At 39.2% G+C, this 72,089-nt stretch overlaps 2 protein-coding genes across 2 annotated transcripts; one reads left to right on the top strand and one right to left on the bottom strand.

The window, feature by feature from the left end:
* Positions 1 to 43,253: 43,253 nt before the first annotated feature.
* On the bottom strand, positions 43,254 to 45,007 carry LOC149220551 (uncharacterized). The gene is made up of 2 exons (XM_089387135.1): positions 44,515 to 45,007; positions 43,254 to 43,786 (listed from the first exon to the last, which is right to left on the bottom strand). Exons 1-2 carry the CDS (start codon positions 45,005 to 45,007, stop codon positions 43,254 to 43,256), a joined length of 1,026 nt encoding a protein of 341 aa, XP_089243261.1.
* Positions 45,008 to 49,677: 4,670 nt separating this feature from the next.
* LOC149220550 (uncharacterized) lies at positions 49,678 to 53,017 on the top strand. The gene is made up of 4 exons (XM_089387134.1): positions 49,678 to 49,975; positions 50,186 to 50,323; positions 52,590 to 52,722; positions 52,850 to 53,017. The coding sequence occupies exons 2-4, from the start codon at positions 50,190 to 50,192 to the stop codon at positions 53,015 to 53,017; spliced, it is 435 nt and encodes a 144-aa protein (XP_089243260.1). The 5' UTR covers positions 49,678 to 49,975; positions 50,186 to 50,189.
* Positions 53,018 to 72,089: the final 19,072 nt, after the last annotated feature.

The raw sequence follows: 72,089 nt of genomic DNA, 5'->3' as shown, positions 1-72,089 counted from the left end.
AGCTCGAATAAGAGAAAATATACATGAAAAACTATACAAAACAAAATAAGAACCTCAGCCACGTAGGGGCCCTCTGCACAGCTTTGGACTAACACGCTGTCACTTCAAACCACGCTTAAACAACCATATGAAAACAGAGTTTTTGTATTATGAAACAGAGGATATGTCTCTCGGTTACACAATAGCAAAGCAACACTAAAACAACAGTATCAAAAACTAACTATCTGCGTTGCAAACGCTTATATTTATAGAGGAAATAGATCACTGTATTTTGGAGGAAATTCTTCGGCAATGGACACGTGAACAAGTCAGAATTCGGAGATTCAGCCTCTCGGTTGCCATGAGCAAGTAAATCTATGCAAGGTGGATGTTGGATTGCGTTATCGAAATGTCCTGCAAGTGGCAAAAATGGATCCATGAGTTCAAGAATGGCTTCGGATTTCTTTTACATGCAGGAACAGAGTCCTAGTTGACGAAAGACTCTCTGTTGACCACCCTTTGACTGGTACCTTTCTTCACGAATTTGGCTAAGAAAATAGGGCCTCATCCATGTGTGGATCATTCCTAAGTTGCCCATGTCTCTTGTTTCTCCTACCAACACCTGTAACCTACAGAACAATGGAAACGACTGCGAAATTGCGAGTTAGCTGCGGAACGCTGCTACATTCTGTAGATGATAAACAAAACCTAGATCAAATAGCACACACAATGATATAATTTGAAAATCACTCAAATGCACTCCTGAAATCAACATGTAACAACTTTTGATAGCTTATGAGGCACTGATATGGGAAAATAGAAGAGAAAAGGTTTAGGAAAATGTGTAGAAGAGAGGTAGTTCTGGGGCTCAACATACCCCCACTGTGAAGATGTTGCATGTCCTCATGCAACCAAAACTGTAACTATCCTTCCTTCAATTCATCTGTTCTGAGACTTCTGCTAAGACATCTAACCTTTTCTTCTTCTTCCTTGTTGTCACTGTCATCCTGGGCTTCATCATAAGGCATCTGTACTTGAGATTGATGAGGGCTCTACTCAACCTCCTATTCTTCTTCTTCAGTTTTCTATTTTTCTTGTGCCATAATCCTAAATGCAACATGGTATTGTCATGGATAACTTTGTCCAATTTATTTTGCTCTTTTAATGTCTCATTTTCCCTTTGGATATGTCTGTTCAAGACTTCCAGCTCATAAATTTCTTGTTTTAATGACTGGATCAAAGTTTCTTGAGTTGTACCTAGCTGATTAGATGAAGTTCCCTATTCTGTTGCAGTCTTTTCCAATGATTCAATGAAATCATACATATGTTGCTGAGTTTGATCAATTTCTAGTGTTGTCTTCCTTGGACTGGTTTCAAAATCTAATTGAGGAGAAGGAGAATACTGTGGACTTTGATCAGGAGGAGTGTTTTCTGGTGACTGATCTGGAGTTTCACCTCCTAGGTCTATGAAGTGAGCTCCTTTGATTTGTGTTTTCTTCAATTTTCCCTTTAATCTAGAGCTTCTTCTTAAACCTTGTGAGCTTGTGTCTCCCTTTTCTATGCTTTGTTTCTCCTTTCCTTTTTCTTTTGCCTTAGTTGACTGTTCTTTAAGATGAATTAATCTCTCAGAAAGCACTTGCTCTTCTTCTGAAGAAGGCTCAGAAGTCTGGTAAATATCTTGAATATTCCTCTTCCCTTTCTGTTTGACTTGTTTTCTAATCTCAGTCAATGTTTCAGAAAGCATTTCTTCTTTACTAGTTTCCTTGGTCACACCAGAAGGAGTATCTTGGATTGTTAAATTTGTTCTTTTTCTCCTACTTTTCTTTGTTGAACTTCCTTTAGGCACTTTAGGAGGGTCTTGGAAGAAATTCCTAACTATGAATTTTTCCCATGTATCTTTCCTCTCTTTCAATTGATTCTCAACCACGATCTTAATAAGGCCATGATGATAGAGATGAGGCTCCACATCATCTATAGTTTTTTGCACAGTGGTAGACATTTTTCTCAAACTACTCAATGAGAAATAAGGAAGGTTGATAGTTTCATTCTCCAGGAAATTCATTGATAATCTGATATGATACATGTACATGGAGCCATACCTACCCTCGCATGTAATGAATTTCTGAATGATCAACAGCAGACTAGTCCATTTTTCCTTTAAGGCTGAAACATGAATTCCTCGTTTAAAAATTGATACGTCTATACCTGGATTACAAAGAATGACCCTCCAGACCTTTTCATCGAAGTCCTTATTCTTAAACCATCGCTCTCCTTCTTGTGGAAGCTCTGTTGCTGCTGCAATGGATGACTCTGTTACTAGAAATTTGATGTCCCCAATTTTGACTTCTACACCATTGAAAGATCTTGCAAACGTTTTTGTGACTTCCTTATTATGAAACTTGAACTTCTTGATAAACTGCAACCATCTTGCCTTCCTCAACGTTCTCTTTAGCTGCGGGTATCCCTCCATGAATTTAGCTCCTTCAGGTTTTGTTCTCGCTATAAGACCCATTCCTCCTTCTTACTGTGAAGATACCTCTGTAGATGATAGTTTTATGGGAGCAGAACGGTTATGTGAGCAGAAAATGGAAGAGGGCTGCGGAGAAAATCAGTGATTACAAAATGGGAAGAATGTGGAGCATAAAATGAGAGTGGGTTCACGGAGCAGAAGTCTGTGTAAACAAACCATGAACCAAAAATTGTAAAACCCGATGTGAAAGTGTGGAGGTAGAGTATCACTCATGAAACTTGCGAAACTGAATAGAGTTTGAGTTCATAAAAGGCTGCGGAGTGGACGTCAGTGGGTTCATAAAAAGGCTGCGGAGTGGAACGTCAGTGGAAGAGAGCCGTATTCAATCAGCTCATGTCTGCATGATTAGCCATTTTAACAAGTGTAATGCGGATGTACGACTAAGTACGAGTTAAACTCGGAAGTGGATTATGAGACCATTAGGATTGATGCGGAGGATATGGTGGAGTTAAGGCAGCCATCAAGTCAAATCATTACACATTATGGAGCTTGTGATTTACAAACTATACAAATTATGTGTTTGAAATTCTATTTGAAAATGGTTTTGCCCATACCTTGGAATCATACCTCTTTCATTTTGCTAACTTTTAATTGGTTGCCTCCATAGGTGCTTTTAGGTGTTGATATCTTCAAAAGATCATCCTCTTCCATACCTACATCTTGCTTTTATTATTATTTGGCTAATCACTTGACTGTCACTGGAGAGTAATAGAGGATTAGCTACCGAATCAGCAAGCAGCTGTGGAATCAAAATTCAGTTGCGGAAACTGAATTCAGCTGCGGAAACTGACATAGTGAATAACATATGACTTGGCGAAATGAATGGAAATGAAAAATGACTGTATGAATGATATAAATATGAAGATAAACTGAAAGAAATTTTATTGATGGAATGTGGTGATGAGATGGAGCGAAATGAAATGAAATGGATTGAAACAACTATGAGTGAAATGAGATATTTTTTTTGGAAAATATAGGGCGTCAGAAGCTTCTGATTTTCGCCCTGTATTTTCTGTATAACACTGCCAATCAGTGATTGGTTTTCAGGCTTATACATTTTTTTTTTTATGATGATGAAAAGAACAAAGACTAGGTTGGTGGAGAAGAATGATTCTTCTTCACCAGCCTCATTGCAAAATTATCTTGAAAGATTTTGATAAACTCCTCCTTTGAGAGTGGCTTATGATAGATCTTCAATCTGTGACCATTCACAATGAGAGGAGTTCGATGCTCATCAATTGCTTTGATTCTTACTGCTCCATTGCTAAAACTTTTTCAATCTCATATGTCCCTAGCCAATGAGTCTGAAATTTGCCTTGAAAATCTTTGAACTTTGAATCAAATAGCAATGCCCAATTTCCTTCTTGAAACTTTTTGTCCTTGATGTATTTGTCATGCCACTTAGCTCTTTGATGTTGAACTAGATCAGTTCTTTGAATTGCTTCTTGTCTTATCTCATCTAGTTCATTCAACTGCTCCAATATATGCTTTTGAGCTTCTGATAGATCCATTCCCAATTGAACCGCCATCTTGAAGGTCTTAACTTAGAACTCAATGGGGAGCAGAACTTCCTTCCCATAAATAAGTTCATAGGGAGTGTGTCCTATTGTGTTCCTCCATATAGTTCTGTAGGCCCATAAGGCTTCAGGAAGCCTTTCTGCCCAATCTCTTCTGTGTAGATGCACAGTCTTGGTAATGATGTTTTCAATTACTTGTTGGTCGAATCCACTTGACCATTTGCTTGCAGATGATAAGGAGTGGATTTTCTATGCTTGACCTTGTACTCTTCCATCAGCTTCTCCATCATTCTGGATGTGAATTGACTTCCCTGATCTGTCACAATTTCTCTTGGAACACCAAAGCGAGTAAAAATATCCTCATAAAGAAAATTAACTACTGAATTTTCAGTAGCAGAAAATAATGCTTTGGCTTCTACCCATTTAGTCACATAATCAGTACATACCAATATATACTTTTTATGTTTGGATGGAGGATTAATAGGTCCAATAAAGTCTAAAGCCCATTTTTCAAAGGTTCGATGAGTACCTAAGGTTGTAACGGCATCTCATTTGAGGGGGTAGGTTTCCCTACCCTTTCGCAGCTGTCACACCTTTTGACATATCGTTTTTCATCTTTGAAGAGGGACGGCCAATAATATCCTAAAGAAAGGATTTTATAGGTTGTCCTCTTGCCAGCAAAGTTTCCCCCGCATGGTTCATCATAACATGCTTTTAGAATATCAAGCATTTCATCTTCCCTAACACATCTTATGGCTCTCTTTTAAACAATTCGTTAGAAATCCATGAATATCTTGAACTCTCCTGAATAATCTTTCTTCTTTCACTAGGAAATAAATGTAGAGGTAGTTTCCCTGTAACCAAATAGTTAGCCATATCTGCAAACCAAGGAGTTTTAGTAGTTACTACAAATAAGTATTCATTACGAAACTTATCCTCTACAGGAGAATCTTCTTTGATATTCTGAATCCTAGACAAGAAATCAACAACTGTGTTTTATTTCCCTGGTCGATCTAACACAATAATATTGAATTCCTATAAGAGTAGGAGCCATCTTGTAACTCTGCCATTAGTAATAGGTTTGTTCATTAGATATCTATTTGCAGAATGATCAATATGAATGAAAGTTTCATAGCCTGTTATATAATGTCTGAACTTATTAATTGCATGAACAACAGCTAAGAACTCTTTTTCAATCAAAGTATAATTCAACTCAGTGGGAGTCAAATTTTTACTGGTATAGTAAATGGCATAAGGAACCAACTCTTTTTGTCCCAATACAGCTCCTAGAGTTGTATCTGAAGCATCTATAGAAGTATGGAAAGGAAGTTTCCAATTTGGTCCTCTCAAGATAGGTGCTTCAGATATTCTTATTGTCAAAGCTTCAAATGTTGATTGACAATCATGACTCCATTTGAATTCACAGTCTTTTGTAAGCAGTTTGAAGAGTGGAGATGCTATTTTGGTAAAGTTTTCTATAAATCTTCTATAATATCCAGTAAATCCTAGAAAACTTCTAACATCTTTTTGACAATTTGGAATAGGTAACTTGGAGATGACTTCAACTTTTGATTTGTCTACTTTAATCCCATCCCCTGAAATATGATGTCCCAAAACAATACCTTCAGTAAACATCATAAAGCATTTTTCATGGCTTAATGAAAGGTTTGTTTCTTTACATCTTATAAGGACTTTTTCCAAATTTTCCAAGGCTTCTTCAAATGTATTACCATAGACTGTAAAATCATCCATATATACCTCTACACAATCATGGATTAGATCAGAAAAAATTCCTAGTACTGCTCTTTGGAATGTTGCTGGTGCATTGCATAATCCAAAAGGAAGCACTCGGTAGGAAAAAGTTCCCCATGGACAAGTAAATGTGGTTTTATCTTGATCTTCAGGTGCTACTTGAATTTGATTATAACCACTGAAACCATGTAGAAATGAAAAGTACTTTTTGCCTGCTAATGTATCTAATACTTGATCGATAAAGGGCAAAGGAAAGTGATCCTTCAAGGTTTCTTTATTCAATTCCCTATAATCAATGCACACCCTCCATTTACCATTCTTTTTAGGTACTATCACCAAGGGAGAAACCCATAGGATATCTGAGATTGGGTAAATGAAGTTCACATTGAGTAATTTTTGGAGCTCTTCTTTCAAAATCTCCCTAAGATTTGGATTCATCATTCTCTGAGGTTGTTTGATTGGTCTATTGTTTTCCTCAATATAGATATGATGGATGCAAGTCTTAGGGTCAATACCTTTCATATCAGTATACTCCCATGCAAATGCAACAGAATGTTTTTGTAAGATTTTGGTTAGCTCTTCCTATTGTAACTTTTCCAAATTTTTGTTGATATTCAATGTTTTACCTGGAAAAATTTCAACTGCAGAACTGCCAAACTCTTCCATAGAGTAGAGATACATTTGCCTTGATGACAAGTATTCAATATCAGAATCTAACTGAAATTGTGTGTGATCATATTCTGAAGATGTTTCAAAATTTTCTAATGTATTCAAGATTTGACTATCTTCACTAACTTCAGAGAGAGTAAAGACAGGTTGTATAGTATCTTCATCATCGACCCATTCATTATCTCCTACTTCTATAATTGCTTTTGTTGGAGGATACAAAGTGAATTTCTTTGTTGAACTACCATCAGAAATGTACATGTCACCAGATCTACAACTAATAAAAGCATCAGCTGTGGCTAGCCAAGGTCTTCCTAAAATGAGTGGGTGTCCTCCTAGATTATTCTTGGGAGTCAAAATCATGAAATCCACTGGATATTCCCAAGAATCTCAGGAGACCGAAATATCTTCCAGTACACCATCTGGCTTGATTATTGATCTATCTGTAAGTTTTAGTAAGGTAGGTGTGAAAAGAAGATTAGGAAGTTTAAGTTGTTCCATAGTTTGTCTACTCGTAATGTTTATAGCAACCCCTAATTCAATCAATGTATTTGGAATTTCTATCCCATTTATGTGTGTCTTGACAATTGGACTACTTGGATCCACATATTTCTGCATGGTAATCTTTCCTATCATGGTATCTGCTATTTTTCCTACCATGTGGATTCTTTTTGTGTCTCTTGCTTTCCTACCTGGTCTTTTGATACTCAACTCCTTTATTGTTTTTGCTAGAATATGAATCTCTCTAATGACTTGTAGCAAGGGAATCTTGATACAGACATTCTTTAATTCATCTAGGAAATCATAGTCAGGCAACAAGATTTGTTTTTCCACCCCCTTGTCAATTTGTAATCTTTCAGGAAAAGGAGGTGTGGATGTAGATATAGGTTGCTCAACTATAGGAGTTGTGGGGGTTGACTCTTTTTGTTTTTCTTTTTGAATGGTTGGGTTTTGAAGGGATGCTTCTTCAAAACTTTTATTGACTTTCAGAGAATCCTCCTCAAAAGCATCTTTCTCTTGAACATCTATAGAAGGTTTTTCCTTTTCTAAAATCCTACCAGATCTAAGTTGAACATCATTAAGATCTAGAGGAGCAATCATGTAGGTAGGAAATTTTTGTCCTTCTACCATGTAAGCAATCTGAGGGTTTTTGTTGTTGGGATTTGGTAATGGTTGGGCTGGTAGTTGATTTGGCTTCTGTTGAAATAGAAGCAAGATTTGAGGATTTTGATTTTGTTGAGGAGGTTGTTGTTGTGGAAATGGTAATGAAAGTTGTGGGCTTTGATTTGGAAGTTGTGGATTTTGTTGTTGGTTTTGTGGGAGAGGATAGCCCTGATAAGATGGATGATATTGATAATATTTAGCAATTCTCCCATAAGGATTTTGTACCCCTTGTGCCCATGATTGAGATTGATACTGATTTTGAGGTTGAGGCCAAGGTTGTTGTCAAGAATTCCAATTTGGTGGGGGTTGAAAATTCATAGGATTGTTAAATACTTGGTTTTGTTGCCCTTGCCAAGGTCTTCTTGAAACAAAACAAAGAGATTCTACTGAATTTGGGTCCTCCTGAAAGACAGCTTTGAGTCCTAGGATTGAAGGACAATCCTTGGTCTCATGACTTTTTGAGCAAATCATAAATGTTTCTACAACTTTTGCATCTAAGGGACATTCTCTTAGAGCATGTTTCTTTCTATATTTTGGGCAAAAGATGGCTAAGGCATCAACCTCTGTTTTCTGCTTGTTTTGAATTTTGAGGGTGTCTAGTTGTTCACTAAGGCTCCCTAGAATGTCAGTTTTGAACTCATCAAGCATATTGTCAATCTCTGCCCTACTTACTGTCCCAGTTGCAGATTTGTTTGCTCTAATAAGAGAAGGATCTCTAGGCCCTTTTCCAGTTTTAGATTTTCCCCTTAAGAGACGGACACATAGTTCTGTTATGTCACTTAGCGGAAGTTGAGAGATGTCTCCCTTCCCCATCATGTTTAAAATATCTATCCATTCATCTCTAATGGCTTTCAATAAAAGGGTTGTTGTGGGGAAAAATGCCTATGCAGGACGATCCTATCCACCTAAGGTGTGACAGTGCCTTAGCAACAAACAGAAACAGCTATTCTAGTATTCTTCCTTTATGAATTAAGAATGAAGAGAGATGGATGGACTAACCGGTGTCTTCCGTTTGTCCCTCGATCCGGTTTCTCTTCTCTTTGAGAGTTCCCAGCTACTTTCCTTCTCGCTCGCCTAACTTCAACAGGTTTCTGCAAGATCACAAGAAGAGAACACTACACAAAGACATAGATTCATATTCATAACTAGTTCAGGATTAGAAATAAACTAAACATACTAATGCAATCATACATCAAAGATACATCAGTATATAGGAGAAACCAAGATAGCTTTATTGATGAATAACAAGGTTCAGGAGGAGATACAACCAAGAGAGTTCCAATCCAGCATCTACCTCCCAGCGAATGAAATCCTTTCTTCACCTCCCTTCAAAGCATTAAGCACCCAATGATTCCAATCTCAAACCAACAGCAATTCTTTGCAATAACAAAATTCCAGCCTCCTAGATCTCATGGAGGAGAGATCCATATATAGATGTTTGGAGAGATGATGAGTCAGCTTGAGATCTGACTAGTGTCCTCTCCCTCTGTCAGTTCTTGCTTCCACTTGGAGACTAAGAGCCTCTTACTCATCACTTAGTCGAACTCATCAAGGCAAGTGTCATTGGAGAAGATTCTGGAAGCTTCCAGGGTCTTTCCACCTCGTTGAATGAACTTGCCATTTGTCATTTCCCGCTCAGCGCACCCTGGTAGTGCTTCTACCTGTGTTGTAGTGCACCTAGCCAGTGTAATCTCTGCATTTCAGCGCAGACAGCTAGTGGAGCCTCTGAATTGATCCTGAATTGACTGTTTCTGAGTGGTTTTTGGTGGAGAACTTCTGTGAATTGCTATGGTTTGTTAGCCTTGTTCCTCTAGGGGTAGGAACAACATGTTTAGGGACTTTGGATCCCTTGGATTGTGGACATTTCATGCTTATAGCTGTAAGGCACAAAAATGTCTATAACAGTTGCCCCCTAAAGTATGAGGCTGTTTATCGGGAGAAATGCTTTATTAGGAGGATCTGAAGTTCTTCCAATGCTGGGAGGAGACCTATAATAAGATACAATACAATACATTATTTTTCATACTGCTTTCATGATCTAGCTGAGGTGGGCATTCCCATGCTCAGCTTTATAAATTCATTTTTCTGTACATAGAACAGACAATCGTCTGATCGTAGACTGATGATTTTGATGAAATCATCATCCTTTTGGTAGGATGATTATCTGCTGTAATGCTGTACATGTCAATGTCTTTATTTTTCCTGAATATATATCGCAGCCCGGATGGATGAAACTAGATCCGGGGTCTTCAATCTCGTCCGATCTTCACTCTAAGTACAAGTCGATCCATGTGAGAAATGTTCTGAAGTCGAACATGGAAAGACATCGCTTGATTACTGGTCAATGAGGTAAACCGTTAACAAGCGCGAGAGGAATCACCGATAATGATAATGACCCTCAAGGTACTGCAGTACAATTCACGTGGTGTGAATAAAGAACTTGGCGTCGAACACCACGCAAAATCTTTCGGTCGAAGGTCATTGATGTATACCTATCGCCGGAAGTGAGAAACTTGCCATTGAGGCATGCAAGCTTCAAAGTACTGAAGGGGTTGTTCCTAGATCAACTTCTTGGATAATGAGCTGATGTTGACAAGAAGCGACCCGTCAAAGGAGGGCCTTAATGTATCCCACATCAGTGACACAGAACGGAGCAAATGATTTTGATGGAGGTGAAAACAATCTGATGATATATGGTTCAGGGTGGCGATCATGAAAAGAATGAAGGATAATGTATGGTAGTGGATGGGACACGGTTGACTTCTCTGGATGACTTCTCTTGAACATATCGGCGACACTTGTGTGATGGATTGGTAGCATTTACCCCAAAGGTGGATGGTATGGCGAGACCTTGGTGATGTGACCGGTGAATGAAACAATCCAATCCGACTCAGGCACGGAGTGGAAGTGTCATGTTCAAGAGCGACTTGCTACCATCAAAGTTTTCTTGAGTTTCTCCCAATTTTTCCCTAGTCATTGCTGACCAGTACCTCTTTATTTTTGTCAAGCTTGAGGAGGATAACATATGCTTGTTCTATAATTTTCCCTTCGGGCAAACCCATCGCTATGTTTTAACGAGCCTAGCGATAGTGAAACTCGTTCTCGTCTAAAGACAAGTTTGTCGCTATTTAATGCTTTTAATGAGTCTAACGACAAAGATAACTCGGTCCTTTTCATTTTTAGAGAGTCTGAAAAGGTACGTAAAGTCAACTCCGAAAGTCCTTTTTCGTCATCTAATCCCTTAAATCCGAAAAAGTAAAAAATAATACAGAAGGGATGAGTTTTCGATAGTTTTAACGAGCCGAACAAAACAAGCGCTCGATCTTTTTGTGCAATAATCCCTCAGGTCCAAAAAGATTAAAATCTAGGGGAGGGATAGCACTTCCGGTCGCTTTAACGAGCTGGAAGGCCAAAACTCGGCAATCTTTTCATATTTTACGAGTCAGATGAAAAGAGCTTAAAGAAGACTCGTCTTTTGAGGAACGAGTGATAAAACAGGTTAGCAGCTGATTCCAGGTAAGAGTTGGAATTTTCCAATCACGGCAGTGTCACAAGGATGGCTAGTGAAATCACTCTTCACAGCTGTTCCTCAAAATGGGTAAACAATCATATGGAGGTGAATGATCGGCCAATGGAAAAGTGGAGGTGACGGTGCAAACACGACCAAGGCTTTAATGGCTGATAAGGTTACATTCACGGTGGTTATTTACCGGAAGATATTTCATTTTTTAACGAGCTTAAACACGGAAAACAACTGCTCAAACTTATGTTTATTTTTTAACGAGCATGAACTATGTGCTAAAACTGCTCGGATCTTGCGTTTATTTTTTAACGAGCATGAACTGTGTGCTAAAACTGCTCGAATATCCAGTCATATGATCAGAATGTCTCATGTAAGATGCCATTTTTTATGGAGCTTGCGCCTTACCAAAGCTATGCCCCGCATCCTTTCGTTATGCAAGTTCGGAAACGACTAATCCTACGAGTTTAAATGGTTAGAGGTCCTAAAAATTTAAAAATAAATAGTCGCCCCTTGCTTGCACTCCAAAAGGTTTGCATGCCCCCAGGCATAAAGTACGATTTCAAGGTTACCCCTCAATTTGCAGATAAAACATTTGTTCTACCAGGAAAGGCCTACCTCTTTCAGGTTACCCAAAGATTGTTCTATTAATCTTTCAAACAAAACACTTCTTCGGCAATGTCTACCGAAATAGACAAAGGTGAGAGACTATGTCTGTCAACTCACATAACTTTGACAAAAGAATCTTATTCTAGAATAACTCTCTTCTAGCATGGGCGGGGTACAAACTAGTCATATTCTCCCGCGGAAACCTACCCTATACCCAAAGTTTTCCTACCGAAGCAGGCCAGGACGCATGCCCCCTAGGTTCCAGTCATATCCTTTCGAATCACTCGCGCTCATCGGGAGGACGGACCGTGGGTTGAGACATTTCTTGCATGAAGAGACCATTTAGGGAAGGTATATGACTATTTGCGATGCGTGATCCTGGAAATGAAAGCTGGTCCACGAGCTTGACCACTCTTCCTTCGTGCGGAAAACACATTACTCTAAAGAGTGAGGAGACGATGGCTCTCATGCAATATATATAGTCTCATCCAAGGAGTAGGTTATAATCCAAGGGTCCTTGAACGACCATCACGTTCATTTGAACGGTCTTCCCTTTCAATGTGATAGGCACATTGGGGAGGATCCCTAAAGGTCGACTGGTTCCTTTATCAAAGCCTGTCAGATTTCTCATTTCAGGCAAAAGCGCTGGCAAACCAATCGCTTTCCAAGCAATAGAGGAAAGGATACTCACAGATGCCCCCTCATCAATGATGGTCCTAGCCATGACCATTCTGTATATTTGGATGATAATTCTGAATGGTATGCTTGCTGGTAAGCGGGGTCTGCCTAGTTGATTCCAGTCAAAGGATACAACTAGGTTGCTTGGTGGTGGGACCGAATATACGGCCGGGTATGACTCTAACGAAGTTCCTTCCTGCGACAAAGGAATGGGCAAATTGCCCCCTTGTTCGTCGGAGTCTGTGTTGATGAAGAGAATTTGGACGGTGTCGTCTTTATTCTCTTCTGTGATGGTATCATTCGAAGATAGAACCTCTGAAGGCAAGACCGGGTCAACTGCCGCCTCGACCTTTTGACTTTCGTCGGGTATGGATTCAGCTGGTTCATCTTCAATGACCGGCACTTCAGCTGACCACTTGAGCGGGCCAGCTGGATTTTCAACTAACGAGGGACTCGGCAAGAGTTTTTTATATCCAGGAGGAAGTCGTAACGGTGAAACCGGACGATCATCCAAAACTCTCTTCGCTTCGTCTAAGAAGGGACAACGGTGGATGGCATGATTGTCTTCGCACAGTCTACAGGGGGATCTAGCTCTCCCTTTTTGTCCAAGGACTTCACTCTCGCTAGTCGACGGTATGCATTCAACATGGCTATCAGAGGTTGATGCCACCGGATTGTGCAAACGGGGAGACCAGTCCCTTAGTATCCGAGGGATGCAGGGACAATCTCTGTGGAAGTGGTCTCCCTTGCATATGACACATGGCGATTTAGGCCTAGTCAGTGTTGTGTGTGGATTTTTGTCAGACGACACTTGTTTGCCCCCAGCCGCTTTTGGCTCCTTCTTCTTCTTCTCTTTCTTCTTCTTTTCCTTCTTCTCCTTAGGAACTTGGTTTTTTGTTTTACCAGTTCCGTCAAGCGAAGAGGAAGGAGGAGAGGAAGAATTAGATGAAGTAGAAGGCTGGTGGGTAACTCTGGTCTGGTTTAAATGTTGATTCGACTGTTCAGGAATAGTGGTGTTCTGAACGACATTGGTTGAGAAGAGCCAGACCGACAAGCCAATTGTCAGTCCTGGAAGCGACAATGTGGCCATATGGGGCGCACCAACATCTCCCCAAGAGGAGAAGGGACTAGGATTTCCACCAAGGGGAATTCCTTGGTTGGTGTGCTCCATTTTCTCAACCTAAAGATCAACGCAAGAAAAAGGGGTGATTGTTCCGTTTAAAATAAATTTTAACGACGCTTTAGACACAACTTGCTTTTTCAATTTTAAAGAGTCGAGAAAAAGCTAAAGATGACTCTAGTCTCCTTCGATGTTTTAACGAGCCCGAAGTGACAAATGCTCGGATGGACTTTTTCCGTTATAGAGTCTGAAAAAGGCCAAAAGGAACTGCTCTGGAGTTCTAGGTAGAGGGTGTGCCAAACTTTTCGCAAAACCGCAGAATACATTTTAAGGTACGGGCGGTCAATCTTCCTGAATGCTGTGTTCAGTGCATTGCGATCAGTAGGGCGGCCGACACGGCTTCCTAAGGATAAAGGTTTTATGCCTATAGGGGTCTCCCAATATATACTCGACGGTACGTGGGAGCACAATCCGTACTGGTGCTATCGTCCCTCAGGAGGAATCACCCACCATCAGCGAGATCGACAGTCACTAGGTTTTACGACGTCGGAACACGTCTCTAGCCTAGACCTCTATGTTATGCGTTAAGTTACAAAGCGTTGTTAAGTTCATTCAATTTATTTTAGGTTGATCTTTCTTAGAAGTTTGCCTTTTTGGATCACCACGAGATGTATGATACAATTCCTAAATGCAGTCTAAAGATGATAAGCAAGCTTTTATATCTTTTCAACAATGAAAATCCTAGCTACAAAGGGAAAAGAAAGACACCATCTTTTCTCAAAGAGAAATCAGCACACTCTAAATGCACTTTTCCTAAATCAAGCATGCAAACTATCAAGATGCAAATGCACAATGCAGGTGTTTGTTTTCCGCTCTCTTAATATTGATGCCTAAAAAGAAAGCTTTTTGTACAACTTTGAATTTGCTTTTAAATGACAAATACAAACAAGTTTACTTTTTCGAAATCAGAAAGGGTAGAAGAGAATACAACACTTTACGACTTTCGAAATGAACACTTGTTTCGACACTTAAAAGAGACAAACTCAAACCAAAAGCAAAAGTAAACGTATAATCAACTGTCAATCAGCCAATGAACTCTCTCCTAAGATCACAATCAACAGATCTGAATCAAGGGCTACAGGATGACTATTTCACTCTTGCAAAGGAAAACTGTAAATGACGCCACAAACACATAAAAACACTCACAGTCTTTTTGTACAAAAGGAGGTGGAATTTAAGCAGAGAAAAGGAGTTATCAGACAGGTACCTATGCTGGTTACAGGCTGTAGAAATCAGAGATCAAAACAAGGAAAAACAGAGCAGAGAACCCCAGCTGCACAAGGCCTAAGCTGGATCAACGCACCCTCAACACAGAGGTTTTGACATTCAGCATAGGTAGCCTTCACGGGACCTGCGTTGAAATGCAGAACCTCTTCACAGAGTCTGCACTGAAGCAGAAACGAGAGTTCTTCTCTGGGTTCTGGGTCACGGTTTGCTGATTAATCTACGGTTTCAGGCCAAATAAAAGAAACAAGCAAGGTACAATCAAAGGGATGATTTGAAGGAGGGCTAAGATCTATCACAAAGGATCATCAAATCATTTGTGAGTCCATTGTTCAGATCATAGACAAATCCAGTGATTGGATCAAAGCAGCAGCTGTCTACTTTGCATCTGAAAATAGCAGATGCAGTTCGATTGCTGCTCTTGAGTCTATGAAACAAACAATGATAGAGACACAAATAAAATGACTAAACAGATCTCCCCAGCGGAGTCGCCAATTTGTTGTGGGGAAAAATGCCTATGCAGGACGATCCTATCCACCTAAGGTGTGACAGTGCCTTAGCAACAAACAGAAACAGCTATTCTAGTATTCTTCCTTTATGAATTAAGAATGAAGAGAGATGGATGGACTAACCGGTGTCTTCCGTTTGTCCCTCGATCCAGTTTCTCTTCTCTTTGAGAGTTCCCAGCTACTTGCCTTCTCGCTCGCCCAGCTTCAACAGGTTTCTGCAAGATCACAAGAAGAGAACACTACACAAAGACATAGATTCATATTCATAACTAGTTCAGGATTAGAAATAAACTAAACATACTAATGCAATCATACATCAAAGATACATCAGTATATAGGAGAAACCAAGATAGCTTTATTGATGAATAACAAGGTTCAGGAGGAGATACAACCAAGAGAGTTCCAATCCAGCATCTACCTCCCAGCGAATGAAATCCTTTCTTCACCTCCCTTCAAAGCATTAAGCACCCAATGATTCCAATCTCAAACCAACAGCAATTCTTTGCAATAACAAAATTCCAGCCTCCTAGATCTCATGGAGGAGAGATCCATATATAGATGTTTGGAGAGAGGATGAGTCAGCTTGAGATCTGACTAGTGTCCTCTCCCTCTGTCAGTTCTTGCTTCCACTTGGAGACTAAGAGCCTCTTACTCATCACTTAGTCGAACTCATCAAGGCAAGTGTCATTGGAGAAGATTCTGGAAGCTTCCAGGGTCTTTCCACCTCGTTGAATGAACTTGCCATTTGTCATTTCCCGCTCAGCGCACCCTGGTAGTGCTTCTACCTGCGTTGCAATGCACCTAGCCAGTGTAATCTCTGCATTTCAGCGCAGACAGCTAGTGGAGCCTCTGAATTGATCCTGAATTGACTGTTTCTGAGTGGTTTTTGGTGGAGAACTTCTGTGAATTGTTGTGGTTTGTTAGCCTTGTTCCTCTAGGGGTAGGAACAACATGTTTAGGGACTTTGGATCCCTTGGATTATGGACATTTCATGCTTATAGCTGTAAGGCACAAAAATGTCTATAACAAGGGCTTTCAAGGTTTCCTCATCTAAATTGTTCATTTTTGCTCTCTTTAAGTTGTATTGAAATCTTTCAAGCAAATCCTCCAAGTTCTCATCTTCTTTTTGCATGATTTTGAATACCTCATCCTTATTATTAGTAGGCATACAATAATCTAGATATCTATCCAAAAATGCTTGCCTCATATCATTCCAAGTCCTAATAGATTGAGTGACTAATCCCATGAACCATTTCAAAGTAGCCCCTTTCAATGATGAAGAGAACAGTTTGATTTTTTGAGAGTCTTCTAGATAGTCATAAGTTCGGCATAAGACTTCAAACTTAAATAGAAATGTTTCAGGATCCTCACTTTGCAATCCATAAAAGTTTGGGAGGACAAATGGTGAAATGTTTTTCATTGTTGTATGGGTTTCCTCATCGACTATAGGGAATCCAAATGATTTATCTCCTTCCCTATTTCCCCCATTATTACTTCTACCTCCTCCATTGTTACCTCTACCACCTTCATTATTTCCTCTACCTCTACCTCTACCCCCTCCTCCAAATAGTGAAAATTCTCCATCTTGTACTTCTTCTACCATGATAGTTTCCTCGGAATCTTCTGGTTCCTCTATTAATGGCTAACGAGAGAGAATCTCTACCTCTTCTTATTCTCTAGGTAATTCTACTTCTTTCACTGCAATAGGCTCCCCTATGGAGGTGAAGGAGGGTTCTTCTCCTAGGTCAGATTTAGTAGATAGTGTGGGAGAATCTTCTAGTTTAGTTGTTGCTCCTTGAATTCCAGGAATCCTAAGGCTGGGAGTATGAGACTAGGATGGAGGTGTATCTTGTCTATTCCTTGAAGTAGTTGGAGTTGTAAAAATTGAACTTTTGCCCCTAGCTATAAACCTTCCCCTAGAATCTCTTTCTCTGTGCATGTCATTTTTTTCGATAATTTTTTTAATTGGGCTGATAATCCTTTTTCTGATCTTCCAGATCACACTAGGTGCAAGAAGAGAGCATACTCAAGAAATTATTGAACCAATAACTCTCTTTTTTGATCCTCCAGATCACACTAGGTGCAAGAGGAGAGCATACTTCAAGAAATTATTAATTTTTCCCTTCTTCTTTTTTTAATGTAAGAGATAGGATACCTAGTTACACTTCCCTGGCAACGGCACCAAAATGTTTAGTCAATTTAGTGTGTCCTAAATTGCTACATAAGTTATCAATCCGGGAGTCGTAAACTGATGAAGTGTAATGCACTGTATGTGCTAGACAACCCTTTCCTTACCTCCTTGTTTTCAGTTTTTATCTTGTTTTTGGGTTTTGTTCTTGTTGGTCTCCTAAAGTGTTTAATGCAAATGGAAATCCTAGTCTAAAGTTTTAAGAATATTTTTAAAGATCAAGTGTGGTTGTAGAATTGAAGACAAGGTTTATGCTTCTTATGGTAATTTCCAAACTTAGAACTTCAAAGATCTCAAAACATGTTGTCTACAAAATCAGAACCTGAACAAAAGTCTAAATATGCAGCTACATAAATCAAGCTAAGAATGAAGTACTGAAAATGAGGTTACCATCTCTGTTGTCCATCCTAATTACAGAATTGAAATCTAATAAACCGCTGCACTCAAAACCAAAAAGTAAAGAAGCTGGAAACTAGTCACTGATTTCACCCATAATCACAATATTTCGTCAATTAACTTCTAAAAGAGGGTTAAGCTAAAGACTCTGGAAATATCATCATATAGCATGAAAGAATGACATTTAAATTATCTAATTTGCACTCTAATGAAAGCAAAGTCAATTAGTTCATCTATAATCACAATATTTCGTCAATTAACTTCTAAAACGGGGTTAAGATAAAGACTACGAAAATATCATCATATAGCATGAAATAACTGACATCTAAACTATCTACTTGCATACTAATGAAATCAAAATCAATTACTTCACCTATAATCACAATAGCTCACCAATTAACTTCTAAAATGGGGTTAAGCTAAAGAATCCGGAGATATCATCATATAGCATGAAGAACTGATATCTAAACTATCTTAAGCAGTAAACAAATCTCACTAAATAAAAGCATAACAACTGGAATTGAAAACTAAAGTTCAACAGAGGAAGCAAGTCACATATCACCACTTGATGCAAAAACTACATTAAAAGCTCGAGCATAACCTATTCTGAAATGCATTGATCAATGTCAGTAGAGAATATAACAAGCTGCAAAATCATGTACAAGATTAGAATGATTAAAATCGTAAGCAAAACATGAGAAATGTACAGCTCAAATAAGAGAAAATATACATGAAAAACTATACAAAACAAAAGAAGAACCTCAGCCACGCAGGGGCCCTCTGCACAACTTTGGACTAACATGTTGTCACTTCAAACCACGCTTAAAAAACCATGTGAAAATAGAGTTTTTGTATTATGAAACAGAGGATATGTCTCTCAGTTACACAACAGCAAAGTAACGCTAAAACAACAGTATCAAGAACTAACTATCTGCGTTGCAAACGCTTATATTTATAGAGGAAATAGATAACTGTATTTTGGAGGAAATTCTTCAGCAATGGACACGTGAACAAGTCAGAATCCTGAGATTCAGCCTCTCGGTTGCCATGAGTAGTAAATCTACGCAAGGTGGATGTTGGATTGCGTTATGGAGATGACCTGTAGGCAGCAAAAATGGATCCATGAGTTCAGGAACGGCTTCGGCTTTCTTTTACGTGCAGGAACAGAGTCCAAATTGACGCATGACTCTCTGTTGACCACCCTTTGACTGGTACCTTTCTTCACAAATTCGGCTAAGCAAATAGGACCTCATCCATGTGTGGATCATTCCTAAGCTGCCCATGTGTCTCGTTTCTCCTACCAACACCTGTAACCTACAGAACAATGGAAACGGCTGCGGAATTGCGAGTTAGCTGTGGAAAGTGGCTACATTCCGTAGTTGATAAACAAAACCTAGATCAAATAGCACACACAATGATATAATTTGAAAATCACTCAAATGCACTCCTAAAATCAACATGTAACAACTTTTGATAGCTTATGAGGCACTGATATGGGAAAATAGAAGAGAAAAGGTTTAGGAAAATGTGTAGAAGAGAGGTAGTTCTGGGGCTCAACAGATAGCAAGCCCCATTACCAAGCTCCAAATAAAGAACAAAAAATTCATTTGGACTGAAAAATGTGAAGAGGCATTCCAAAGGTTAAAGGTGTTATTAACGATAGCACCAATTTTGAAGGTGTTGGATATGGAACAAGAATTTTTGGCTTGCATTGATGCCTCCAAGGAAGATCTGGGTTGTGTGTTGATGCAAGAAGAAAGAGTAATATCTTATGCATCAAGGAAACTCACAACCCGCGAAGATTTCTACGCAACCCATGATCTAGAAATGGCAACAATTGTTTATGCACTAAAGATTTGGAGACACTACCTTCTAGGAAGGAAGTTTGATCTTAGGACTGACCATTGTGGGCTATAACACATATTCACCAAAGACCACTTAAATGCGAGACAAAGACGATGGTCTGAGCTAATTAGTGAATATGATTTTGATATCACTTACATAAAAGGAATAATAAATAGGGTGGTTGATGCTTTAAGTAGGAGGCCTCGGATATTTTTAGTGATTCCCTTAAAGACAAATTTGAGGGAGAAACTGCTTGATTTACAATTTAAAGACACCTGGTACCAGGAGGTTAGCAAAATTTTGAGGGAGGATGAAATGAGGGTCCCAAAATATGAAGAATACTCCCTTGATAATGATGGGCTACTACGATTTCGAGGAAGGATATATGTACCACCAAATGAAGATATACGCCAGTTAATCTTGAATGAAGCACATCGCACAGTATATATGGCACACCTTGGTGTTAAGAAGATGAGTGCGGACCTAAAACCACTCTTCTTTTGGAAAGGGATGAAGAAGGACATCGTGAACTTGGTAGCAAGATGCTTAGAGTGTCAACGAGTAAAAGCTGAACACAGACATCCAACAGGGTTATTGCAACCCCATGAGATACCAAAACCTAAACGGGAAGCTATATCAATGAACTTCATTGTGGGACTACCAATGACCTCAAGAAGACATGATTCCATATCTGTAGTGGTGGACATGTTGACCAAGGGTGCCCATTTCATACCAGTTAAGACTACATATAAGGCACCAAAAATAGCGAGAGTTTTTATTGATGAGATTATGAGATTGCATGGAGTGCCTAGGAAGATCATATCTGATAGAGGTGTAGTGTTTATAGGAAGGTTTTGGACCAATTTCCAAGAAGCCTTGGAAACCCAGTTGAACTCCAGCACTGCTTATCACCCTGAGACAGATGGGTAGACAGAGAGGACTAATCAAATCCTAAAGACATGCTTCGGATGTATGTGATGGACCAACAAAAGAGATGGGAGGAGTTTTTACCCCTCGTGGAATTTTCTTACAATAACAGTTATCAGAGTTCCATAAAGATGACGCCATTTGAGTTGTTGTACGGAAGACCTTACAGGTGCCTTGCAGAACACGTCTCAGTTGGGACCGACTAGAGGACCGAGTATTAATAGGACCATAAGTGGTGCAAGAGATGGAAGAACAAATGACTATGATTAAGGGGAGGCTAAAAGAAGCACAATATCAACAAAAGAGCTATGTTGATGCTCATCGGGTATACCAAAGTTATGAAGTGGGAGATAGGGTGTTCCTGAGAGTAAGGCCCCAAAAAAGCTCTATAAGATTTGGAAAGGGAGAAAAATTGTCTCCACGGTTTGTGGGACCTTTTGAAATCTTAGAAAAGAAAGCGTTGGTGGCATATAGGCTTGCCTTACCTCCATCTTTAGCATGTATGCATGATGTGTTTCATGTTTATGTTTTGTGTCATTATATTTCAAATCCTTCACATGTTATTGACTTTGGTCATTTGTAGGTTTCAGACGAGGGAATAGTAATGGCCGAACCAGTTCGCATACTGGACCAACGAACTTTGCAGCTTAGACGACGGTTAGTGGACCAGGTTAAGGTCCAGTGGGACAATTATAGTCCCAGTTCAGCTACTTGGGAGGACGCCGAGGAGATGCGTCACCGTTTTCCTTACTTATTCCAAGGACTTCGAGATGAATTCTATTATTAAGAGGGGGTGTATGTAGTGCCCCGCTCTAGTTGACTGACAGTGATATGACAATAACATTTATTTAGCCCTAGGACCCACACATTATTCTTTGAGGACCTCAGGTTGAGGATCCGAGCACATAACTCTATTATTAGTGGATGAGATATTAGTGGTTGTGATGTTTTTGTATGTTGGTATTATGATGATTGTAGCATAAATGGTTATGTTTGGTCTCTATTGAATTTATGATGATGATAGCAGTAAAGGATATGTATGCCCTCTATTGATATCACGATGTTGCTATATTTGATGGATATGTATGTTTCCATTGATGTTATGATGATGATAGCCATGATGGATGTGTCCACTATGTTACCTACTTGCATTAGTTCTGGTTCACAATGAACAATGATGTGAATGACTAGGTGATGTTGATGATGCTATTATGACAATGACTAACACTGAGAAACTTTGTTATTGATGATTATTGAGTATGGTAGGAAACCACCATAGGCACTCGCATATGACGAGTTGACGACACCTGGTTTGATGAAAATTTATATTATTTTATCTTTGAAATTCTAAGTCAATTTTGAAAACCGTTATACATGTTTATCTATATTCTAATGATATGATAGTGGTTGTAGACACAGATTAGGTGCTTGGCCGAATGACTCACATATGGTTGATGGGGTTGTACAATTGGACGAAACTGCATGGGAGAGGTGGGACAGTGTCCTTGATCTCACCCACAAGCATTCCCACTGCGACTTGGGTTGGAAAGGTTGAAACACCTTCACCTTGAAGATCATGATGTCATGAGGGCAGGTCCCGGAGTTGGGTTGCTGATGAGGATTTTACCGGGGGGCGTGCATCAAGGCAGATTCCTTGATCCCCGACACCATTAGTCTCATTATAGCAGGCAACATAAGAGATGATAGTGGTCTCTGTCATTGTACCTATACTTTCCCCTCGTAGCCATTGAATGCTTGAAGGGAGAGTGGTGTGGCACCCTTAGAACTTCAAAGGAATTTCTTGAAGGGCACGACCAACTTGGCACCCTTGGAGTCACAAATAAACTGTTAGGCATGGCACCCTTGGAACTTCAAGGGAAGTCCTTGAAGGGCACTGCCAAACTTGGCACCCTTGGAATCATTCAAAATAAATGAATTAATAAATATAATCAAGATATGAAAACCAGGTAAATTCACTTCAAGGGTAAATGATGTTAGAAACCGAGGTAATTAAATCAAGAGTAAAACTTGGGTAAAGAGGATCATAGTAAGAAATAAAATATTTTACCGTAGAAACTCTACTTTTCCCATGTTAGAAAATATTAGGTAGATAATGTAGTTTAATTAGGTAAAAAGGGGAAAGAGGGATATAAATGTAATGAACACAATTAACACAATTGACTTATCAATTGACTTTAGTAATGAACACAATTAAGGAGTAAAAAGGGGGATCAAGAGACAACTAGGAGAAGAAATAAGAATCTTGTTGAGGTGAGGTAAAATATTAGTTTTAAATTAAAATTTAAGTAAATAATTTTGGAGACCCTTTGAGAGAGTGACACATGGGCGGGTGAATAATCAAACTATTGAATTATCAAAAATAATTAATTATGCATGAAATGCCAAGTGTCACCTATGAGAACTCCTATAAAATAAGGGGCAAGCCATGGGAGAAGGGACTTTTTATTTACCCTACTGTTGGATGGATGAGACTATGTCAGAGTAGTGACTACAAGCTATAGTGAGTTTGGTGTGGTAGAGGACTTAGAGAGGGGACTCTTGAGCCAAGGAGTGCTCTCCTCTACCAACTAATACATTCCGTCGTTGTACAACCCCATTGCAGCTCGGGGGTTCACGGGGAAGGAGAGTACCCAAGGAGTAGGCTGGGAGGTCAACCGGTGGGTCATTGTATTCGGTTTAAGCACGCCGGCATTCACACTTGGCAGTGACCGACAACAAAGGAGGGAAATCAACAGCAAGTCAATTTGAATCCCATCTCCTGGTGAATGGTACCTATGTTGTTATAATATTCTTTTGTATGACTTCATTATGGTTTTAGTTAATCACATGTAAATCAGATGATATGTTCAATGAAGTGAAATTCAGGAAAGTATTATATAATGCTTAATAATCTCTTGAGTTCCCAATGTTATTTTTATGGTTTTATTTTAATATTTAATTAAAAAAATAAAAATAAAAATTAGTTGGTTCTTACAGATTAAATAGATTTGGTCAAGTTATGGTTTATGACGCACATGCCTAAAAGGAAAAAGTGACACTTGGCAGAAGTTTCTAAAAATGACACAAGTGCCTCCTTTGGGTTACTAAAAATATATCCCTATTTTTTAGGGATGTTTTTTTGTTTTTTGCTATTTTTCTTTTTCAGGAAAAATTGCCATGCATTGCCCAAAAAGATTGCGTAGTTCTGGGAAAGACTAGGCAACTCTCGAGCTCATGCACTACGCACTTTCTAAGCACAGTGAGGTTTGCGCAATTTCTGGGCTTAGTGTTGGCCTGACCCTCCATGACTGTGCATTTCCAGATTTCAAGGCTCACTGGCAGTTAGGATTGTGCAATTCCCAACAACAAGGCCAATTTCCCTCAAGAATTGTGCATTTCTTTGAGGCAAGCCCAGAACTATTAAGGGACCAAGTCAGGAGATAAGCTTGTGGGTTAGAAAATGAACTAAGTGAGCAAATACAAGCCAAGATGAAAATAACAAGTCTCAGTCGAAGCATGGATACTTGGACCAGTGCAAGATGAGTTGCTTTGGTTTAGAAGGAAAGCTCCAAAATCAAAGCGTAGGCAAAATTTTGGAGGGTGTTTGTAGCCACTACAACAACTTAGTAGATTGTGCTTCAGACCTTTAGAACACAGCGTATTTGAAGTTTTTTTCCTTCCATCATCAAGATTGAGTGCCTTTTCTAATAATACTTCATGTATAATTATTTCTAAGGATTAAACTACCTCCTTTAACTTCCTTTAGAGAGAGAATTTTGCTTTATCACCTATCATATGATTTGAGCATTTGTTGTTTATACACCATTGGCTTTTTTTGCCTTGAACACATAGAGCTAGACTGCATGCTTCACATTGCTTTTGCTTTCTTCTCCATATCTTCATACTTTGATTTCTATTCATGGTGATGTCTTTTTTTTCTTTTCTTTTTTTGAGGCCTTAATACACTGGCTCGACAATCACAAACTTTGTGTCCAAAATTGTTACACTTGAAACATTCAATGTGATCCAAAAAGGGAGAAAATGAATTGAGGTTCTTGATTACCTTATTGTATGAATTTCTAACTCTGATAAGACTACTTACATAGGTTTGACAAGGACATTTGTTGCTTTTTGATCTACTAGTATGCTTTATGGCCGAAGTTAGGACAAATAAAACAATATCCATTAAAGAAATATGAGCATCTCGATGTGAATGGTCTTCTTAGAGGAATTGATCCTTTTGAAGGAATTGGATTTCTTGGATGTTTGCTTGAGGAAGGTCAGACTTATGTTGCTTTCCATCACTACTTGTGGGGCTGATATGATTTTGTTTAAACTGGTCCTCACTTTATTTTTTATTGTTTGTGTGCCTGGTTTGATCAATATTATGCTAATATTTGGCTCTGCATCTCACTCTATTTGAGCGATTGTTGGTTTTTTTAAGCACACCGACATAGTTCTTAGGCTCTCTCTTTGATGTGTTTGCACTTGATTCTCCCTTGACAACTTCATGATAACCGATGTCTATTTTAATAAAATGGGATCTCTGGCTGCTGAGTAAATTATCCAAGATCTTAGATTTTCTTCCAAACTTCAAATAATCATTTTCCTTTTCAAAATCAGTTTTAAAGGAAAAATCTTAGCTTCTAGTTTCTCATAATGTCTTTCTTTTTCTTCTAGTTGACTCATCACAACTTCTTTCATTCTCCTTGCTTCTTCTAGTTAGGTTTTAAGGATGACAAGCATTTTCTCTTTTTCATAAAGATCGGGATCCTTATATTCATACTCTTGCAATAGCTCATTCTCACTTTTGTTTATTATTTTGAGTCTCTTTATATTTTCTAAGGCAACAAAGAGATCACCTTGGAAATATTTCTTACCTTCAATTTCCTCCTCTAATATTGTCTTATTTTATTTATTATCTTTATTTTGTTGATCAACAATTTTAGTATTCGTGACTAAAAAATCATGATCATCATTGCCTTAATATTTTGCATATGGGCATCTAGAAGTAAAATGACCTTCATTACCACCATTGAAATAGAGTGGAAGATTACCCTTGCCTTTGCTAGTTCCTTTTGAGATAGATCGGATTGCATCTGATTTCCCAAGGCCATGAGTAGGCATTCTTGATCATCGTTAGATGCATCTTCATCACTATATTTTGATAAGTTGTTATCTTGCTTGGAATTGAAACTTTTCTTCTTGAAAGATCTTCCATTTTTATGAAATTACCTCTATTTCTATGTTTTTTTTCATCATTACTATCTTCTGATTTTCCATATGGACATTTTGAAGCATAATGACCTATTCTACCACACTTAAAACATTTGAATGGTAGCTTAGTTTCATATTTTCTAGATCTTATTTTCAACTTTATCACGAATTTAGTATCTTCTTCATATGATTTGGAGCTGGAGTGATCATGGTCCTTGTGTCATTTTGTTTTCTTAAATGCTTTGAAAACAACTTCTTTTTGCTTGAACTTCTCTTTTCCCGTTCTCATCTCATATGCAGTGAGTATATAAGTAGTTCATCCATCTTCAAGTTTTCAAGATCTTTCATTTCTTCAATAGTCGAAACCTTTGTTCACAACTTCATCTACTTGAAGGAAAAAATCTACAATGTCTTCTTCTTCATTCATCTTTAAACTTTCAATTTATATTCTATGAGCTTGAAGTTTAGCCCTTTTTACCTTATCATCTCCTTCGTAGATGCTCTGAATCTTGTCCCAAACTTCTTTAGTAGAGTTACAATGCATTACCTTGACAAAAATCGATTTATCAAGGCCATTCAAAATGACATTTGTTGCTTTGGAATTATTTGCATAAGTCTTCTTCTCGTCTACATTTGTTGGAGAAATTTATTGAATTTTATAACCTTCTATCATTAAACAGCAAACATCAACATCGAGAGACATTAGACGTGCTCTATTCTTATCTTCTAGAAAGCATAACTTGATCCATCCAATCATGAAACTTTGATTGGATCCATCTTGACTAGCCATGGCCTCTTTGAAATCTACCTTCTAGTAGTTAGGTTTCTTTTAAAGGAACTTGCTTTGAAGCCAATTGTTGGAATTCACAATTTTACTGACAAGGACATGAATTAATATAATGACAATTTTTACTTATTTAATTACATTCAAACGTCATAAAACAAAATCTCATAAATTGAACAAGTAACACAAGATATACATGAAAACCCTTACAAGAGAAAACCATAAAACTTATTTATATAAAAGATCTTGCAGGCACCTACCTACTATTACATCAATTTGTACGCGCTAGCCTAACGAAGACACCAATCCCCTTTGCCGCTTTGTAGGCACCAACCTATAGGAGACACCAATCCCCTTTGTTACTTTTTAGGAACCAACCTATAGTAGACACTTATCCCCTATGTTGCTTTTTAGGCACAAACCTATAAGAGACACCAATCCCCACTATTGCAAATATTTATAAGCACCAACCTACTTGCTTACTTCTTCACAATGTCTGTTAGTTGCTTCTACTTTCACCAAGTCTATTTGTTGCTTCTGTCTTCACTAGCTCTATTAGTTATTTCTTCCTTCACTAGGTCTACCTACTACTTCTTCCTTCACCAAGTCTACTTCTCCCAAAACTTGTTGCTTTTGGCTTTTTCCCAAGAATAAATTTGCACAACATACCACATATCCAATTTTGAAAATATAGTTATGAAATTTCTACCACAGGTACCTAGAGATCTCTTCTTTGTCTCATCCATATTTCACAAATTGAAGCGTCTCAAAAAGAAAGTTATAGCAAAAATGACAAGTTAGCCCATTTGAAGCATGTTTCATGAGCATTTAAGAACACTAACTTCCTCAAATCATATCTCCAAAATTGTAGTGAAATAGGGTTTGAAATTTCTTCCACATGTACCTTGAGATCTCTCCTATGTCTCCTCCAAATTTTAGATTCTGAAACATCACAAAAAGAAAATTATAGCAAAAATACCCAACTAACATGTGTGAAGAAGATTTCAGGGGCATTCAGGGAGCCTAACTTCCTTCGACCATATCTCCAAAATTATAGCAAACAAAGGTATGAAACTTGAATCATAGGTACATGACGATATTCTATCTATATCCTCCAAGTTTCACAATATGAAACATCATAAAACAAAAGTTATAGTGAAAATGCCTAGTTGGCTTGTTTGAAGAAGATTTCAACAACATGTAGGAAGCCTAACTTCCTTCGACCATATCTTTGAAATTATAGCGAATTAAGGGTTGAAATATAAACCATGGGTACATAAAGATCTTCTATCTGTATCGTCGAAGTTTCATGTTCCGAAACATCCCAGAAGAAAAGTTATAGTGAAAATGGCAAGCTAGCCTATTTGAAGTATGCTAGCCTAACTTCCTTTGGGCATATGCACAGATTTATAGAAAACCAATATTTGAGATTTTAATCATATGTGAAAAAATATCTTCTATATAGCTCTTCCAAGTTTCATGTTCTGTAACATCATAGACAAAAAGGTATAGTGAAAATGTCAAGATGGCTCGTTCACTTCATAAATCACATTTTTGCTTCCACGTTTAGACTCAAGAATCACTTTAAACGTTGTTCTCAGCTCCTCTTGCAACCTCATATATGTTCTTCAATGAATTAATGTTGAAATGAACTCATATTCCCTTTATTTATAGTGTTTTTACATTCACTTATATGGACGACTTGTAAAATTGATTGGATCGACTTGCTTGTACTTTGGTTGGGTCATCTTGATAAAATATTTCATATCTCCTCATTCCTATACAATTAGGAGTTCCATATACCGTTGGAAAGGTATCAGGATAATATTTCCAACCATATATCTTATGCTCACGTTTGAGCTAGGTAATTGGAGTAAAAATTCCTTCAAAGATAGGGTATTCAAATGGGGCTTGCTTGTATTTTGATCGGGTCATATTGACAAAATATTTCATAAATTTAATATTCATATGGAATTAGAGGAAGTATCATATACCGTTGGAAAGGTCACGGAATAAGATTTCCAACCATATATCCTATGCTCCCATTTGAGCTAGGTATTGGAGATAAATTCCTTCAAAGATAGGGTATTCAATTGAGGCATCAAAAGTCCAAAAGCAATAATTTCAACAATTTTCATTTTCTAATATTTATCTTGGACACTAGTAGTCTCCCCATGTCTTTGACATCAATGAGAACAATATTTCCATCATGAGGTTCATTCACAACTCTTTGATTTTGTGCTTAGACTTATTCTTTATATAGATCATCTACATCAACTTCCCTTTGTAGTGCAATGAGCTACATACAAACACACACACAATTGGAAAGAAATGGTATTATTTAATCTTCACATGTGTTTTATTATTTTTATGCATTTCAAAATACATTGATTTATATTCTATATATTCATGACCAATATGGTGTAAGTATCAAATAATTCTTATTTTCATCTATCATTTTACATCAGTTTTTATATAAAACAAATTTACATATTAATTTGATATAAAACAAGTTTAAACTATGATTAAATTTGAAATATATATATATATATATATATATATATATATATATATTTATTTATTTATTTATTTGTAAATCAGTAGATGTATATTAGATTACAAAATTACAAAAATTGCAAAAGGTTTGTATAACCCGATTGAACAGAGTATTACCAGCCAGACCGACCAAAATATGTTGCAAATAGGGCCTTGAGGATCAATAGGCCTGCTGCTTTAGAACTGAGCATTCCAGACAGAAACTTAACAAACTAAGACCGAGGTAGAGAAGAGGCTAACCACGCAGGGCTGCCAGACAAAACTAGATTCAAAATTAACATAGAGGGCCTCAGAAAGCCCATCGCAAACAAGACAAAAGCAGACATTGTTAGGAAAATACCCCAGCAGAGGATGGCTGTTAGCCAGAGAAGAGAAGACTGAACCGTTGAACTCACTAATCCATTCCCATGAAGTCCTGAGTGGCAGCACTTGGACCAACTTCTTCATTTTCAGTATCAGCATTTGGAGCATTCCAAAGTTATTGAAGTCGTCCTCCAGGACTTCAACCACAATATTAAGCCCCTGGTGAATAGAGAGCTTAAAGAGCCGGGTGAAAGCCCCCAGAATCTAGGAGAGCATTTTTAATTCTTCTGTGAGAGCTTTCATATTGATTTCCAATGAGTCTAGCCTTACAAAGTTCTTGGCTAAGGCAAGAGAAGTAGCATAGTAAGCATCTTTCAGGGTGGCTCTTTGCATACTAAGAGCTTTGGCTATCATGGTTTTCATGCGCCAAGCTTCACTCTGAGTCCTTAGGAACTGAGTGTCCCTAGTTACAGGAGTACCCGGGTCTGAAAGCCAATCGATTTCCTCCCTGATGGTATTAATATCCAGCCCCTCCTGGGCTTCATTCACCTTAGCTTCGATTTCTTCAATCTCCTTTTTATTCCTTACAGAGACAGAGGTCTCGTAAGCCTCTCGGGCTCTCTTCAGCGCCTTGGTTGCTTTTGCACTTCGACTAATGTTGTTCACCATGGTGTTGTTGCAGGTCTCGACGGGAACTAAACAAGCTTCTGAAAACCAAACAGTTCGCACCGAGCTTAGCTCTAAGAGATAATTATGGCAGGTTAAACCACTTACAGTGATCTTCGTATTTATGGTTAAAGGTGCAATGTGATGGTTCTCGATCCCCATTGGACCCTCCATAAGTACTTGGTTTCTGACAGAATTAATCCCCATTATGTCACTGATTGTTTTTCCATGATCATGTTCGATTGCATCCGTGTTTCCACGCTTATGACTACTGAACATTTGCCACGTGTCCTTTGTTGTGTTGTACATAATCTGACTTACATACCTGTGACAGATCTTCCTCCCCTTTCGATGTGAGCAATAGGACCTCCCCTCACAGTGCCATTTCTAGGCATAATGACTTAGAGAGTGATCATTTATGGCTGTCCTCATGAGTCATTGAAGAGCGGTCCCATGGGTGCGCTCAGCCCTCCTTCCATGCCCGTAAGGTCTTGACTGGATAGTTGGACACACTTGGCTTGAAGCTCCTCACATGCTACATCTTGCCAATAGGTGTCTGGGTAATTATTACGATGATCAACCCCGTAGTTTGCAAGGCAATCTGCCACAACGTTTGCAGTACGTCTTACGGCCTGCAAAATAACACCATCAAGAACTGAAAGATGTTTTGCAATGAGCTCTGTTACTTTGGAAAGTCTCCAATGCTTCGTCACCTTTTCGGGTCATGAACCTGTTTGCAGTTTCCTTGCTACATTGATTTCCAGTAGAGAGTCCCCCTCCACTACAGTAGACCCTCTGCCCAAGAAAATTAGGATTTGAAGTCCTTGCTCTAACATTGTGAATTTAGCCTCATTGTTGGGTAGCTTCCCCCATGGATTGATTGAAGATATGAAGAATTTCGCCTCTGTTGTTTCGGAGAACACCTCCTAGGCCTGCAAGGCCAAGGTTGCCCCGAGAGGCACCATCAAAATTCAATTTGTGAAATCCCGGTTGAGGAGGTTGCCAGGAGGTTATAGAGGGAGCTTGATGGGGACGTTGTGTAGGAGAAATGGGAAAAGTAGCTACAGCTATTCCAAAAACCTGCATAATTTGTTTGTCATTAACAAATGGCTCGGTCTCATGTTCAGCTTTACACCTGGTAAGAATTGTTTCACGCATGTTTTGTAAGATATTCGTTTTAATAATCTCTATTGACCTGGATTCCTTTTGAAAAACTCTTTTGTTTCTTTCTTTCCAAGTCGACCAAACTATGAAACCAGGGGTAAGCTTCCATAGAGTGTTGACTATTTCACACTTGGAATAATTGGTTCTCCAATTTGCTATGCTTTCCTGTATAGAATCTCTGGTTCTGTCTATTAGCTTAAAGATTGCCTCCATCCAATCCCACAGTCTATTGGTCCACTCACAGTTATTGAGGAGGTGATTCATCGATTCCTCTTCTTTTTCACAGAGGGGGCAACGAGAGGGACCTATGAATCCTTTTTTCCGTAGGTTTTCCCAAGTAAGGGTTCTACGGTGCATTAAGAGCCATAGGAAGGTTTTTATCTTCAGCCAAATATTTGCATCCCAGACATTGTTGTGCCAGTTTACTTTTCCTTCCTAATTCCTTTCTTCTATGTAAAATCTGGCTTCCTTTAGGGTGAAAGTTCCCCCATCAAGTTTGCCCCATCTCAGTTGATCTTCATCCTGAGAGTAGCAGATTTTCCTTTTATCTAGACATGTTTGCAGGGATAAAAGATGGTTAGCCATTCCCTCTGCCTGTGGGGCGTTGTCTAAGGTCCATTGTCTCCATTGTTGGTCCGCAATGTTGGTTTTCTAGTAATGGTTCACTGCTAGCTTTCCTTGTTCCTGGTGCCTTTGCTGATTGGGAAGATAATCAGGGCATTCAAGCTTGGGCAATTGTTGCCAAGAATCCTCCCAAAAAAGAGCTGAGTGACCGTTTCGGATCTCCCAAAAGCTGTGCTCCTATATGATGCTTCGATTGGCTCTGGCCAGGTTCCAGATAGGGGAGCCTGCTGGAGGGTCTGTGATTCGAATTAGATTTTGAGGGCTCCAGAAATCAGCATACTTATCTTTCCAAAGCATGGCCCAGGGTGTTTGTGGTTCCTTAACCTACCTCCACCATAGCTTGGCTCCATAGGCTTTGTTGAGAGTGTCCAGGTCTTGAAGTCCTAAACCTCCCAAGATCCTGGGTTTGCAGATTTTCTCCCAAGATACTAAGGTCCATTTCTGTTTATCATAATTCCCCGACCATAGGAAGGTTTTTTGAATATGTCTTATTTTTTGGAGAACTCCTTTAAGGGCCGGAAGAATGGAGAGCATGTATTGAGGGATGGCCTGAAGGACAACTTTAGTAAGGACAAGGCGGCCAGCAAAGTTAAGGGCTCTGTTGGTCCAATGTTTGCTTCGATTCTCAAGATTGGAGAGCAGATTCTCCCAATGGATATTTTGCCAAGGTTTGTCAGTAAGAGGGATTCCTAGATATTTAGAAGGAAGGTTTTGCCTTTTGAACCCAAGGATAGCGGTGAGATTTTTCTGGATTGCTAAGTGGGTGTTGAAAAATAAAATGGAGGATTTGGTTAGATTAAGGTCCATACCTGAAGCTTTACTGAATAGATTGAGAATGGCTTTGAAGCCTTGAGCCTCCCGAATCGTAGGGGTTCCATGGAGCATGGTATCGTCCACAAACTGTTGGTGGGTAGTAGCAGGGCAGGAGGGCATGGATTGGAGACCCTGTATTAAGTTTTTCTCCTTCGCACTTTTAATGATAGGACTCAGGCCTTCCATCAAGATGACAAAAAGAAAGGGGGACATGGGATCCCCTTGACGAATACCTCTGATGGGAGCAAAAGGGTAGGTGGGCACTCCATTGACAAGGATGGAGAATCTGGGGGATTTGATTAGGGCTAGTATCCAGTTGATCCAGTGTTGAGCAAATCCGAAGGCTGCTAACATAGCTTCTAAGTATCTTTAGTTGACCTTGTCATAGGCTTTTGAGAGGTCCAGCTATATGATCATGCCAACTTTTTTCTGAGATTGGAGAGTGTGAACCACTTCCTGAGCTAGCAATATATTGTCCATTATTTGTCTTCCCTCCACATAGCCAGATTGCTCTTCTGATATTATCTAAGGAAGAATTGGCTTCAGTCTATTGGCCATTACTTTGGAGATAATCTTGTAGAGAACATTGCATAAAGCAATCAGTCGAAACTTTGAGGGGGTATTTGCTTCCTCCTCTTTGGGGATAAGGGCTATGAAAGTGGAGTTAAGGGATTTGAAGATGGAAGAAGATTTCTGGGAGTCTTCCACCACCCTCCACACTTCCATGCGTACTATTTCCCAACAAGCCTTATAAAAATCAATGGTGAAGCCATCCAACCCTGGTGCCTTTCCATTTGGCATTTCTTTCACTGCTTCTTCCACCTCTTCCATGGTGACCGAGCGATCTAAAGACTTATTTTGATCTTCTGTTATTAGCTTTGGAATGGAGGTCATAATATCCCTTATAGCTGCTTCCCTGTTGATGTCTGGTTCTGAATCGATCTAGCTAAATTGATTTATGAGGAGGGAGGAGATTTCCTGATGATTTTGGAGGGGAGTGCCCTGTTCATCCTTCAGCCGAGTGATTTTGTTGGTACACCTATGATCGATAGCTGAGCGGTGGAAGAACTTTGTGTTCTTCTCTCCCTCTTTGAGCCATTGTATACGAGATTTTTGCTTCCAAAGTATTTCTTCCTGTCGGCATCTAGCATGCCACTTCTGCATGAGTATCTGCTCTGTATTGATTGCATCCTGGGTGATGTCCCCTTGGAGCCAACCCGTGTGGATCTGTGCTAATTGTTCCTCCAAGGCTTTCTTGTCTTTGAAAATGTCACCAAAGACCTCTTGGTTCTAGGACTTTAGCCGATCTTTGATGTGCTTTAGTTTGGCTTGGAGTTTGTACTTTTTGGTGCCTCTGGTATCCACCGACTCATGCCACCAGTGTGTTATTTTAGAAATGAAATCCGGATGGCTGAGCCAAAATTTCTCAAACCTGAAGGGTTTGTTCTTCGGAGCGCTGAGGATGGCAGCATCCATGGTGATGCGCCAGTGATCAGAGCCTCCACATGGTAGAATATCCGAGTCCACTATTACCCCTTCAAGGAGAATGTTTTACGTTATTAGAAATCTATCAAGTCTGGAGGCAATCTGCCTATCTCCTCCCCTTTTGTTATTCCAGGTATATAAGCCGTTTTTGGGGATAATATCTACAAGATTCGCTATTCTGAGGAAGTTGTTGAATGCTTCTGTATCCCTACTTAGCATTCTGATACCTCCTTTATTTTTTGTTAATGAGGTTATCATGTTGAAATCTCCTCCATAAATTGTTTTAGCTGAGGGATATATGTGCTGCAGTTTGGAGAGTCGATCTAACATTACCAGTTTGTCCTCTAGTTTCTGGGGGTTGTAAACATTGGTACAGAGACAAATGTTTGAATCTCCTATGATTTGTACTTCCATGGAAATGGACGATCTAGAGGCCTCTGCAGAAATGAAATGAAGGGCTTGAGGATTCCAGAGAGTGGCCAGGCCTCCCTCCATACCATTCCTTTCCACTTCTATGTATTCCATTCTTTTGCCGATATTTCTGCTTATCCCTTTCATTATCTGGCTGGAACATTAGTTTCTTGCAAAAAGATCATATTAGGCTTCTCATTGATGACTTTTTTCCTTAGTAATATTTGTTTCTTTTGGTTATTTAGCCCTCTAGCATTCCATGAAAGTATTTTCATAATTAACAGAGTAATTAGGAGGTGAGCGTGAAGGCCTCAAGGGCTTTCATCTTACCTGAGTTGAGGAGCATCTGACCTAATTCTTGAAGTGCCTCATTGTTCGTCCTTTGACCCCTCTTCTTCCTGTGTTTGGGATTGATGTTGGTTTGATGCAATCCTAGGGCTTTAACTCCCAGACCTTTTGTTGCACCAAAGCTTCTTTTCTACATGTTCAGTTTTGCATCTTGCCTAGCTAAGAATAGAGAGTTTACTCTGTCCACCTCCTCCTCCAGGATATGGTACATGCCTTTCTTCTTCCATTGCTCTACCATGTTTAGGAGATCCATTCCTTCTCTTTCTAGAATGTCGCTTAGATCCATGTCCTCTATTCCCATTTCGCTGACTATCATATCTGCATCTTCCTCTAGTTCTTCTGTTGGTGTCGGAAATTGGGGAATGTCATTTGTAGGGATTGGACTAGGATCTTGGGTTTTCTGTTCTATAATGTTCTAGATATCCTGCAAAAGATTTGGCTCTTGGGGGCCCTCATCTGCCTCCGTGTCTGATCCAAGCACCTCGAATGCATTGAATATGCTTTTGATTGAAGTGCTAGCTTTAGGTTGATGTTTCCTATTAGCTCGTTGTCTACCAGACGGTCGGGTATAAGCTCCCCTGTTCTTTCCTGAGTTTTCCTTGGGTTCCTCGATTGGTTTGTTCATTGGGCATTCTCTAAACAAGTGTCCATGTTCGTGGCACTTCCGAAATCGAAATGGGATTTGTTCATAGTCTATAGCTTGAAAGAAGATTTCATCTCTAAATTCTAACCACAGACCTTCATGAAGAGCACCTGAAACATCCATCTCTACACATATTCTAGCACAGGAGGTATACCTTTTTTGCAGGATTGCTTCTGAAGCTTTCATGAAGGTTCCCAGCTTGTTTCCTATCTGTTCCAGTGCTGCAAGTATCTAGTAGTCAATGGGGAGAGAGAATAGGCGAATCCAGACAGGTACATGCTTGAAGGTCTCCTGTTCTTGTGCAAAGTTGGGTTTCCATGGTCTCATATATAGTCCTGCTGAGGCAAAAAAAATGGTCCTCCATCGAAAATGCGATCCTTATTGTCCAAATTTGTGAAGACAACCGTGAAGAAGCCCTTGGCTCCCAGGTGAAGCCTGACGTCCCCTTTCGGCTTCCATTGTTGTTTGATCCACAAGCATAGGGCTCTTTTCGTAGGCCAGAAGCCCATGAACTTACAAATCACCGCATGTACTGACATATGATCTCTATAAGCCTACATTTCAGGGTCAGATATTACCACTCATGGGCTTTCTGTAGTTTTGGGCTTGCAGTGCCCCCGGTCCTCCTGTTTTCTGGTTCTCGCAACCGATCCTTCTTGATCTGTTCCGTACTGGGGCAAAGCTTTAGTGTTCCTCGGTTCTTTGTTCTTATCCTCTGCTTCTTGTGGTACCTGTTCGGGATAAGGGTTCCCCTTGTCTCCTCCTTCTGGACTTTTGATGTCATTGGTACCTTTTTGGCTTTGGGTTACCTTGGGCTGCTCGCCCATTTTTCCTTTTTTGCTTAGCCCCTCCTTCCCTGCCTTCTCAGAGCCTGAAATCTGCACCCCTTCCAGTGGGGCCTTTCCCTTGTTCATCATTGCCTGCTTGTAAGATGGGGCCCCATCGGACCCCGTACTTCTCATTTGTTGGGCCAAAGCCTGCCCTCGCCTACGAAGTTCTACACCCCGGGCTCTGCCCTCCACTAGAGTTTGTGACAGTGATCACAGACCGATCAGAGTTCGCTCCAAACCCTTCTGTAAGTGTATGTTCCCAATGGACCAGAGAAAAATTACTCTTCAACAACTCTCAAACTTGAAAAATATTGCTTAGTAATTAAATATTAATAATTTTAATAAAGTAATAATTGGTTAACTAATTGGTATCAATTTAGAAATGATTGAGGAATTATATACTATGTATTAAACAATATAATTTTAACACAAACTAAATGTACTAAATATTTGGCCATGTGGTTAGCTTGGTTGATGAAGGAAAAATGTTGATAACCACCCGATGCATATCAATTCTTTGCACATGAATTCCATTTATGGGTTACTATGATGCTATGTGTAATTGGTTCTTTGTTGTCAATCACGAGATGAGCTAGCTCCACAAGGAACCATCTCAAAACGGATGGGAGCAGGTGTATTATTCGGTTGTCTTTGTTAGAATAGAACCCTCCAATCATGATTGATTATCTAATAATTTCCTCACAAGTCAGGGTAATTGTACATCCTAATGATCAAGAAGAATTTAAAGAAAAAGAAATATGCTTAGTTTAGTAAAAATATCACTACGCCTAATAAAACAATGTCATATTGTCAATAATCACACATGTACTTAACATAGTTTACACATTGGTGCTTTACCATGTTATTGGCATATTGGTGTGTTACAATATAAATCACACCATTTTTCTACAATATCTTTCACACATGTGCTTTACCATTTTTGACACACTTTGTTGCTACAAGAAAGAAAAGATGCATTGATAAATTAGATCATGTGCATGTTTGAGAGCATTGGTGCTTCACATAGATGAAGCCAGGACCATTGTTTCGATGAAAGATATCACAACCCTCATGATGCACCAATGTTAACCATGTGTACTAATCCTCCATTTTATACTAGAGCACTAGAGGATGGATTACACCATCATATGGAAAAGGTTAGAGTCACTTCATATCAAAGGCACATTATTGTGTCATATTCAAAATAAAGCTTTGGATTTTATTTTTAAAGTAGAAATAGATGAATAAAACTAATTTGTTAAAAAAACCTATCTACACAAATATATTAATAAAATTATCTTTAAAAACCACTTATATTTATAATAATTTATTTATTTATTCAAAATATCTATACCTATTAAAAACCTATGCAAAAGCTTTTACAAAACCTTATTTTCATAATTATTCAACATAAACAAATTTACAACGACTTCTATAACCTTAATCACTCTCTCTTCACAAAAATTACATTATTTTTTATCAACAATATTTTTTATTCATTGCAAAATAAAAATACAAAAATTTAATTAATCTACCCGAAAACCAAAATATATATTAATTCTTGTACCGTTTAAAATAATAAAATAAAATGTAAAAAACAATATTTATATATAATAGAATGTAAAAAAACAATATCTAATATATAAAATCGGAAAGAAACCATAAATATGTTAATTATAAACCTTTTTTCTTAAAAAAAAATCTGTAATTTTATTAATAAAGAAATAAAATTATATAATAAATATCTTTAAACATAAAATTTGAGGATTACCATCCCAAAATAAGTCTTATTAATCATAAACATTGTATTAGTGTTATAAAATTTAGTATTATCGTTATTTTATATGTTATTTCATGATAAAATATAATAATTGTTTAACAATATTTCCTATTTTATATTCATTCAATGTAAGGGATTTTATTTTGAAATCTGATTTTGCAGTGTTTTATATTGTTAATGTTTGAAATAACTTTTCCTCATATTGTGGTGGCTTTATATGCTATTAATATGATATTGAAGTTTTTAACCCTTTAAAAATTCATAGAGAGCAAAAATTTACTTATCATTATATTTTTGTATGAGAGTAAAAATTTAAACTATATTTTTATAGTTTAAGTTTTTGTTTTTTGTTTTTTTAATTGTATAATTTTTATAATTGTATATTTATTAAAGTATAAAAGTTGTTTGTTAGGTTTGGAGTATGTTTAAAATTGCTTTTGTTTGGTTAAGAGGTTGTCTTCTCAAGATGTGAGGAAACAAGTTAATGGTCTACGGCCCAGAGACATTTGGTAGGAGTGAAAGCCTGTCCCTTTATGGACTAGTAGCGGAAAATTCCAAGTGGCGTGGTTTTCCTTGAATAATAGTGATGAGTCATCTTGCATTCGTAGATAGCAGCCAATGGTGGTTGTCCTTATTGATGCTTTGACAACTGAGTTATGATAGGTTTTCCCACTGCTTAAAAAGTGTAAGAATGACCCTGAGTTGATTCCAAAATAGTTGTGACATCTTTTATTTGAACTTTTGATGTCCAACAAGACTTTTGGCAACTTGACTTTGTCTAATTTCAATTTCAATTATAGAAAAAACATAATTATTTTGTGACATGGTTTATTTGAACTTTTGATGTCCAACAAGACTTTTGACAACTTTACTTTGTCTAATTTCAATTTCAATTTCAATTATAGAAAAAAACACAATTATTGAAATAGGAATATGAACATACATATTATTATCATCATCTACAATATTTACTGAATTACTATACTAAATCTTCTTCTATGAATGTGAGCATGTAACACTCATAACTCTATTGAAAAATAATATATTCTTAACAGCTTTGTTATTTGTAACAACAACATAAATCATGTTAATCCATATCTATTAAACATCAATAGGGATAAAAAAAGATGCAATGACATAAATTTCTAATTTCTTAAAAGATAGTTAAAATGAATCTATACTCATTTATTTTATTGATGTATATTGCATTATTTTATAAATAGATTATTTCATTTATTTTGTATTATTATGAGGGATGAAAAACATGATGACATAAAATTCTACTCGAAGTAAAAGTTTAGAGTTGAGAAGAGTGTATATTAATTAATTTATTATTGTATATTGTATTATTATTAATATTGAAAATTTTCATTTTTTTATTGTTTTTTTTTTTACAGAAATGGTTATGGGATTTCATTATATATTTGGCAAAGAGCCACAATTCAGGTTACAGATAGTGAAGCTGATTTCTGAGCGTCTCTCCAACAAGAGGGGCATAGCATATACGCTTATGAGCCGCCTCTTTTTACATTTTATAATGTGAACTATTGTTGTTGCTTTCCCGAGCTTGTGAATGCATACAAATTGTTCCAATAAAATGCAGTAAAACATGGAAATTTAGGGGATTGGCTCCCATGAGGTTTCATTGTCTCTGAGAATAGTTCCAGCAGCTAGCTGGACTACCTTATTTGCCTCTATGTCTGCCTCCTTGTTATTTGCTCTCAGAACATGAAAGAATTTCAAATTCAGGGGCTTTGTCATGTCTTTGATCCTTGTAATTGTCCTTGCAAGCCGCAGATCTGTTGGATTAGTGTTGGTCGCCATTGCTTTGATGATGACATGTGAATCACCAAAGACATTTGCCTCCTTGTGTCCCAACTCTTTGAGTAGTTTGATCCCTTGAAGAAGGGCCATCGCTTCAACTTGCATGCTTGAGGAGTGACCCAGTCCCCAAGCATATCTGTGGATAGAAGTTTCTTCTGAGTTTATGATGAGCCCTCCTGCGCCAGCAATTCCTGGGTTTCCCTTGGCTGCCCCGTCAAAGAAGAGAGAAGGAAGTGTTTGCTTGGAAATCCAGGATTGAAATTCTTCTTCGTTTTTCCTGATTTGCCAATCTTTGAGGGAGGTAGGTATGATGTTCGATTTTTGGAATTGGAGATTGAGTGCAGCTCCAAACTCAATATCTTGATGGCATAGATTTGTATCGTCACTTTTGTCTCTCAGCCACTCAATTAGCTAGCATTTCACTGTATTTGCAACTAGTCTAAAGTCTTGTTCTTTATTTCTGAATATCCTTCTATTCCTCTCTAACCAGATTTTCCAGCTGATGAGTTTAGGCAGAGCAGTCCATGCTACCTTGATGATTTTGTTTTTTGGGTTTGGGCCTGGGTATCTGGCCAACCATCCAGCAAACAGGTCCGGGACAGAACGGGGGAAGGTGAACTTAAAATTCCATGATCTAAGAAGCTCATGCCAGATAAGACCTGCGAATTTGCACTCTAGCATGAGATGAAGGGCAAATTCCGGGCTTTCCTTGCATAACGTGCATCTTGATGGCTTGAAAAAGCCCCTTTTCTGTAACCTGTCATCTGTTAGAATTTTTTTATGGCAAAGCAGCCAGCAGAATGGTCAACTTTTGGTATAGAAGGAAAATTCTAGATGCCAAGCCAAGGTGCAGGATTGGGAGGTATGTGAGGTTGTTCCATGCACTTGGTGTAGCCCTGAGCCATCATGTAACCATCCCGTTTCGAACCCCAGCCTCGCACGTCTTTCCTCCGAGCGTGTGAAGGAGCCAGCCCATGCATAGATGTTAGGAGCGCAACAAAGTCTGTTTGCAATGCGGGTGGAACCGGGAGCTGCTTCCAACCAGCCCAACAGTCGCCACTCCACTTCGAAAGATCCCACAACATTTTGATATTTGTGTCCGCCATCCATCTCTTCAGCTCGGTCATGGAGTCCGAATCTGCCAGCGGGGGCCTGTTCATTATACTGTCGTCCCACAAATTGATTGATTTACCATTTCCAAGTATCCAGAAGGAGTGCATTCTTATCAGTGGGCCAGCTTTGTTGCAGAGCATGCTAAATGATGTTCTGAGATGGTTTTTGGGCTTATCCAGGCATTGGAGTCTCTGTCCTCTAAAATATTTTTTCCACAGTGCTAAGTGAACCCAACCTAGTTTGGGAGCTATGATTTTCAAAATCAATTTTGCTCCCATGGCTAAGTTTTGAGCACAAAGATCTTTGAAATTCAGCCCTCCCTCCTGAAGCGGTTTGGTGACAATTTCCCAGTTGACTAGAGGGATCCTCTTTTCGTTTTGCTTGCCTCCTTTCCAGAAAAATTTTCTGATTAGCTCCTCCATCTTCTTAAGGATTCCCACAGGAGCCAAGAGAACAAAGAATTGGAATAAAGGTAGGCTGCTAAGAACTGCTTTGATAAGCACTGTTTTTCCAGCAATGTTGAGCCAGGAGGATCCCCAGGCCTACATTTTTGCTTTGAATTTCTCTATCTGAGGATACCAGTCTTTGCTCAAGGCCCTCTTATGAAAGATGGGAAGTCCAAGGTATTTAAAAGAGGTCCAATTTGAAGAGGCTGCAAAACCTAGACATCTGGCAATGGAGTTTGCGGATGAAGCAGAGATATTCCAGCAGTAGATATGACATTTGCCCTTATTTAATTCGCTGCCCGAGACTTCACAGTAATCTTCCAACACTTCTTTAAATCTGACTGCTGAAAGTGGAGTTGCAGCCCCCAGCAGCAAGGTATCGTCCGCGAAAAGGGTGTGATTGATGTTCTTTACCCCTCTTGCTATGCACAGGCCAACTATATCTTGATCTTGTTGTTTCTTATCTAAATAAAAGCTGAGGACAGAAGCCTGCAACACAAAGAGGAGGGGTGAGAGGGGACACCCCTGCCTCAGCCCTCTAGAGGCTTTGAAGAATTCAGCAGCCCTACCATTCACCAAGGGAGCAATCCAGGGCTCTGAGATACAAGCTCGGATCTAGTTGATAAAATTTTGACCAAAACCCAACTTGTGCAGAACATCAAACAAAAAGCTATGCCTTACACGATCAAATGCATTTGCTAGATCTAGTTTAATGACCATACCTTTTTCTTTTCGATGAAGACTGGAATGGATCGCCTCTTGGACCAGGATGAAGTTATCCACAAGCTGTCTGCCATGAATAAATCCTCCTTGATTCTCCGGGATGATTTTGGGGAGAATTTTTCTCAACCTGTTCGCTATCACCTTGGTTATCACTTTGTATCCAATGTTACATAAGGAAATTGGGCGGAATCTATTGAAAGAGTTTGCACCTTTTTCCTTAGGGATGAGGGCGAGAAAAGCTGAATTTGTGCAACCTCCAATTTTTTGACACTCTTGGGACTTCTGAATCATTTTAAAAAACTCCTTCTCAACAATCTGCCAACAGGTCTGGAGAAATCTAGCTGTAAAACCGTCCGGTCCCGAGGCTTTGTTGGGGTCCATTGCAAAGAGGGCATCCCTGACTTCATTTTTGTTGATTTTGCTTTCAAGCAACTGATTCATTCTAGAAGTGATAAGGTTGGGAACAACGTCCAGAAGATTAGCACTTTGGTCAGCCTCCATGTCTTCGCTATACATCTTCTTAAAATGTGCTGGCAAAATCCTTTAAGGTGCAGTTTTCTTCTTTGATTTCAGAGATGGAGTTACGACATTTCCTGGCTTAGGCTCGCTTATGGAAAAATGAGGAGTTTCTATCGCCTGCTTTGAGCCATAGACTCCTAGATTTGAGCCTCCAGAATTCTTCTTCTGCCAAACAAGCCTTATGAAATTTCTGTTGTAGCTGCGGCTCCTTGTCCAACTCTTCTTTGGTGATTTCAGCTGCTTCTAGATGGAGATGCTGCGTCTCTAGAGCGTTTTGAATTTTTCTTTATTTCAACAACAGGATTGGACAAAGTCTTGACCTAGTTTTTCAGCATTGCTTTTACTCTTCTAAGTTTTTCCTCCCAAACAAAAAAAGGGGAACCCTTGACTGGGTCTTTCCAGCAATCTTTGACCTTTTGCAAGAAGTCTGCCTCTTTAGTCCATAGTGAACTGAATCCGAAAGGGATAGGCCCTAGATCCTTGGGAGCCAGCAGCTCAAGACTAACGGGCTTGTGATCTGATACACTGCTATGAAGAATGTGCATTTTAGCCTCTAGCCCAAGAAGCAGGAAGGAGCTTTGAACAAAAAATCTATCAAGTCTTGCCGCTATATGTCCAGGACCAACTCTCTTATTTGACCAAGTAAACTTACCAGTAACCGGCTTGATGTCTAGCAGGTCCCAGTCCTGCATGAGGTCTTCCGCCCATTCTCTTGCCGGATCCCTGACGATGCTGCCTCCTCTTTTTTCTGACGAGAGGAGGGTGAGGTTGAGATCTCCGGCTATGATGATATTTTCCAGGTTCTCTAGATCTGCCAGACTTTTTATGGAGTCCCAACAATTTTTTTTCTCACCTGCATTGTTAGGAGCATACACATTGAATAGACAAATGAACTCCTTAGTTTCTAAATGCTGCATTTTTAAGAAAATCCAATGGGTATTCAGGGACTCAGAGATTAATGAGAACTTATTAGGATTCCAGAGCGACCCAAGCCCTCCCGAGGCTCCACGGGTAGAAATTGCTTGTGCTCCACTTTTATTCCAAAATTTTTTACTTGCTTGGAGGAAAGTTGCATCCTCCATTTTAGTCTCCTGGATGAGGAGGATATCCGGGGCTTCCAGTCTTATTAAATTTTTCATTGCTTCTTGCTTGATTGTAGTGCTCATTCCCCTACAATTCCAGGGGACTATCTTCATCATTTATTTTTGTTGTGATGAGCTACCTTGGAGCCCTAAGCTTGATTCCTCGTCATCTTCGGGGTTTTTGCCAATAGCTTCTCTAGCGTTGGCTCGCTGCCCTGAAGCTTATCCTTGTAAGTTTCTTGTTCTCTTTTTTCCTTTGCAGTCTTGCATCCTCTTGTGGATCTTCTGGGAGAAGATTGAGAGTCTCCTATTTCCCCTTCTTCCTCTGATTCCTCAGATTCTTGGGTTTCCTCCTCCTCTTTTGAGATCTTCCCTTTGGATCTCTTTGTTGCACTTTTGATGGAGGGGGAGGCTTTAGATGGAGAAATCTCCTTTGGGATCTCTGCCTCTTGGGAGATCATGATTTCAGATCCAAGAATCTCAAATTTGTTCCCTTGACCTTCCGTGGATGGTTTCTGAGCAGGACCCGTCTGTGGAGCTTTAGCATTTGCGTTTGCAGTCTTCTTGTGAGAGGTTTTGGTGCGCTTTACCTGATTCCAACCCTCTTCCTTCCCTTTTTCTTCCACACCGTTGGACGGACAGTCTCTGGCAAAATGGCCATAGACGTGGCACTTCCGGCATTTGAACGGTAACTGCTCATAATCCAGTTTCTGCACATGAGTCCAGGGGCCTACGATTATTTTGATGGCTTCCGGTAGTCCGATCTCTAGATCTACCTCCACGCAAATTCTGGCGCAGTCATACTGATCTTTGCTATTAGCCTTGTCTATAAATTTGCCTAGGGTATTGCCTATGTGCTTCAAAGAATCCCAATTCCAACAGTGCACTGGAAGGTTGGGGAGTCTCACCCACACCGGGACCGTTGTAGGCACATCCACTGCCGGATCGAAGTCTGGCGTCCATTTATTCAAATACAGTCCTTGAGGGCCCATGAAGTAAGGTCCATTCCGGAAAATAAGATCTCTGTCCTCTTTTTTAATGAACTCAAACAAAAAGTAGCCTCTCCCGAGAAAGTATGAGGTTACTTTGTCTTTTATCAAGGGTGCCCAATTCCTGGCGACCTAGTTCTCTGTGGATTTCGAGGAAGGCCAGAGTCCTGTGAACTGGCCAACAAGGGCATGATATGGAAGAGACAAGGCCACTTGGATTGACCCTTCTGGCGGGAGGGCGATCTCAGGGATGTCGTCCAACTTCTTCACAAACTTTGCAGTTTCCAATTTCTTCTTCTTAGGCAAGGAAGCCATCAAGTTTTTGAAAGCATCAGCGACAGAAGGCAGAGGGGGAGAGATGGGAGGCCCCTGAGAAGTACCCAGCACCTCCATGTCGATCGATCTTGGTAGCCCCAGCCAGGGCAAGGCGGCCATGGCTAGCAGCGTAGAAACCCTCAACAGGACGCGCGCAGGTTGCAGAGCGTCGGTTTCTATGAAAAATTTCATTCTTTTATTGTTATTGCTTGTAATTGTTTTCTTTCTTTTATATTAGAGATTTAATTTCTATTTCATTTTAGTTTATTATCGTTATGTTATATTACACATCTCATTCATATTGGATTACATAGTGCACCTCACTCAGTCTTTGTGCATAGGCTTTGCTTGATAACTCTTCAAAAACTTTGGCCCACAAAATGCTTCTAGTTTTGTGGTCTCTCTTTCTTTCAAGTCAAAACATTATGTATTATCAGAAGAGAAATTAATCATGACTTTCACCCTTTTATGGCTTTGATAATAAATTTTTGACCCTACAAGGTTGGAGTCAAGGTTTGATATTCAATTTTTAACTTTTTAAGTATAAATATATGATTATAAACTTGAGAAGCCCAAGCCAACTTTTGACATAGTTTCTCTGGGATATTAAAAGAGTGGTAACCTTCCTCTAAAATCCTTAGCTAGGGACTTTTCATACTAATAGATTTCTCTATTTTTCCATTTTTCTTCTTATTGCTATTGATGTGATGTTGGCTGAGTCTCAAACAACATGAATTGCATGGTTTTTTTGGATTGGGAAAAAAAAGTAAGGTTTCCCTTTCTTGGTCCAACTTGTTTGATTCATGTCTCCTCTTTATCACCTCTAAAAGGTGAGATGATGATTTCTTAGCTATGTTTTTGTACCTTCTAATAACATCTCACTTTGAGGGTATCATTATTATTTTTATGGAGCCACATGCTTAAATGCCTATGCTTTGTTTCACTTGGCATTTATGTCTACTTTCCGCAATACACCCAAATTTGTTATTTTTCCATTTTTTTGGCTAGAGAAGTCTTTGCCTTTGGATATGCTTTTTTAGACAACTTATCTCTAGAAAAGCTTTGTGCTTAAAAGATGTGTTCTAATAATTTAGTTCTTGGATCCATTGAGAATGATTGTATTCTATGATAATATTATTAGGTAAATCTTTACTTAGGACAAGTTATATACAAATTCTCTTAATAATCTTCCTTGGGTAAATCTTATTTTTATTTATTTATATATTGTAGCTTATTTTATTATTAGTAAAATAACATGTACAAAACTGTAACATAAAATGGAGGGAGTGCTTATGCAACCACCACAAGCACTACCCAAAGTTAACAAAACTAAAAAAGGTTGGCTAGCTCGAGCCAAAAAACCTAAGTAAATAAAATCACTATTAACAACTCCAAAAACCACAGTTTGAAGACTTAGGCATAAACACTAAACAATAATCAAATTTAAAAATGAAAAAAATCATCATAGTAATTAAGAGTAGAGCCCCATTTAGTCATTGGGGTATCTACATCTGTATATTTTTCTTGGCTATCATTATCATGAAATGGCTAATCCAAAATTCAAGAATTGCTTATCATTTTGCCCCAGGCAAGAAGCTAATTACGCACATACTCTCACCTTTTATGAACCTACTTTCACACCCAAAAACAAGGCTTGTTTGTCACCTTGGTGTTAGCGTGTTAATGAAAGTTGCAAAGGGCTTGGTGGTTCTTTGTTCATATTTCAAGGGGCCCCACCCTCAAGAAACGTAGAGACCTTGAAGATGCTTCAACTCCATGCAAATTTTCAAAGTTGCACTATAATATGCATTAAAACATTGGTATAATTAGTGCACAATCATGCTATAGGAAAGTTTGTGCAAGTTCACAAGCATTAACCAACACTTAAATGCTATTATTCCAAAAGGAGCGAATGACTTCAACATGATCAAGAATGTAAGCATAGTGAAAAATAAGATCTAGGGATGTTGGTTGTCTACTAAAGCAACTTTCCATGAAATGGAGGTAGGAAGGCATTGACGACACAAAGGCTCTGCATAAGGCCATGTAGATATTGCAAAGGGATAAAACCATAACAAATATTTCAGGATTTTGGTTTGTCCACAATGGAGACACCTTGGATTATGTAATCCCATGTATGTTAATCATTTATCCACTAGCATATTCCCATAATAAAAACTATTCAAAGAGATCCTTCTTTGGCTTGAACACTAGCTTCCAAAGGTTTCATAGTTGGAACAATGGAATTTTCTATTGGGATGATTCTCCCCAAATATTTTTGAATTGATCCTATAAATTTGGCCTAAAATATAGCCATTTATAACTCAAATAGGCTTTTGATGGGTGAACATTGTGGTATGACCCCATTTTAATTTATCATGTGACTTGAGGCACTGGTAGACTCACTTGTAAATAAGATCAATTGGGACTGGGCTTTGAGTTAGCCATGTTGAATCTGTGCTTAAGAGCCAACAATGGGAGTCATTCCATTGAAATGTCAATTAGGGATTTGGCTCTTTGAATACCCTTTTGAAATAGCTACAAGTTTGAGAACCATGTAGACTTGCCCAACACCGTCTCTTCAAGCTAAACTAAGGGAGACCACTATAAACAATGTTTATTAAACAAAAGGCTAATTTGCATTGAGAGATCCTTGCTTTGCAACATTGACTTAATGACTTCTTAAACTTCCAAATATCTAAATCACAAAGTTACAAACTATCTTACCTTACATACGAGTAACAAATTAGGTTCGTAAAGAAGACCCTTGGGTAGGCTTCTTGCCCAACAAGGAACCTTATTAATATGGTGTATGGAAAATGCCTTATAGGTTTCATTCTAGCTCATGGACTTAAATGCCTATTTAGCATATAGTTCATATGCTAAAATATGAGTTTTGATACTCCTCCCCTGTGATATTCCTAATGGGTGCAACTTAAATACTTGTTGATCTTGTGAAACATTTCTCCATTGGTAATGTTAACCCTAGGGAAATTCTTGAGGGCTTTTTCTAGAGGTTAATAGGCTAGCTTAAATACCACCATGAGAAGTAATATACCTTAGTCAAAACTAGAATTTTCGTGCAAATATATAACTTAGCAACAATTGACAACACACAAACAACATGCCTATCAATTTTATTTTTAACCCTTTGCACCACCACTTCCCATAAGTTCTTTAAAGAAGTTTGGAAAACAAAGGGGATGCCAATAAATTTAAATATTTGGCTTGGTTGAAGTTAGAACCAATTCTAAGTTTCCAACTAGTTTGAAGCTATGCATGAATCATCAACAAAATGGTTGTTCAAATTTGGCTAATGATTAAGCTAGAGGGAAAAAAAAGTTGGCATCAACATTATGCCAGAGCAAACAAGCTAAGTCTTCAACAACCAGCACATGTAGGGCCAAGACAATTTTAAGAAATTTACCCAAAGAATTTTCATCACAGTCTCAATTTTCTAGATGAAAATAAGGACCCAATGAGATTTGAGCCCAAGACTCATGTGAGCTTGGAACAATAACATCTACCAAAATATCTACCATTACAATTAAACATTGCCAACTCTTAATCTACATAATGCAATTTCACAAGCATTTAACAACACTTTCATCACAATTCTTCCATAAGATGTAAATAACTCTAACATGATTAAACATTCAAGAAGAGTGAAAATATAAGCCCTAAGGAAGATGGTGACATAATAGAGCAAACAAAGTCTTTGTGTCAACTATTGGGAGGTATTGTTGACACAAAGACTTTGCTTAGGCCCATGTAAACTTGGCAAGGAGATAGAACCAAAACACATATTTCAAGATTTTGACAATAAAGGCATCTTGGATTTTGCAGTCCCAAATATGTTTAACTATTTATCCACTAGCATATCACCAACAATAAAACCATTAAAACAATCTTCTTTGGCTTGAACACTATAGGCTTCACAGTTGTGACAATGAAATTTATCTAATTGGATTGAACCCTCCAAATGTTATTAAATCTATGCTAAAAATTTGGTTTGAAACAGAGCCATTTATAACTCAAAATTAGCTTGTAATAGTTGAAAGTTGTAGACCCCATTTTTAATCTCACAACCATGTGACTTGAGGTGCCATTTGTAACTCAAAGTTAGCTTGTAATAGTTGAAAGTTGTGGACCCCATTTTTAATCTCACAACCATGTGACTTGAGGTGCCTTAAACCTAGTTGGAAATAAGATCATTTGGGACTAGGCTGGGAACTTAACTCAAAGTAAGCTTGTAATAGTTGAAAGTTGTGGACCCCATTTTTAATCTCACAATCATGTGACTTGAGGTGTCTGTAAACCTAGTTGGAAATAAGATCATTTGGGACTAGGCTTGGAACTTGCTATAGGATAAATTTATTCGAGTTTAGGCATAATGAATCGATGCTTAAGAGCTATCGAGTTTAGGCTTGATGAATCTATACAAACTTGTCAACCGAAATAAAAGCTGAACTGAACATACAAGCCCCTCAACAACCTTGGGACAGAGCAAGTAACCGACTTCTTCAACAACACATACATGCCTGAAACCATTTAAAATGGATACTTAAAAGTTTCTGTGAAAAAGAACCCAATAAAATTTGATTCCAAGGCATATGTGATCTTCATACAGGAGCATCCGCGGAAGCATCTACTCAGGCACATAAAAGATTGCTTTTATCTAAGAGATCCTTATTGTGGAATAAGATCAGCTGTGGTTGTTTGTTGCTGCACTTGCATAACAATATTTACTATACTGGATTAATATTTTTTCGAATTAGCTTCACACTTGTATGAGTCGCAGCAATTTTGGACAGGTTTTCACTTTTCAAAAATCGTCTAACAACGTTTGAATCTCTTGGGGAATAGTAATATGGCGGAAGAATCGGCAGCACAGCGGAGGGAGAGGCTAAAGGCTCTTAGGGAAGCCCAGGAATTATTGACTTCAGAATCTCCTCAACCACAACAGGAAACGAAAACTCAACCAGAGGAAGCAGAGCAAGATGAGTATGTTTCTATCGGTGCTTGCATTTCTCTTCCTTTTAATTTACTCGCGAATCGGCCCTGAAAGTACACAATTCATATTTATTTCCGAAGAAAGATTGAAGCTCGTATACTCAAAATTCTCTGATTCACAAGGCGATTCCAATCTGAGAAAACCCCTGGAAACCCTAAGATTTCATGTTTCTGTTGTGTTCCCTTAACTCACATTTTTGCTAAAACGCATATGCTATTCTTTACTAATAAAAACATAAACTCAAACCCAGCAAAACAAAGCTTAAATCCTTGCTGTATTAAACCCTATCTTTACCGTACTTTAAGGTTTTGACATATTCATTGCATGTATTTCTCACCTGTTCGAAATGATTTTATGGGGAAACACACTTGCGCTGTTTTGACTGAGGCAAACTTTGGCGGAATCTGTAATAATATTGTGTTAAACACTGGAAACAGTGTTTACCTCTTGCACGTGAAAGTGGGATTCTGTTGTTTTCCACATGATATGAGAAAACTGGATTAAGTGTCAGAAATAAGTGACTGAGATTTGTACACATCGTAAACTCCTTTCCTGCTCCCTCTTCCTTCCTTTTAGCTTACTCACGAATGGGTCCTGAAAGTACACAATTCATATTTATTTCCGAAGAAATATTGAAGCTCGTATACTCAAAATTCTCTGATTCACACGGTACCACCAATCTGATAAAAACCTCGGAAACCCTAGAATTTCATGTTTCTGTGATGTCCCCTTAACTCACATTTTGCTAAAAATCATACCCTATTCTTTACTAATAAAAAATTAAACTCAAACCCAGCAAGACAAAGCTTAAATCCTTGCTATATTAAACCCTTATATTTACAGTGCTCTAAAGTTTTGAATGTGAAAATGGGATTCTGTTGTTTTCCACATGATATGAGAAAACTGGATTAAGTGTCAGAAATAAGTGACTAAGATTTGTGCACATCCCAAACTACTTTTGTGCTTCCTCTCCCTTCCAGATTAATTAGAAGTTTATTTAGGCAGCCAGTAGTAGATTGGACAACAAGTCATATTTCTGAAATGACTATGTGCAAGAGAGCTTGGTCGATAGTGCGCTGTCAAGCTAACTAGGGCTGAACTTCTCAGATATCCTAAACTGGATTAAGTGTTAGAAATAAGTGGCTGAGATTTTCGAACTTCTCAGTTACCCTAAAGTGGATTAATTTATTAAAATAAGTGAATGAGATTTGTGCACATCCTAAACTCCTTTCTTGCTCCCTCTCCTCTCTGTATGAATAACAAGTTTTCTTTAGGCAGTCAATATGCTTTGAACAAGTCAGATTTCTGAAATGACCATGGGCAGAGTGCTTGATCGAGAGCGTACTGTGGAGCTAACAAGGGCTCAGCTTCTCAGATATCCTTAGTTTTAAGTACCGGCTGAGGTGTATTGATTTACCCATTGATGCTGGAGAGTTTATAAGGAGCTAAAAGGAGGAACAAGTATGCAAATCATTTGGTAGGTAAGGTATTTTAAGGGAAGACAAATCCCACCCGTTGATGATGAAAAAATTGTAAGTAGCTAGGAAGAATTGGACTAAGAATGCCAATTCCTAGACAAAGAAGATTTCGTGAGGATAATGTTAAATGTACTAGATTGAATTTTTTTGCTCTTGACTCATTCCTTTTATAAATCAAATGGTTTCTTAGCACATCACTTGGAATCTATCAAGTGCATTGACCATTAATGGAGTAGTTCAAGCTTGAGCCTGTGAGAATCAGAAACATCAATTGACTTATCCACCAACTGCATCAATGACTTATCAATCAAGACATAAAAAAATGAGATATTGTTTGGTCCATGAATGAAAACATTGTGAGGATCTAGGAAGAGAGATTTTGTAAGGACAATGCACTAGATAGAAAATTCATACTCTAACCTATTCCGTCTACTGATTAAATGGCTGCTTATCACATCAGTTGGAATCTGTTATGAGCACTGACTATCAATATACAATCGCTCAAGCTCGAGCTTGTGAGAATTATAAACACATCAATAGAACTGTACACCAGTTGCATCCATGTGTTATCAATCAAGACATCAAAAATTGACATCCGATTTGGTCCATGAATGAAATGAATATTTAATTGTTATGTCTTTTGTAAGATATAAAGGATAAATGCTGATACAAATAATTGAAATTAATGTTTTGTTGAACCTGGTATGTATGCATTTTCCTTAGGTGGGCATTTATGTCGCGCTTATCTCAATTGCTGATTCACTTAACCTGTTTGCAGGCAACAAGACATGAAATTCCGTAATTATCTTCCTAGAGATAAGAACCTTCAACAGAACAGAGTAGCTCCACCAACCATCCCTAAATTTGATGATCCTGTGGCTACTGCTCCATCAGCAACAAATGGGATAGAGGTACTGTTCTTTTATCCTTTCTAATCCTCTTTTAGAGGGAATTTTAACCAATGAACTTCACTGTATGATATTCAGTGGTTGTCAATATGCATTTTCCAAAATGGATGCTGATTCAAATGATTTGTAGGATCCAATTATCAGCATAGCCCCCAAAAAGCCAAATTGGGACCTACGTAGGGATGTGCAAAAGAAATTGGACAAGCTCGAAAGACGAACCCAAAGGGCCATAATTGAACTTATGCGTAAGTCTTTCATTGTGGTTGTTTATTCTAGAACTTGTAAAAGTACTTATTGAATATTTTTATTATCTCTTGTTCTGTGAGAAAGTGTCAAAATGCCTGTTATGTTTTATATTACAGGGATGTTCCTTGATCTCCCTTGCCAACTGTTGAAAAATGTAACTAGTGTCAGTCTTCATAATTGTATTTGAGTCACAATGTAATGTATTTGTCAAAAGAAAGAAAAATAAATTTATTGTAAAAGAAATTGACTTTTAAAGCATGGGTTTCATGCTTGGGTCAGTGATTTATAGGTCAAAGCCTCCATTGCAGGCTTCTGGGGTTTATGTCAAGAGTCCTTGTCCATATTCTTATGTAATAGACCCTTCTTGGGCGTTATCTATCAAGAAAGAACTTTATTTTGATGTAAATTAGGTCTTTTAGGTCTCCTCCACCAAGTCGGCCTCAAGCTGGACAAGTCAGCCTAATTAGGAGGCAAAATCCACTATATAAAGGCAGCAACTCAACCTCATTTGGATCATATTCACAACAAGTTCTATCTGCAGTAGCTGGAGGAAGAAAAGAGAGGGAATTCCCTAAGGAGGAAAACCTAGCGAAGAAGAAGGAAGTCTTTGTCAAGCAAAAGAAGTTGAATTTTCTCCCTCTACTACCACACGTGTGAAGTTTTTGGGTTGCTGGGAGGGCCGGAATTTTAGATCTGCAGTAGGGCTGAAATTCTGGTAGCTGGGGGCTGAAAAATTCAGTGTTGCTGCCGGGTTGAAGCTGGAAGGCAAGAGGAGACTACTGAAGTTTGTAGAATCATCTTGGAAAGTTGACTTGGTGGAGGAGGATGGTCTTTTGGTCAGGTCTAAGGTCTTGGTTTGTCTCAATTTGATTTGAATCTATTAGTGGAAGAGTTTGACTGGGTTTTCCCCTATAGAGGGGTTTTAGCCATGGGTGAGTGCCTAAATCTGGTATTGTTGATCTTCATGTTTTGATTTGATGATGGTTTGATGAAAAAAAGATAAAAGAAGAGCATAAAGAATGTTCATAAGACTACAAGAATATCACAAGTAATTATCAACATAAGAGAATCTTTTTGCCTTTTTGATTCTCTAACACCAACCCCTATTGGTAGGGGATGACCTTAGGGACAACCCTGTATCCCTGTTAAATCCATTGCTTAAACAGGTGATTTCTCTTATGCCCCTTAATGGTTTTGTAGTGTAGTTATGCAGTCTTTTCAATCATACTTATAACTGTGGATACTCTAGGGTTCCTCATCATCTTTTGTGGCATACTTAGTGAGAGAGTGAAGGCCTGTGCATGCTCACTTGAAAAAAGAATAAAAATACCCAGTCTTCACATAGCTACCACAGGGACAAATGTAGACACAAACATGGACAACCCCTCTACATTCAAGCAAGCTAGGCTTAGAGAGTCCTACCCAATGATTGATAACAATGAGAATGCTGAAGTACCTTATCTCTCTGTTAGGACACCATAAGGGTCTTCTACTCTAGAGGTTTGGTCTCCAATAAATAAGAATTTGCTAAAGATGTAAAATGTGCAATGGAGGGAGGATGCAGATGATAAATTTTTCATGGAAAATGGGATTGCGTTTAAGTAACTTCTTGTCCTCATTTCAAAGAAATGGCGAGGAAAATCAAATTGATAGGTTTAGATATATTCCCAAGGTTTAAGAGTGACATTGTTAGATGTTGATTTTCTAGTGCTAATTAGATGAGCACAATTTTTTGCAACTGATAATTACTTCCAATGATATATGTTATTACTTTAGCACACCCCAAAACATCATTAAGCAAATATACTCAGAAAATTCAATTGTAAATGCAACAGAAACAATAAAGATCATAGTAGAATAAACATGCATAGTAGACACCAGAATATTGCCATGGGAAACCCAAACTTGGGAGAAAACTTAGCAATCTTTTCTAGGAGAAATTGTTCAGTTCAACAAAAGTACATTTTGATATTTACAAGTCAAACTTGGTTAGCCTAGACCAAAAATACAACACTGGTCAAACAGGCTGAAATTTGGCCTTTTGTAGCAGCAGATCAACTTGGTCAAGCTACCCATAAATACTGGGTCAAATAGTCAAACAATGCAACCCACATGTGCGAGGTCAAACTCGGTCAACTATAGGTCAAACAGATCACAAAGCAGCTTGGTCAAAGCAGGTCAAACATACCTCAGAAACAATAATAATTAGAAAGGTTGGTCAACGCAGGTCAACCAAACCTCAGAAACCGAAATAATTTATTTCTTCTTTGTCAAGTAAGAAAGCTTTTTCCAAGCCCCAAGAGATAGCTCAAATGGTCGAGTTCCCGTTGCTAAGCACTTTCCCAGTTGGGAGGTCACGGGGTCAAATCTCCTCGACGCCCTCGGGGTTAGGCCTGATATGGCCGACCGGCAGATCCCTTCGGGTGGAACTGCCCCGCTTCTCTACGTGGACGTAGCGGCCACTCATTGAGTGCCCGTGAACCACATTGAAAAAAGAAAAGAAAAAAAGAAAGCTTTTTCCAACTACTAATTATTAGAAGTATAATGAACTAGATGTACAAAAAGTTATCAACATTTCATTGTCCAGTTAGAGAGGACTAGGACAGGCTGGAAAAATTTGCTATATGAAGATTTCAAGATCTCCTCAACAAATGCATTTGGATCAAGATATTTGCTGTATTTTTAGTTCAAGTTGTTAAATAACTTTCTTATTTTGTATATTATATCCTTAAAAGTTGCAACAAACTCTGGTTGTAATCATTTGTATAAATAAAGAAAAGAAACTCAGAAGAAGGGTTGGAATTTTGGAGAAAAACCCAGATTGTATTATCTCTGTAAAAGTGAGTGTGGACGATATTTGAAGTGGATCAATCATAATAGATTCTTCTTTCAGCCATTTGCAGTTTTTTCTGTTACTTTGTGTGAATTTATATCTTATGAATCACATCGTTTTGCATCTATAAAATATTCAATGTATATGAATTACTCTTTGAGAGGCTAAAGTTGAGTATCAATTTTCCCTTGGTTCAACTACAACAAACTTAATAAGGAAAGAGATTTATGAGTGGATTCAATTTGTTTCTATCATACCTCTTCTTGTTTAGTTTGTGTGTCGAGTATTTCATGTTTTCGATTGGAAAATGTGCAACATGAGTGGAGTGCTCGTCAAAACGCTAAGCCATGTTAGAAACCCTTAGTTGATGGGATTTCCACTAAAAGCATGTGCTATATCTTGTGTGAATGCAACCAAGTGGCAAATAATCCCTCAATAGACCAAGCACTTGACAAAATGTGTATGGAAGTAGTAAAAGGAGGTCCCTTGTGAAAAATCGATAAAAATATTGCTTATTGCCATCAATGGGTAATTATTCAATGTATTTAATCTTGAGAAAAAATAGACACACATATTTTTGGACAAAACATCCTTGAAAAAACCCCGAAGGGAAAAACAGTTATTTAGATCTGAGGGTTTTATTAATTGTCAACAAATTTTGCAATCGATGAATATTACAATATTGTTTTCCAAACCCCGTCAAAGCTCTAGCAAAATATTTCTTCACCTCCATAGGTTGATCTAACCCCCGGAAGGCTCACAACCTCCGTCTGCACCCTGACACGCCCCCACATTGGCAAACACTGCTTGTATCACCCCACACGTGCGGCTTTTGGACCCTCTGATGCTCATGGCCTGGTCGGAATCAACCAGTTGGCTCTTCTAGCAACTCGTACGACCCTCATCACAATCTCGTACGATCTATTGAGAAATCTAGGGCATGAATAGTTAAATATTTCTCTGCTTGATAATTGCTTGTGATATACTTTTACTTCTTAGCTTATAGTCTTTTCTTTGTTATGTTATTATTGTGTTCTTTTTCATCAAGACAATTACCGATATGCATAATAAAAGACAAGTGACATAGTGTGTAGGTTTGTCAGCCAGGGCCAAAACCTATCACCTCTTGAGAGGAAAACCTGATCAAAATTCTTCTAGATCTTCAATTGACGAGTACCAAGGCCATGACACAGACCCTTGACTCTAGTATCCTCCCAATAACCTTGTCACTAACCTTGATGCTTTGCCTCTTCCCTTCCTCGACTTTCTTCTTGATCTCGAACTGCTTTCCTCGGCTCCTTCTAGAGAAACTCGGTCTCTATTCTTCACACTGCTGCTTCTCGGCTTCCTCTAGAGAATCTCGGTCTCTAGGCTTTTACTGGTCTCTTCTAGAGAAACTCGGTCTCTAGATCTCTATCTCGGTCACCTAGAAGAATCCTTCCTTCGCTGCCCTAGAAGAAACCTCTCCTTCGCTTGCCCAGAAGAAACCCTTCTTCGTTGCCCCAGAAGAAACCTTTTTTCGCTGCCCTAGAAGAATACCTCCTTCGCCGATCCAGAAGAATCTCTCTTCGCTATACCCAGAAGAATCCTCCTTCGTTGACCCAAAATAACCCTCCTTTGCTTGCCCCAGAAGAAACTCTTTGTAGCCTCTTTCTTTGCACTTCTCTTGATCAAATGCAAGTCAAGTTACTTGCCTCTAAGTGAGGCCCAGTGTGGCTATATATACACCTCCACACATGTCCTTTAGGCCGACATGGTCTCTAGAGGTTAGGCCGACTTAGCATGTTCTTCCATCGATGTAGCCCAACTTGAAGAGGATAAAGGACAAGGTCTTGGAGGATACTTTACATAGACAAGTTTGACCGTTTACAAAGTGTAACATGACTTCATTACATGGCAATGACTCTATCATTTTATGACTAGATGACAAATAAATCCTAAAGACTCTCAATGGGAGTCTTGACTCAAGTATAAAATCTCTTGCTTATGAAACCCATGGAGCAAGTCAATACAATAATTTTATTTTTCTTCTTTACATCTCATTACATAAAATCATAATTACATGTCATTATGAAGACCGAACCTAGTTACACTTTTTAACACTCCCTCTTAACTAGGGAGGTATTCATAATGGTACTTGGACATTCTCAATTTGAAGAATTTCTCATAAGAAGAATTCGGATTTGTAACTCATTTGTATCACATCATATCAACCAACATGATTACATAGCAAGGCCTCGACTAACAACTCCTTATCTCCACAAGATCTGAGCTCAATGCTGGTGAGACCAATGATTTATAGACACTCTCATCATTGTCTCTCTTGGAACATCCCCGTCTGGGTACTCAGGGTGTGTTCCATGAGGACTATTCTTATCTTGGACTCCCCAACCCTCAAAGAATATTGGTCCTCCACGACTACTCTTCCATTGGATGCCCTATCTCATCCCCAAAGAGTATCAGATGCCAAATGATTACCCAATCCTCCATTCTGTCTTCCCAGGTGAAGATCAGAATGACATGTCTATCTCTCCCTCTCAAATATGGAGGACATATTCCAATAAAGGAATGTACTCATTCCTACCGAAAAGGAATGTACCTAAGCTCCCTCTTGGCTTAGGAATTTCCAAGTTTCTTCCAAGTAAGAAACTTCTTTTCAGGCTCCCTCTTAACTAGGGACCTACAACAACTCCTCATGTGGAACAACAAGCTGCCTGAAGAACTCCTCTCTTTTTCGATGTCATCAATTTCTTTTGTCACAGAGTCTTCATCTTTTGGGTCTCCTTTATAGGGCAGAAACCATCCATCACTTTCATCCATGAGTTAGTCATGTCTTCATTTCATCAGAAAGTGATCCATCAGATTTCCATCTGGCTTTGCTTCATGTCATTCTGCTTTCCTGCATATTTTCCGGAAGGATCTTACATCCCTCAATATGGTCCTCTTGGAAGTCCTACATAAGCCCATCTTCCCTTTGGCAGTCCTACATAAGCCCATCTAGATATTAGTTCAAAAATAAGAGATGAACACTTAAATCAAAATTACCTTTGCGATGGTCTTTCATCATGACATCAACCTGTAGGTGTCAGCATCCTGTATGCAGATTGACACATTTCCCAAAGATATCCATTGTGAAGGGTCTCCATCTTTTTCTAACTCCTATCAGAGTCTTCATATCTTTTTGGGAGATATTCTAGTCAAATCTTCTTGGACTTTGGATGTTGAACGCCTTCTACCTTTGTGGCATATTTTTCACGATCTCTTCCTTTCTTTTCACACTTCATTCCCAGGAGCTTCCAATCAAAGTTCCTCAATTTTAGCCAGCTTCCTCATGATTCATATGAGAACATATTATGTTGATTTCATCTAGTGTGATTTTATGCTCTTTTGCAATCTTTCGGAGGAGGAGATCCCTTCTTCTCTTGATCATGTTTCCCAAGGTGGAAATAGTGATCCATATTATTTGCAACCATATGACATGAATTTCATAATAACCTATGTAAGCATACATACCTCATCTTTCCTTTCGGTCATCCAGACTTCCTGTAGCAACTTCATTTGAACGAAAGAACTTTATCCTTTAGACCTGCTTTCCTGCTATGTCATCATACCATCATCCCTTGAATCCCACGAGTTGGAATTCCTGATGAAACTCTTTCTTTCTTTCTAGATTGGTGAATCCTTTGATGAGGATTCCATTAGAGAAGCTTGAGGATCTTTCATATCCTCACCTGGCAGATGTTTCCTTATTGACTATAGTATGATGATCCCCGTCGATGATGACCTCTACTTCTTTTAGATTTCAATGAGGTTTCCAAGAGCTTCTTATTCTTTGTAAACAATAGAATTTATTCCAAATATTCTTTCTGCTTCCCATGTCAAGAGCTCTTACTTCTAATGCTTCTATCACGATGCTATTTTCTAATCTGATGCATCCTATCTTATTTACATTGCTTCCTATCTATAAATTACAAGTAGAAACTACCTTCTTCATCTCGGTCATAGTAGAAATCCTTTTTCTTCTTTCTTCTTAAGCTTCTCTGTCTCAACTTCTTTCACTTCCTTAGTAATATAGGCTTCTTCCCTGTCCCTCTTGCGTTTAAGACAATCTCTTCTATAGTGCCCAAGTTTCTGACAACCATAGCATCTTTCCTTAGCCATGTTCTTCTTTTTCTTTGGAGGACCAAACTTTCCAAATTTCCCTTTTCTTTTTATCACTGATTGATCCCTTCTATCTGATCTTTTGTTACTTTCTTTCTTCAACCTGTCTTCTTCTGCCTTGCAGAGAGACCATAATTTGATGAATGGGATAACTTCCTCTTCCCTAGTAGATATGAGGTTACCTTGTTCATCAGTTAATGCATTTAGAATAACGAAGATTATTTTGTTATCAGATACCATCTCTCCTAGATCCTGCAATTGCCCTTTTATTTGAGATGCTTTTGAAAGACACGAGGATATCCCTTCATCCTTTGACACCTTCAATTTATATAGATCAAATCTAAGTGATATGATCTTTTCTATCGTGCTTTTAGAGAAAAGTTCTACCAGCTTATCATATATTTCTTTAGATGTCTCCAGCTCGGCTACATAGGAAATGAGAGGATCTTTGATAGATTCCTTAAGAATCTTGAGATCCCTTTTCATGAATTCAGATAATGCTTGTTCTTTGGATGGCTTGGAGACCTTTCCATGGACATGATCAATGACTTCATTTACTTCGAGGACTATATCTATCCTTCTTTTCCATGCAAGGAAGTTTGATATCCCAACTAGCTTATGGTTCTCCTTGAAACATGAAGTCATTTTTACTAGATTAGATTATAATAAAAGGTACTTACTTGTGAAGATAGAATCTTCAACTTGATGACGAACTTGTTGCTTCAGATGATCCTTTTCAAATGAGATCCTTGCTTCAATAGAGAGAAGATTGCCTTTTGATCTAACCTTCCTTAGATTTGAAGAGCTTCCACTTCTTTGGTGATGTATGAGTGATGATCTCTGAAGTGCTTCTAGGGTTTCGGTCTTTCTTCCTGCTTCCTTCTTGAAGATAATTTCAAGACTCTTGTTGGTGTAGATTTCTTCGATCTAGGGTTTTGAAGATCTTGCCCTTGGTAGCCCTTGGATTTGCTACGATCCTTCTTTGAAGCTTGATTCTTGTGTGTCTACTTGCTTGAATGCCCCTTCTTGACTTCAACACCTAAGCTTCCATACCATGTTGATAAATCTAGGGCATGAATAGTTAAATATTTCTTTGCGTGATAATTGCTTATGATATACTTTTACTTCTTAGCTTATAGTATTTTCTTCGTTATGTTATTATTGTGTTCTTTTTCATCAAGACAATTACCAATATGCACAATAAAAGACAAGTGACATAGTATGTAGGCTTGTCAACCAGGGCCAAAACCTCTCACCTCTTGAGAGGAAAACCCTGTCAAAATTCTCCTTCTTGATCTTCAATTGACGAGTACCAAGACCATGATATAGACCCTTGACTGTAGTATCCTCCCAATAACCTTGTCACTAACCTTGATGCTTTGCCTCTTCCATTCCTCGACTTTCTTCTTGATCTTGTACTGCTTTCCTCGACTCCTTCTAGAGAAACTCGGTCTCTATTCTTCACACTGCTGCTTCTCGGCTTCCTTTAGAGAATCTCTGTCTCTAGTCTTTTACTAGTCTCTTCTAGAGAAACTCGGCCTCTAGATCTCTATCTTGGTCACCAAGAAGAATCCTTCCTTCGCTGCCCCAGAAGAAACCTCTCCTTTGCTTGCCTTGAAGAAACCCTTCTTCGCTGCCCCAGAAGAAACCCTTCTTCGTTGCCCCAGAAGAATACCTCCTTCGTTGATCCAGAAGAATCTCTCTTTGCTATACCCAAAAGAATCCTCCTTCGTTGACCCAGAATAACCCTCCTTTGCTTGCCCCAGAAGAAACTCTTTGTAGCCTTTTTCTTCGCACTTCTCTTGATCGAATGCAAGTCGAGTTACTTGCCTCTAAGTGAGGCTAAGTGTGGCTATATATACACCTCCACACATGTCTTTTAGGCCGACATGATCCGTAGAGGTTAGGCCGACTTAGCATGTTCTTCCATCGATGTAGTCCGACTTGAAGAGGATAAGTGACAAGGTCTTGGAGGATACTTTACATAGACAAGTTTGACCTTTTACAAAGTGTAACATGACTTCATTACATGACAATGACTCTATCATTTTATGACTAGATGACAAATAAATCCTAAAGACTCTCAATGGTAGTCTTGAATCAAAAATAAAATCTCTTGCTTATGAAATGTTAATTTTAGGTATGTTCTATGCTTAGAGCAATTTATTTCAATTTTCACAGTTAGCTCAATATCTTTTCCAACTTAGCAATCACATCAGCATAATAGTAAATTGCAGATAGAACATAAACATAAATCGCAGAAGACAAGACAAGACAAGAGGACACAACATGTGGTGCTAGCCAGGGACAAACCCCAATGTGGGGAAACCCTTGATCAATTCTTCTTATATGTTCTTCAATAGTTCAACAGAGAGAGAGAAAGAGAGAGATAGTACATTTACAACAAAAGTCAACACTTTGACTTATCTAAATAAGAGCATAGATCATCTCTAAGAAGATGATACATGAGGTAGCTGAACTCAGTTGAAGACATGTTGCTTCAACTGATTCTCCAAGGTGACTCCATCGCCTTGCCGCACCTATCGTTGTGCTGCTCCTCATCATCATGCTGCACCTCACCGTGCTGCACCATGCTACACCCATCATCACTATGCTGCATCTCATCATGCTTCACCAATCATGACTGTACCATGTACTTGCTGCACCAAGTATCATTGCTGTCCCAAGTACTATTGCTGCACCTTGCTGCACCATGTACTTGCTGTCCCATGTGGCATTGTTGCACCATGCTGTCACACTACTAGCATTGCTGTCCCACTGTTAGTGACAACTGCTCCTATGATTGCTTACTGCACCAAGCACCATTACCTAGTTGTCCCATTTACCTTGCTTCAACAAGCACCATTGCCTAGCTGTCCCATTGCTTGCTGTACTAAGCACCCTTGCCTAGCTGTCCCACTGTTAGTCATTGCTTTCACTACTGTTTATATTGTGATTGGTTAGGGCATCTAGTCATGCTGCGACAACCCTTAACCATCCACCAGAACAACTCTTAATCTCTCCAACCCTACTAACGTAGAGTCCTCCATGTACGTGCTGCTATGCTGGGCACAAATCTAGCCCAAAACCTCTCCATGCTATCCCTGTTTTAACACAGTGCCACGCTGTCACCTACAACCCACTCAAAACAGACTTCCCTTACCTTTTCGCTGCCCTAGACGGACCTGTGTTCACTCGGCCTCCAAGCTCAGCTCCTCGGCCCTCTAACGACAACTCGGTTAGCCCTGAAACAGACCTTAACTCCCTCGCTGTCCTAGCCTTCTTGCTGTGGCTTCCATAGAGTTGCCTCTCTCCCTTAGCCGAGTTCCTTGGGCTCCTTTGATGAGCTCTTGTGATGCACTAATGGATGTGTAGAGTTGTCATAGGCTAGGGCTTGCTAGGACTGCGGTTAGGGCTTCCTTAGGGCTGCGTTTAGGGCTTCCTTAGGACAACGTCTAGGGCTTCTTTTAGGACAACGTTAGGGCTGCTTTAGGACTACAGCTAGGGCTTGTTTAGGGCCTCCTCCATAGCTGCGTTAAAATTCTTCCATGAGCTCCTCTAGGTCAACGTAGATCCCTTCCATAGCTTCGCTGACCTGTCTTTTTTGCTACGGCTAGGGCAACCTCCTTTCCTCCAACGTCTAGGGCTTCCTCTCCTAGATTTCTCTTCCACTAAAATGCAAAGCGAGTGGAGAGAAATCAAGAGAGTATTGTGTGTAAATGGCTCTCAAGTCACCTCCTTTTATACTAAAGCGTTGAGCACATGTGTGGGTTATTTGGTTGTTGGCCGACCTTGACGAATTGTCTCATAACACAAATAAATTCATAACTCCATGAATACTTATCAGAATCGGATGATCTTTAGATCAATCCTACACCTCTCGATGAGAGAGATCCAAGAAAAATAGCAGCTGCCATAAATAAGATGACCCACATGGAGTTTGGCCCTAGTTGCCAATTTTAACACTCCCTCTGAACTAGGGAGAACTCCATCCGCTGATCCATTTGCCAGACTGTACTATCTCCGCCATCAGTGTCTTGCACGCTTTGCTCTGCACTGTTCTGCTCTGCCTTGCTGAACCATGAAGAAGAAGAATTGATTGAGAATGTCTCATACCTTTCTCTATTGACCCGAAGTCAGTTCCATATGAAGAGAGTGTGTCATGCTACTCTTATTGATCCCAGATCAGTTCCAAGAGAGTGAGTCATATCACTCTTGCGGACCCGAAGTCAGTTTCATTGATCCCAGATCAATATCAAAAGAGAGTGTCTCAAACCACTCATACTGATCCCAGATCAATGGAGGTCATCTTAGCATAGGGAGTACGATAGATACAACGATGCGTCCATCGATAGTACTACTATGGTCCCTAACCCCATTTCCCTGCTCATTGGCCAGATGAGAGGTACTTCTCATGAGTCCGAGACTGCATGGGTTGGATGCCTCGACAGGAGAACCACTCATCTTGTCCATAAGTCGCCACAGGGTATCACAGGGGAAGGTTGAACCATTCACCCTGTACACAACGCACCATTAGGGGAGGGTGAGTCGCCCTATGGTCGCTTGTTGCTCCAAGAAGTACCCCAAGCCCCTCGGAGCTCCCAGAGCTCAATGTATGCATCCTACAAGACCCTCATAAGAGGGTCTCTTAACGACTCCAAGTCGTTCTGGAAAGTCACAAATTTGACCTTTCCTCGGGGCTTCGACAGAATGTCTGCTACTTGCACAATAGTCCCAATGCGATGGAGCCTTCTTGCTCATCGATGTACCATATCCCAGATAAAGTAGTACCCGATGTCTATATGTTGGAGCAATTATAGAATACGAGATTCCTCAATAATTGAATCCCCCTCTGGTTGACACAGAAGATCACAATGGTAGCCATCATGTGTACAAATAGCTCGCTGAAGAGCTTCCACAACCAGGTAGCTTCACACGAGGTCATACTCGTAGCTATGTATTCAGTCTTAGCAGTGCTCAAAGCAACCGTCTTCTGCTTCCTGCTCATCTAGGATATCGTAGCAAAACCCAAAGAGAATCAGCACTCAGAAGTGTTCTTGCGATCCTCCACACTGCCTGCCAAGTCAACATTCGAATAATCATGCAGCTTCACATTTCCGGCAATGTATCTCAATCCATGAGACATTGTGCCCCGAAGATATCTCAGAAGATCCTTGGCACTAATCCAGTGAGGCTCAACCACATATGAGCTCAACATGCTAACTGCAAAACATATGTCCGGACAGGAGTTCACCAAGAACATCAATGCTAGTATGAGTTTATGAAACTCAGAGGCATTTCCCAAATCAGGTCCGGCATCACTACCACATAACTTTTGAAAGTTAAGCTCCATCGAGGTAGTCACGGGCTTGCAGTTTACCATTCCAAATCCGGAATCCAACTCCCTCTTACTTTTGCAAATGAGAGGGTCTGCACCTGTCAGAAAGAGGTCGTCCTCAGAAGGTGCCGGTATGAGAGGTCTATCATCCACAACCTTCAAGCAATGGTTTGGATCGGCTTCACTCCTAGTGAATCTCAACTTCATCAGACAACTATCAATCCTCTCATACTATGCCCAAGGTGTTTTGCTTCAAGCCATAGAGGGCTTTCTTCCACCTGCATACATGAGATTCCCGATCATGAATCTCAAACCCCTCGGGTTGTTCCAAACCTGTGGACCTGCTACATGAGGGGAATGGTCCCCTTGTAAGATTTTCCTTTGGTACATCTCAGACATGTACCTTCATGCTCTTTTTGAATTCAGGCATCCCTGTCACCATTTGACTCACATCGGGTAGGGCCCCATAAAGTAGACCTCCGGTGCTATAGATGAGATATGTCAATTGACATGATCCCCAATGGACCATCCTGCAACTTGATACAAATTGCCAACCCTGAACCCATGAGTAAAAGCATCTTTGAAAATTCTATTTTCAAACACGTACCTTTCCATCGATGAATGCCACCCTGAAACCTTTGACTTCCATTGCCGAAATGGACACCACGTTCTTTTTGCGATCAGGTACATAAAAGAGATTCTTGTAAATGAATCGAGTTACCCTCATTCAATTGAGGGGTAACATTCCCTACACCCTTTCCGGGATAGGTGGCATCGACTCCAAGTATAATCCCACGATTATTTCCATCTCTACCAAATTAGAGAGAGCACCCTTCTATCCGATGAAGTGCCTTGAAGCACTACAATCAATAAGCTAGATTCCCAAAGAGTCTGAAGGAGAGGGCCAATATAAGATAATGCTGCTTTATCTTACCAAAGACAACATTTGATTCTTCATACATGGGGTTCCTTGCTTTCTTTGAAGAGTCGGCTATTTCCTTGATGCCCTGCATTACCTGTCATTCCTCCGATCATTGAATATGTCCTTGGAATGATTGTTATCATCATCAAGTGATGTGTCCCTGCCATTCAGACACTCCTTCGCATAATGGCCGAACTTATTACAAACAAGGCATCTGCCTTTCCTTCTATCCTTAGATCCAGACTTCCCATTGAAGTGATCTTTAGGTAGGCCATCAGAAGCTTCCGTTGTGCCATTCTGATAATATTCTCTGCTTCGACTTCCCTTGGTGAATTAGAAGAGGGATGAGGAATCCATTGATCCTTTTGTCTTTTCCCAACTGTCTTCGGTGATTGCTCTTTCACTCTTGCTTGGGCTTTATCTTTACCTTAGTTCTGATACCATGTTAATTTTAGGTATGTTCTATGCCTAGAGCAATTTATTTCAATTTTCACAGTTAGCTCAATATCTTTACCAACTTTGCAATCACATTAGCATAATAGTAAATTGCAGATAGAACATAAACATAAATCGCAGAAGACAAGCCAAGACAAGAGGACACAAGATGTGGCGCTAGCCAGGGACAAACCCCAATGTGGGGAACCCTTGATTAATTCTTCTTATATGTTCTTCAATAGTTCAACAGAGAGAGAGAGAGAGAGATAGTACCTTTACAACATAAGTCAACACTTTGACTTATCTAAATAAGAGCATACATCATATCTAAGAAGATGATACATGAGGTAGCTGAACTCAGTTGAAGACATGCTGCTTCAACTGATTCTCTAAGGTGACTCCATTGCCTTGTCGTACCTATCGTTGTGCTGCTCCTCATCATCATGCTGCAACTCACCGTGTTGCACCATGCTACACCCATCATCACTATGCTGCATCTCATCATGCTTCACCAATCATGATTGTACCATGTACTTGCTGCACCAAGTATCATTGCTGTCCCAAGTACTATTGCTGCACCATGTACTTGTTGTCCCATGTGCCATTGCTGCACCATGCTTGTCACTACTGTCCCATGTGCCATTGCTGCACCATGCTTGCCACTGCTGTCCCATGTGGCATTGTTGCACCACGCTGTCAGACTACTAGCATTGCTGTCCCATTGTTAGTGACAATTGCTCCTATGATTGCTTACTACACCAAGCACCATTACCAAGCTGTCCCATTTACCTGCTCCAACAAGCACCATTGCCTAACTATCCCATTGCTTGCTGTACTAAGCACCCTTGCCTAGCTGTCCCACTGTTAGTCATTGCTTTCACTGCTGTTTATATTGTGACTGGTTAGGGCATCTAGTCATGTTGCAACAACCCTTAACCATCCACCAGAACAACTCTTAATATTTGCAACCCTACTAAGGTAGAGTCCTCCACATACGTGCTGCTGTTCTAGGCACAAATCTGGCCCAAAACCTCTCCACGCTGTCCCTGTTTTACCATAGTCCCACGCTGTCACCTACAACCCACTCAAAATAGACTTCCCTTACCTTTTCACTGACCCAGACAGACCTGCGTTCACTCGGCCTCCAAGCTCAACTCCTCGGCCCTCTAACGACAGCTCGGTTAGCCCTGAAACAGACCTTAACTCCCTCACTTTCCTAGCCTTCTTGCTGCGGCTTCCATAGAGTTGCCTCTCTCCCTTAGTCGAGTTCCTTGGGCTCCTTTGATGAGCTCTTGTGATGCACCAATGGATTTGTAGAGTTGTCATAAGCTAGGGCTTGCTAGGACTGCGATTAGGGCTGTGTTTAGGGCTTCCTTAGGACTGCATCTAGGGCTTCTTTTAGGACAATGTTAGGGCTGCTTTAGGACTGCGGCTAGGGCTTGTTTAGGGCCTCCTCCATAGCTGCATTAAACTTCTTCCATGAGCTCCTTTAGGTCAACGTAGATCCCTTCCATAGCTTTGCTAGCCTATCTTTTTTGCTACGGCTAGGGCAACCTCCTTTCCTCCAACGTCTAGGGCTTCCACTCCTAGATTCTCTTCCACTAAAACGCAAAGTGAGTGGAGAGAAATCAAGAGAGAATTGTGTGTAAATGGCTCTCAAGTCACCTCCTTTTATACTAAAACGTTGAGCACATGTGTGAGTTATTTCGTTGCTGGCCGACCTTGACGAATTGTCTTATAACACAAATAAATTCATAACTCCATGAATACTTATCGGAATCGAATGATCTTTAGATCAATCCTACACCTCTCGATGAGAGAGATCCAAGAAAAATACCAGCTGCCATAAATAAGATGATCCACATGGAGTTTGGCCCTAGTTGCCAATTTTAACATGAAACCCATGAACCATGTCAATACAATAATTTTATTTTTTTTCTTTACATCTCATTACATAAAATCATAATTACATGTCATTATTATGACCGAACCTAGTTACACTTTTCAACATGACCTCCTATTGGAAAATATGGCCTGCACAAGAAATCTTGGCCTTTCTCAGAGAAAAGACGACTCTCTTGGAATCCTCATGGCCTCAATAATTCGACTTCCCTCTCTGCAGAAAAACTGTGGAAGAATTCCTCCTCCGGATCTTAGAAAACTGGAAGAATACTGATGAATGAAAACCTTGAAAAATATTCATTGCTTCAACTACTACTGAAACCCTCACTGGTGTCAACCCCAATCACAATGATCATTGATCTCCAAGGCTGCCCATCAATTTCCTTTATAATCTCTAGTTAAGAAATCAATGGTCTGAAATGGTCTAATCAATGACTAAGATCACTTAGAAACTTTTCTAGAAGTCTCTAAAGGAAAATCGGTCATGTATCAATTATTAGCAATTACTAATTAATTAATCTATTTGCCTAAGTTAAAAGTAGGAAAATAATCAAATTTGATTAATTAATCTAATTAAGACATTTCTATTCAAAATGTTGAAGAATGTAACTAGCTTCGGTCTTCATAATTGTACTTGTCAAAAATAAAATTTATTATTTAAGAAAATGACTTATTAAAGCATGGGTTTCGTGCTTGTGTCAAAGTTTTGTATGTCAAAGCCTCCATTGAAGGCTTCTAGGTTTTGTCTTGAGTCATTAGAGTCATTGTTATTTTTATTAGACCCTTCTTGGGCTTTTGTATAATGCAAAAAAAATTATTTTTGAGTCAAAAAGGTAATTTGTCACGTCCACTCCAAGTCGGCTTTGTCCCCAAGAAGTCGGCCTACATAAGGGAAATTTGACCTAGTAGAAAGGCTATATAAGGAGAGGCAATTCAACCTAGTCACATTCACTCAACAAGTTCGACCTTCAAGCAAGAGAAGTAGAAAAAGAGTGCGAAGTAGCTGGAAGAGGGTGATGTTGCTAGGAAGACATAAATCAAAGTTTCTGGGCTATGTATCTCTCACATGTGCGAAGTTTCTGGTCAACCATTGGGGCCGAAAATCTCTGTTTTTTGCATGTCCGCAATTCTGTTGCTGGGGTCGAAGTTCTGCTGTTGGGGGGCTGAAATTCCTAACTGAAGCTAATACTGGGGAGTTGTCACTTGGAGTATTTTGTGAAGATCATCTGTTGCAGGGAAGGGTTGACTTGGTGGTGTTAGCTTTTGTAGCATCGGATGTGTTCCAGCCTTGAAATATTGTGGAGAGGCTAGAATACATGAGATCTCCAAAACCTAGAAATCGTTTCTGGAAATTCCGCTTAGAAATGACTTAATTAGATTATTAACCAGTTTTTAATATTTCCTAAGTCTAAACTTAGGGAATATGGTTAATTAATCAGAATTAATTAAGTCAAAGTGTGAATCTTCTAGAAACTTACACGGATTGATCCAGAGATGATCCTAGCCATTGATTAAGTTTTAATCTTGGCCGTTGGTGTTCCAATAGTGAATTATAAGAGGAAGTCGATGTGGTGATGGAGAAATCATCCAGTGCAGATACTCAGTTGCCCAAACAGTGCGATTTTCTCAAATGTAGCAACTCAACGAAGAAGATAGAGCCAGAGGGTGAGTAGCAGGTGGAGGAGGAGGGCAACAACATTTCGGGAGGAAGATTTCCAGTTCTCGGAAGAGGCAAAGGAAGGAAGGCCGAAATTTCCAGAGGGTTAGCGTAAGCTCTGCACAAAGGGTGACGAAGACAACTCAACGCAGAGGCTAGGGAGGCAGTTTCAGAGGCAGAGAATAATTGTGGGGTGAGAGAAAATTCTCACAATATTTTTGCCAATATTTTCCTCATATTAGATTGCCAGCTGGGCATCTAAATTATTGTACTTAGAATTGCTGCTGAAGATTAATAATAAAACCGTCATCTGCTGCACTGGTTTTCCCAAGTTGGGTTTTTCCAGGGACAATTGTCCAAAATAACCATGTCAAGAAATTGTGTTTGCTAGAATTTCTCAGTTTCGAGTATTTTATTTTCCGCATTATTTTTATGGTGAAAATTGCAATTCTGATTTTATTCGTTGTTCGCTATAGCAAATAAACTGCATAATTAAATTTTCAGTTAGAAGAATAATTTCTAGTAGCTACAATAGATAAAATTTCACATGGTATTAGAGCACAATTGATTAACTGGAGAGCTCAGAAGAGAAAAGAAAGAATTTCGCTGCTCATTGTTGGCAGCAAGTCGAATTTCCCAAGGGGCAACGCAGTCTTTTTGCTAGGAGGCCGAACTGCTTGAGGAAGATTGTTTTTCTGAGAGGGGCAAAAAAATTTGATTATTCCAGAACAAGTGATTCCAGAGGTAGAGGGAGCAACTCAGATTTTCTTGTTGAGCAGATCTCTAGCTGGACGCAGAGGGTTTTTGCAGCAGTTCGCTAGAGCAGAGCCAACGTCAGGGTGGAAAAGAGGAATAACACACTAAATTCTTTAGCATAGCCATGGATAGAAGTAACATTTAGGAGACTTTAGATTTGTCTTCCAGATTGGAGGACAAATTTGCTTGCTTAGCAGGATCAACTTCATAAGGAGTCTGGTACATAGACAATGGAGCATCAACTCACATGACAGGGGTTAGAGAATATTTCTCTAGCTACAAAGAGGAGCAGATGGACTTCTAGATTACTATGGGAAACATAACGAAATGTACTCCAGTAGGGAGAGGTACCATAGATTTTCAGAGGGAGTCAGGAGCAAGCACCAATGCTACAAATGTATTGCATGTGCCAGGATTGGGTATGAACCTGATTTTAGTATCCAGTTACAGGATAAGGGGTATGATATTCACTTCGTAGGGAAGAAAGTGTATGTCAAACATCTGAAGTGGAAAAAGGTAAGGCAGATTGGAATTCAAAGTAACAGATTGTACCGGTTACAAATCAATTCTCCAATGGCACTTGTAGGCAGTGACAATAGCAGTGGGAAGGGGTTGAATGAGTTATGGCATAGGAGAATGAGACATCTACACCATGGAGCACTCAGGATGCTCAGAGAAATGGTATCATGGGTTCCAAAACTTGGCACAGAACACGATGATGTGTGCAGAGGATGCGTACTTGGGAAGTATGTTAAGGCAACATTTCGAAGAAGTGATAGCAGAGTTGATGGCGTGTTAGGACAAATACATTCAGATATTTGCGGCCCGATGTCCACTAGAGTTCTCAGTGGTGCCGAATATTTTGTCACCTTTATTGATGACCATTCCAAGAAAACCTGGATCTACTTCTTGAAGACCAAGGGTGAGGTCTTTGATCGTTTCAAGGAGTTTAAAGCTCTCATAGAGAATACGACAGGGAAGAAGATCAAGGTGCGTTGCTCAGGTAATGGTGGAGAATATATTGACAAGGAATTAACAGGTTTCTGTGCGAAGGAAGACATTAAGAGAGAATGGACAATTCCATATAATCCACAACAGAATGGTGTAGCAGAACGGAAAA

Source organism: Pinus tabuliformis, chromosome Q, assembly GCF_031772625.1.
Source record: "Pinus tabuliformis cultivar Carrire ecotype Pingquan chromosome Q, CPIR1, whole genome shotgun sequence".
In the NCBI taxonomy this organism is placed as follows: Eukaryota; Viridiplantae; Streptophyta; class Pinopsida; order Pinales; family Pinaceae; genus Pinus; species Pinus tabuliformis.
Note: the sequence above shows the minus strand (reverse complement) of the source record. Positions and strands in the feature narration are given on the sequence as shown.

Coding starts and splice junctions, on each gene's coding strand:
- LOC149220551 (XM_089387135.1), bottom strand. CDS start 45,007: ATGGGCCCTCAAGGACTGTATTTGAATAAATGGACGCCAGACTTCGAT. Junction 43,787..44,514: donor TCAGAAACCATCCACGGAAG/GTCAAGGGAACA, acceptor CTAACAATGCAG/GTGAGAAAAAAAATTGTTGG.
- LOC149220550 (XM_089387134.1), top strand. CDS start 50,190: ATGGCGGAAGAATCGGCAGCACAGCGGAGGGAGAGGCTAAAGGCTCTT. Junction 50,324..52,589: donor GAGGAAGCAGAGCAAGATGA/GTATGTTTCTAT, acceptor ACCTGTTTGCAG/GCAACAAGACATGAAATTCC. Junction 52,723..52,849: donor CAGCAACAAATGGGATAGAG/GTACTGTTCTTT, acceptor AATGATTTGTAG/GATCCAATTATCAGCATAGC.